At 31.4% G+C, this 72,089-nt stretch overlaps 4 protein-coding genes across 4 annotated transcripts in view; 1 reads left to right on the top strand and 3 right to left on the bottom strand.

Moving 5' to 3' along the window:
* Positions 1-10,298: 10,298 nt before the first annotated feature.
* On the bottom strand, positions 10,299-14,212 carry LOC125831844 (uncharacterized). The gene is made up of 7 exons (XM_049510982.1): positions 14,189-14,212; positions 13,087-13,619; positions 12,654-12,994; positions 11,907-12,103; positions 11,311-11,360; positions 11,013-11,175; positions 10,299-10,319 (listed from the first exon to the last, which is right to left on the bottom strand). Exons 1-7 carry the CDS (start codon positions 14,210-14,212, stop codon positions 10,299-10,301), a joined length of 1,329 nt encoding a protein of 442 aa, XP_049366939.1.
* Positions 14,213-20,656: 6,444 nt separating this feature from the next.
* Positions 20,657-22,269, top strand: LOC125828663 (CBL-interacting serine/threonine-protein kinase 25-like). Its single transcript, XM_049507995.1, has one exon. It carries the CDS (start codon positions 20,797-20,799, stop codon positions 22,147-22,149), a length of 1,353 nt encoding a protein of 450 aa, XP_049363952.1. The 5' UTR covers positions 20,657-20,796; the 3' UTR covers positions 22,150-22,269.
* Positions 22,270-49,358: 27,089 nt separating this feature from the next.
* LOC125828733 (cinnamoyl-CoA reductase 1) lies at positions 49,359-51,880 on the bottom strand. The gene is made up of 5 exons (XM_049508071.1): positions 51,669-51,880; positions 51,339-51,493; positions 50,644-50,829; positions 50,217-50,569; positions 49,359-49,751 (listed from the first exon to the last, which is right to left on the bottom strand). The coding sequence occupies exons 1-5, from the start codon at positions 51,787-51,789 to the stop codon at positions 49,568-49,570; spliced, it is 999 nt and encodes a 332-aa protein (XP_049364028.1). The 5' UTR covers positions 51,790-51,880; the 3' UTR covers positions 49,359-49,567.
* Positions 51,881-58,994: 7,114 nt separating this feature from the next.
* Positions 58,995-72,089, bottom strand: part of LOC125828929 (sister chromatid cohesion protein PDS5 homolog D-like) — a 15,808-nt gene continuing 2,713 nt past the window's right edge. Inside the window, exons 2-18 of the mRNA XM_049508240.1 lie at positions 69,933-70,083; positions 69,550-69,756; positions 69,284-69,465; positions 68,748-68,874; positions 68,499-68,666; positions 67,137-67,727; positions 66,365-66,450; positions 64,137-64,188; positions 63,650-63,733; positions 63,456-63,541; positions 62,725-62,776; positions 62,133-62,216; positions 61,939-62,024; positions 60,604-60,655; positions 60,114-60,197; positions 59,967-60,010; positions 58,995-59,190 (exon numbers count right to left, since the gene is read on the bottom strand). Of these exons, the coding sequence (XP_049364197.1) occupies positions 60,132-60,197; positions 60,604-60,655; positions 61,939-62,024; positions 62,133-62,216; positions 62,725-62,776; positions 63,456-63,541; positions 63,650-63,733; positions 64,137-64,188; positions 66,365-66,450; positions 67,137-67,727; positions 68,499-68,666; positions 68,748-68,874; positions 69,284-69,465; positions 69,550-69,756; positions 69,933-70,052 (2,043 nt within the window). The 5' untranslated portion in view covers positions 70,053-70,083 and the 3' untranslated portion in view covers positions 58,995-59,190; positions 59,967-60,010; positions 60,114-60,131. The remainder of the gene's footprint in view (positions 59,191-59,966; positions 60,011-60,113; positions 60,198-60,603; positions 60,656-61,938; positions 62,025-62,132; positions 62,217-62,724; positions 62,777-63,455; positions 63,542-63,649; positions 63,734-64,136; positions 64,189-66,364; positions 66,451-67,136; positions 67,728-68,498; positions 68,667-68,747; positions 68,875-69,283; positions 69,466-69,549; positions 69,757-69,932; positions 70,084-72,089) is intronic.

The following is a 72,089-nucleotide window of genomic DNA, read 5'->3' as shown; positions in this document are numbered from 1 at the left end:
TATTTTGGGCGGAAACCATGATTCAAATCGTAATATCAAGACTTTAGAATTATTATTGTCATGAAGTATCACATTGCACATTTTCACTAGACGAGTGATAATCAACTAAACACATAATTGGGCTGTGGCCCAAATTAGATATGTCTTATGTAGTTTAGCCCATATAAATGTAACACAATTCAATCTGCACAAATTTAGTTTGTAAATAAAATTTCGCAAATAGCCATTAAAATAAACTTAATTAGGTTCCATAGCTATAATTTGCTAATAACGATTCGTAGCTACATGTTAGAGGGAGAAGAGATATGAGCGATATTGGGAGAGGAAGGAGAGAGGCGAGCAAGATATGTCAGAGAGTGGAGAGAGGCGAATTGTATAAGTATATATGTCATATGATTGTATATATGTAACTTGTATACATTTGTATTTGTATATCTGGCGAGCGAAATTGGGAGAGGGAGGAGAGAGGACATAGAGTGGAGAGAGACGAATTATATTTGTATATCTGTCATATAATTATATATGTATATGCATAATTTATATTTGTATATGTATAAAAGAGAAGTGCGGCGAGAGGGGAGAGAGACACACGTAATTATAGCTAAAATTAAGTTGTGAGTGGTAATTAACGGAAACTATGGCTATAATAGCTAATTAACTAGTATATATTTGCTTATCCGCGTAATTTCCCCTCTCGTAACTAGATTAGTGACAGGTCAATTTGACTCATCTGAGTTTTGGTTGTTTTACTCGAAAATATAAATAAAAGAAAAAATGACTGAGTTTCGAAAAAATCGATTAAACTTATGATTTAAGAGAAATCGAATTTCCAAAAGAACAAAGTCGCCACTTAATTTTTTAGTAAAAATCAACAAGAAATTTAAGGTTTTCAAAAGATTTAAACAGATAAAATCAATTGAAAATAAAAGGGTTCGAAGTTCAATGTACATTCCGAGAAGGTGTTAGGCCCTCAGAATGCCCGCTAACTTGAGGTTGACCGGTGATTTGACTAAAATTGATTTTGACTAATTTTAAAATTTTAGCTAAGTAAAAAAAACTCATAACGATTTTGACTAATTTTGAAATTTTAACTAATTTTTGAAATTTTAAACCAAGTAAAAGAACTCATTTATTTTAACTAAGTAAATGAACTCATTTATTTTAACTTATTTTTAAAAAAAAATTACTATTATTATTTTCATCATTTTATTTTTTATTATTGTCATTTAATTATCTTAAGGGGAAATGAACCAAGGAGGAATTTTTCTAAAGGGAAATAATTTAATGACCAGGCTAATAAAAATAGAGCTAAAAATATAGATATTTTAATTTTGAATATGATAAGGGTTGAAATGGCTATCTATGAGAATTTTAATTAAATTAAACCATAATCAAATAAATTGTTAGCCAACAATAATAAATAATAAGAGTGAAGGGAAGAGTATCAAATTTGGGTCTTTCGCCCAAATTCCTAAATCTTGAACTTATCCTAAGTCTAAAAAATTAGTCCACGTAATGAACTTGGGCCCAACTCTTCCAAGGACCTATATTAACTTCAAATAAGGATTTGGGCCCATTTTCATCAAAGTTTGCTGTTGAGATCCCTTAGATTTTTGGCCCTATATCATACGTATATTGCCATGTATGACTTGTATCCAACCCATTTTGGGCCTTCCGAAATCTGTATTTTCAATTTCCTGAACCTGCTGACTCGAAGGAAGAAGAGCAAATTTGAGCCTTGAAGGCCCAAATCGAAATGCTAGGGGAATAGAGAAGTCCTTGGGGACTCAAGGCAGATTCACATGCATCACAAAAGAAGAAAGGCAAAGGAGTTAATATATGAACTACTCAAGATATAAAAAATGGAAGAGTATGCCAAAATAGTGAAAATATACCCACTGCTTTAAGAAAAGATGATATGGGAATTTGGCAAGAACACTTTGCATCTAATCACACCATTAAAATAGCTTAAATAACCAAAGATGTAGAAAACAATAAATGCATATCACTTATTTTTAAAGACAGTAACCAAGTTGACAATTTTTCTAATGAAAACAATGATATTTTCCACAAAAAAACAAAACAGAAAAAATAAATAAAAATGAATAAATAAACAAAATAAAATAAAATAAGCTACTACATTAGAGAAAAGCCTCAACAGACAATTTGCATGCTATCCATATGCCATGAGATTAACGCATGATATTATTAAAATGAACGAACCAATGTAATTATTTAGGGAAGTCCATTTACTCAAGTTCGAACTATTTAAAACTAACGCATAAACAACTATTAATAAATGTATTCCGGCATACATACTTCAAAGATGAGAACACAAAGGTATACAAGCAGACTTATTGGAATTGATGTTGTTAGGTTTAAAGTACAACATAAACCATAATATGACAATGAGAGGAACTAAGTTCCAGAATCAAAGAATAGGGCAGAAAATTAATTTAAACTAAAGTCGACAACCACCTTCAAAGCAAATTTCTTCCTAGTACATGGTGATCCAAAGACAATGGCAAAAATATAGGATCAATACTTCATACTAAGAAAAGACAGTAATAGACATGCGTGTTAATAAAACAAACTTTGTGCACTTTGAATAGAGGCAAAGTAGTAGACAAAATTAGTAAGACATGCTACTGTTTTTGATGAAATTTTAGGCATGAATAAGAGAGGGAATTTTAGCATTTTTCACAACTTCAAATAAAGAAAGGAGGCAAGCATAGGCAATAGGACGTACCTTAAAGTTTAGCACAATTTTTACAATGAGGCATGCATTTAAGGATAAACTAAAATAAATTAAAATTCTAACTTTAGGACTATAATTTTCTGAAATGAGCATCAAACTACAGTAGCCCTTACAAGAGAAGAGAGGAACATAACTCATGCTTGACAGCACATACAAGAACAAGACACCAATATACCTTGGAAAGATTTTTAACTCGAACCCAAATATGAAACTTGACTAATTTGTCACATACATGCTATATTGCAGACAGACAGAGCAGGGGAGGGAGTTAACATGGTCGCAACTATTAACTACCGATTCAAGATGACGAATATAAAATACTAAGAACTTAAAATATTGATGTCTTGTTTCATTCCTTCAACTTGAGGTGAAAGAATGAAGGGTGCGACATCAAACACTTGCACATTATTGCAGATTTACGACGACAAAAAAAAGACTAAGACGAGAAAAATAGCTACAGCCCACCAACAACTATACACATATTCCAATCGCAATCGAGATCAAGAGATGAAACAGAGACAAAGGAAAACGAAGAACCTCAACTCTTATCAATATTCGGAAGCAAACGAACCAACCACAGACTGATTTATGATAAACAGTGAGTCGCAATAAGCTCAAACATCATCATGTAAACAGCCCACACACCAACAACGTATTAAAAGCAAAGATAGTTGAATAAAAAATGTGTATTACCTTTAACGGTGCATCGAAATTAGGACATAGCGAGCAGAGGAACAGCGGCTTCTTCCACACGAGTCCGAAACACCAACAGTAGCCAAAAAAATTGGGCAAGAATATCAAACCAAAAAACACCCAAAATGAGTCCCTCCTCTGTTTCTCTTTGAAATATATATTGTAGGTATTAACTACTTTTGATGCCTTGGTTAAAATTTCTTTCTCACTAAAATCTCTCCATTTTTCTCAAAAATCCCCTTTTTCTTCCTCCTCTTTTCCACAGTGAATAAAAGTAATTATATAGAAGGAAAAACTAGGTTTTGGAGATCGGGGGAAACGGATGAAAATTCGGGTTCAAGGCCCATTCGAAAAATTTCAAAATCCAAAATCCTTTCACCATTTTAGGGAGACCTCTTTTTCTGAGATTTTCGCCCTATTCCGGAAGAGGAAAGGGGAAATACGCGTGCCTGCTGTGACATTAATGTGGATAGGAACGTTTGAAGAAGAAGCCAAAGGAAAGCAGAGTACCGCCTGGCTGCTGGACGTTGCTGTCGTTTCTGGGTTTCTTTGTATTGTTGGAAGCGTTGAAATTAGAAGGAAAAGGCAGGTGGGTCGCTGGATCGGGTCAGGGAATTATTGGGTTGGGTCGGGTTTAAAGGGTGGTGGGCTGTTGTATTTGGTGTTGTATTATTATTATGAGTAACTTTCGGAAAAATCACACAATATACACATTTAAGGGACAATATTACAAGTTTTAAACACATTCTAAAAAAATTCTTACTTATAACAGTTTATTTACGGGTTATAATATATTACTTAAATTTAACTTTATTTAAAAATTAATTAAAGATTTATTTAAAAATGATTAATCTCTTTATATTTTTATATTATTAATTATTAATAGCTAGCTAATATAATTTCAGTTCCTTTTTTAAAATCGAAATTATCAGTTACACGAATTTAGGGATTTACATTGATTAGACTTCCTTTTTTATCGTTACACTCCAATTACCTCATACACCAATCACAATTCCCGCCCACCCAAGCCTATCAGTTTACACGCCACCACCCCACTACCCCCATATTCACAATTACACGCCACCACCCCACTATCCCCATATTCACAATTTTCACTCCCATCTTCCTCACCACTCCACCATCACATTCACAACCGTCCATCCAATCTTTCTCACAACCACAATCGTCACTCTTGTTACGTTTCTCATCATCAACATGTCTAAGAAACACACTGAAACTCCTCAAAAGAGTGCAAGATCTGTTGAAGGAACTTATATTCATGAAGATCATGTTCCAACTTTCAATATATTATCTCAAACCCCCCCCCCCCCGCCTAAAAGGGCTGAAATTCCGGCGGCGCGTGGTTCATCTCGGTTGAAAGATAAAAAAGAGAAAAAAAATGAAGCAAAGAAAAGGCCGATTTCGACAAATCAAAAGGGGAAGAAGAGGAAGGGGAAAATTGGTGAAATCCCTTCCAAATCTGATTCTGATTTTGTTAGTGAAACAAAAAAGAAAAAAAACAACAAATGTAGAAGTTGCTCAATCTTCAAAACCATCAACAAGAAGTACAACAAAAAAGAAGGAATCAGAAGTACCAACATCCAAAAAACACAAAAAAGTTGTTAGGGTAAGTACTTTATTTAATTTATTTCCACATTAGCCAAAATAGTGATTTTTTATATCACATTATGCTTATTGTTTTTTTTGAAATATTTGTATGTGTGAAAATAGTTCGAAATATGAATAAAATGTGTATGGATATGAGGTTAATGTTGGATTGTTGGATTTTGTATGTACTTTGATACAATATTGGTATGGGAATTGTGTGTTAACATTGGTGGGATGGTCTATTAATTTTGTATACGGTATGAATTATTTAATTACTCTGTTTTGTATAAATTTAAAATAATATTAATATGAAATTGGGATTTTTCCTATTAAGAAGGTTTATTATTCAATTTATCCATTAATGTATTAAAATTGTTAAAATATTGTTAGCGTATTTCGATAAATTTATGAAAATAGATTGATGAATGCAACAGTGCAAATGAAGCTGGTATGATGTTTGAATAAATTTGATGTGAATTTTTTTATAAATATTGCATAAGGCAGTACTAAATTTTATGTATATGCAAGTGTGTGAAACATGAATAATATTTGTATCCACATAATTTTATATTATTTTTTATCAATGTTTATATGATTTTGATTTATATTTGATTTATATGATATAATTTAATTATAAACATTTTAAAACTATAGTTACTGATGGAATGAAACTTGAATAACATTTGTATGAAGTGTGTTTTAATTTAGTATAAACAATTTTATTTTATAGGCAAGGAAGATATACACACACTGGTCTTCATGTATAAACATGAATGTTTTTGCTGATCTATTGGATTTCCTCGGGCAAGAGAGGTTTCAACAATTTCTCGACCAAACACCTTTTGGTGTATTTTATGACATACACCACATAAAGATTCAATGTCAACTATTGCGACATTTGATGATTCTTGAATCTGAAAATGTCAGAGACGACTTGTTTGTTGTGAAAATAAACGGTACAGAATTACGTTTTGGAATCAAGAAATTTGCTGCCATAACTGGTCTTAAATGTGGACTTCTTACTGATTTTTTTTAGATCCGTATATTCCCAATAAAATTATCTTAAAATATTTTGGGGATATGAAAAAAGTTCATAAGTTAGACTTCTTCAATAAGTTTAAACATGCTAACTTTTTTGAGACTGAAGACCGCTTCAAAATTGGCATTCTGTACTTCATCACTTCATTTTTGACTGGTTCGGAGGCCTAAAAAATAAACATTCCTAAATTGTATTTTGATTTGGTTAAGTCCGGTCAATATGTCAACTTCCCATGGGGCAATGAATGTTTTAGATTAACTCTCACAGCTTGCAGCCGTAGGTTGGGAAAGAATCCTACGTCATTCAAATTCAGTCAATTCCATATAGCATTGCAGATTTGATTTTATGAGTGTTGTCATCCTTTTGACAACTCAGTTGCTATCCGTGTTTCAAATGTCACACCGCGTATTCTTAACTGGAAGACATCGAATGAGAGTATTTTCTTCGATGACTTAAAGAATACGATTTTCAGAACACATGGCAACCAGGTTATCGTTTAGTTATTGTCATTTACTAATTATAAGTTATTACATTTTTTTTTTATAAATTTTAGTTCTCACATCTTATTTTGTTATCACAACATAAATTCAGAAACATAGTGCTTACTGACGAAGAGTTAAATGCCATGGATCAGATCAATTTGCATCAATCTTCTAGTCAACATGAAACAGAAGATCAAGAAACATCAGAAAGGCACGATGTTGACTTTGACGAAAAGTATGTAGAGTTGAAAAAGGAAATTGCGGAGGTATACAATTAAAAATTATGATTTAATATTTTTTTTACCATATTACAAAGATTTTATCCACATTTTCAATGTTTAATGACAGGTTCGGATGGAGTTGAAAGAACTGAAAGATAATGTTATTTTTCAATCCCTTTTCAATTAATTGGTATTAATTATGTTTCTGTAATATTTTCATGTTTAACATATATGTCTACATCTATTGATAAGGTTGACAAGCACATGACCGACATGAAAGCATATGTCGACAATTCGACAAAGTTGATAATTGAGGAGATTAGGTCTTCAAGAGGTCAACCATCACAAGCAACACATCAACAGGTATTAAATGGTTTTACAAGTTAAAAAACTGAAACAGTTGGTGTATCATAATACGAAGTGTGTATGTGTAAGTAAATATGAGATGTACGAATTTAGACTTAAGTTAGTATTATTTTGGTATGACCAAATTTATGCATTATTTTCCAATTTCTGTCTGTTTAATATTGGTATTAAATTGGTATGACCAAAATGTTTATACAGTTTCTGCATGTTTAATATTTTTCATTTTTTGTCTGTTTAATATTTGAATTAAATTGGTATGATTTTCCAATTTTGTCAGTGGTGTTATAAATTTTTTATTAACTTTCTGTAATAATAATGTTTTAACTGTTATTGTTCAATTTTTTATCTTGGTTCAATTTTGGTATTAATACAGTATTAAATATGTGAAGGCAACATTAGTGAAATGTTATTGTTTTGAATTAATCTTGTATAAATTTTATATGCGACAGTTTTTCGCATTATTTCATGATTGAATTTTATATTACGTCATGCATTAGGATGATGCCCGTCAACATGTTGAAGAATCTGAAAAAGCTCCAATGGATCAGCCTTCAGTTTCAATGAGGGAATACGTTCATACTTCAAACACAGATGGTACGCATTTCAATTTTATCATGATATGTATATTCACTTTCAAAGTTTGTTTAACATTTTTTTTTAATATATAGATGAAGCTCAGAAGTCAAATGACCAAACAACTGGTGTTGTTTTTAATGCTGACATACCTGGATCATCAAATTCAAAACCACCAACATTGGATGATTATCCGGATTTTACTATGACACAGATTGTTGCACTCGATCCAATTCTCAACGCTAATACAACCCCAAATGTGCAACCAAGAAATAGGAATTCCAGCAAGTATGACACATCTCCGTATATTTGGTTGTCAGAAGGCGAAAGCAGTTCAAGAAGAGTTCCTATTTTATTTCGTATTAAACATCCGTTTGAAAGTCACAATGGGTTTGAGGTTGCAACTGAGTTGATCGATGAGTTTAACAAATGGGTTTTCAAAGATGTCTCATCTAGGCGTGGCAAGTATATGTGTAAATAAAAAATAAAGCAATTTTTTTTCTTTCAATATTATCCAATCAATTTGTATACATTGTTTTTAATATATTCTTACTGTTTACAGGAAATCTGCTTATTCAAAGCTCAAAGATAGTTTTGAACCTCAAATGGACTTTGGTGTTGTCAAAGTTGCAGAAAAGGATTTTTTCAACATAATGATTAAACTTGGCAGGCCTTGAAAAGACGGGGTAAGTCTTATATATCAACCTTTTAAATAGTCAATTGAAAACTTGTATTCCAGATTTTTGTACTTATATTTGTAGTTTCTGTTTAAAATATATATATTCATGTTGTATGCATATTGAATGATTTCTGAATAAACTTGGTATATACTGTTCATGTATGCATTTTATATGATTTTTGATTTAATTTGGAATAAAAACAAACTTTCATGAACAATGCACTAAACATGATGGTAGAATGAAATTTATATGCATTCTGCATATATTTGAAACAATTTTTAATGGATTTTTAAATGTTAACAGCATGTTAATACCATTATGTATTATTTGCGAAAGAAGGCAAAGTACTTTCCCATACCACTATCATACAGTACGGTTGACTGTTGGTTTATGACGTGGGTTGATAACATTGAGAAACAATGGAGAGAGTCAAATTGCGACATGAGATCCATTTCTCCCAACCATGATGTTGGACAGTGCATTAGAGGCTTCAAACTGCTTGCCAACATTCCTTGGGACAATGTTGACAATGTCATTATTCCTGTCAATATTAGTGAGAAATTTCATTGGTTTTTGGTTGTATTCAGAATCAAGCTTAGATGTCTACATGTATACGACTCGATGAAGGGAGGATCTGTTCACACCAAGAAAGTAAATGAAACAGTTGGTAAACTTGCAACAATGATACCACTATTTTTGACGAGCACTGATTTTATGGTAAAAGGCTTGATTTGTATGCAAATAAACTCTCTAAATATGTACACAAGTCTCAATCCGACCCACTTGATATCAAGCATATGATGCATGCCCCTCAACAAGAAGATATTTCAAAGTACGTATTTCTATACTTTACTGATTTCATTAGAAAAAAGTTAAATTAATTTATTTCTTAATTTTTTTTTCTTTCTTATTTTTTTCATTTTTTCAGTGACTGTGGTTTGTACACATGTCTATTTGCTGAATACATCAGTAATGATGTTTTTGATATGCATTCTATTGATATCGATGCAAAGTACCATCGTCAAATGTATGCCACAATCCTTTGGCATTATGGAAAAACAAAGAATGAGGATGGTGCGATCAGTGAGAGTGAAGTTATTGGTATGGTTGCTAGCAAATTTGGTGGACCACACATAGCAAAAGAACATGTTTCGGATACCACCAACTATCCTACACCAAGACAACGGACAAGAAATTAGATATAGTCTATTGCACTTTCAACTTTTTTAGAACAACATTTTTTTTTTTTTACTTTTGGACAATTTTTTGTGTTAAAGTATTTGATGATATATAATACCATATGTTTAATTCCAGTCAGATATCATCTATGAAAGAATTACCATTTATCGGGATGCCAGTTATATACAGACTTCATACCAGTTGGATTCACTATTTGGGCTATATATTTCACATTGAATATACCATTTTTCGGGATGCCAGTTTTATATTCTAAACATATTTTTGGATGGAATGTTATGAAATCTGATTAATACATGTATGCATCTGACTTTAATGTTTTGATTGTTGGAATATTGTATGTATGAATTCATACAAAGATTTGATATAAACTGAAGTTAGTATTTGAATGACACCTGAATAAGATAGGTATAAAAATTGTTTTAATTTCATTTATCGTAGGACACAAGTTGGAAACCAAATTAATATTCATGATAAACTACATTAATTACTCAGGATACCAAATGCATTCCATAATTACCTTGTATAATTATCACTAATATTAACACTATCTTATATATTAAATTGAAATAAATTTTATTTTCAACAGTATGCAATTTGTATGATTAAAGAATGCATCGCGTATAAAAAATGAACAGTATATTAAACACTTAGTTATAATGCATTTCAAACAAATTATGTTTAATTCCAGTCAGATATCATCTACAAAAGAATTACCATTTATCGGGATGCCAGTTATATACAGACTTCATACCAGTTGGATTCACTATTTGGGCTATATATTTCACATTGAATATACCATTTTTCGGGATGCCAGTTTTATATTCTAAACATATTTTTGGATGGAATGTTATGAAATCTGATTAATACATGTATGCATCTGACTTTAATGTTTTGATTGTTGGAATATTGTATGTATGAATTCATACAAAGATTTGATATAAACTGAAGTTAGTATTTGAATGACACCTGAATAAGATTGGTATAAAAATTGTTTTAATTTCATTTATAGTAGGACACAAGTTGGAAACCAAATTAATATTCATGATAAACTACATTAATTACTCAGGATACCAAATGCATTCCATAATTACCTTGTATAATTATCACTAATATTAACACTATCTTATATATTAAATTGAAATAAATTTTATTTTCAACAGTATGCAATTTGTATGATTAAAGAATGCATCGCGTATAAAAAATGAACAGTATATTAAACACTTAGTTATAAAGCATTTCAAACCAATTATGTTTTATATCAAAACAAAAAATGAGTCTAAAAGACAAAACAAATAATCAATTTTTTTGCACAGGATAATTTGAACATGTCGTCCTGTTGTGGCCAACTTGACGACATCTACTACAAGTAACTTTAGACCTTTTGAACTTTACATCAGCAAACCCTTTCCAGCGTTCTAGTTGTGGTCTTCCTGCTGCTCTATTTGGACCAGGCGGCATCAATTTAGGCTCTAAAACATAACTTAGTATATCCCATGTACTCTCACATGGGATAGGTTCAACAGGGATGGCATATGTATCTTGAAAATTCTTCAGGCTATAAAAAGGAGAGCAATAATTTGTTTCATGCAGTCTTCTGTATCTAAGAACTGCTATTCCATGCCCGCAATGTATCTCATCATTTTGAAATCTTCCGCAACTACACATCTTAGTGTTTAAATTTACTATGTACCGCTTTGGTCCATCAACAACAACATGCATATCAACTGTTGATGGTATTACCTAACACACAAAAAAATTGATCATTAAAATACTATTACAAAAAAACAAGTCACAAAAAAAGGTACTGTTTATTCTAATTGGCAATTTATACAAAATTAATTCAATAATCATACTAATTTAATACATGAATACATTTAAATAATAAAGAATAAATGGAAAATCATACCCTCTTACTGCTAGACAAAGCAATACTTTTCTGGAGCATAAGATCATATTTTTATGTAAGCTCTGATCTAGTTTAAGCAGCCTCCTCATTGTGCTTATGAATCCATCTTTGAACTGTTACCCTCATAAATTCAAGAAGTGAAATCACTGGCAACCTCATTTCTATCCTGTTAACATTATTCAAAGCTTCAGCTACGTTTGAAGTCATGGTCCATGTTCGCTTACATTTTGAATACGCCCTTGACCACTTGCTATATCCGATATCATATAAATAATCTCTTATTCTTAGGTCTATCTGGTCTATTCTTTGCATAATCGCCTCAAATTGTTGTATTGTATAAGCCTTTGCCATTGTAAAAAATAGCTTCTTCAAAACATTACAGCATAAGTGTCATATGCAAGCAAAATGTTCCAATCCAGGATATACTCCGGCAGTCCCTTTCCATATGCGCTCGTTTCTGACAGAAAACACATGTTATCCCTTTCTCCATATGCTTCCCTAAACTGTTCAAAGAACCAGGTCCATGATGCATCATTCTCAGAATCCACTATGGCATAAGCAAGTGGAAGTATGTGACCTGATGCATTAATTAAAACAAAATATCATACAAATTTATTGTTGATTATAAATGTAAAAGATTAAAAAAAATACCTCCTAGATCCATAGTGCTTGCAGTCAACATTGTACCACCATATGTGCCTCTCAAAGCTGCCCCCATCAACAACTACAATTGGCCTACAATACTCCCAACCTCTAATACATGCTTCTAATGCAACAAATGCATATAAGAATTTATCACATTCCGTCCTTTCTAATTTTAAAACCGAACCAGGATATGTCTGCTCCAATATGTATAGATAACTTGAATTTTTTTCAATTTTTTCAATTAATTTTATAATTATATAACTGAACACTACAACACAACAAATATACTAGCTGGATAAAACATAGATACCAATTATATTCAAATTATATACAAAATGGATATTAATTGGATACAGAAAGGAAACAAAATGGATATTGGGAATTCAGTATGTAAACAAATTGCATGCCAGATTGTTGCATTTTTAAAATTCACACCAATTCAAACAGTAATATAAAATACAAAATTTAGTTCTAAAAAAAACCTGGAAGTTTGGCATATGATTCGGCTGGATCTCCACGCACCAATTTTATCGCCTTTTCTTTAGCTCTCCAGGCCTGCATGTATGTTAGCGCAACATCATGCACTTTCAAAACGTCTTCAGATATATCTTTTGGAGTGTATACAGTCGATGGATTAATAAATTTATCCATTATTAAAACAGCTACAACGTCAGTTATTCCCTGACGCCTTGCATACACTCTATCTCTAACGGAACATGTGTGTTCCGCACAGTACTTTCTAATTTTAAATAGCTTTGATTGATTCAAACATGATGAGTTCATCATCCAGGAACAATTATCAGCAGGACACTTCAGGTAATAACTGTTTAAAAAACAAAAAAATTCCATCAAAAACTGATATACTAAATACACTACAAAATAAATACACAATCAAACAATAAATAAAATCCTTACCAAGATGAACTAGAACGAGTCACAAGAAATCTAAATTTTTCCACAACTCCATAATGTCGCATAACCTCCATAAGTGTTTCTTTATCATTGTAAATCTGATTTTCAGCTATAAATAAATTAGAAAGGTCACTGATTACTCCATTTCCTTCATCAGTATTCTCATCGACAACTCTATCTAAATTCACTCCTATCAAGCGGATGGAGTTGCTAGAGTATAAATCAAAGTTAGTTAGTGTTCTACTAACATCAGAATGTCTCCTATCCACAACAACTACAGAATCCTGATTATCTATTGCTATATTCTTCAAAGTTATGCACAATGGATATTTCGTAAAGAAATCTACATTAGATTTATTTTGATCTAAAAAAATCCGCACACCTACATCATTGTGGATACTAACAGGAGGACATCTATCACTAACTATATATTTTATCTCTATATTGTGAATATTAGCATCTATCATTAGCTGCGATGTTATTGCACTTACTAGACCACTATAAAGACTAGAATAATCATATATAATCCCCTCCATCTGAAAATCAACATATTTCCCTGTTTCATTAAAAAAACTAAAATTAGTCTTACATAATAAATAAATAAAAAATTATACACATTTGTCATTATTTTTTCATACAATAATCATTCATACATTAAACTACAAACATATTTCATTTAAAAAAATAAAACAGATTTCATACCTACTTAATACAAAATTCATACATCCAATCATCATTTATACCAAAATTTATACATTTCTCATACCAAAATTATTCAAACTTCAAAATAACTTTTTTTACTAACTAGTTAACACACTTTCATATTAACTTGAAACAACTGTCATATAATTCTTCAAAAGTCTAAATAACCTTTTTTTCACATTACTGAATACACTTTCGTACCAAATTAATTATAATTACACTAAACCACTACCAAAAAACAGAAACTTACCAAAAAAAAATACTAATATTACAATTTCACAACAAAACGTATTGTTTATACAAAAAAATATATCACATTCAATATAGTTACGCTTTACAGTTTCATTTTTTTACTATTTCATTGAAATCCAAATAAAAACAGTAAACAATTAAAAATACTAACCTGAAGCAATCCATCTTCCGCCATGTTTAATTAATATTGATACGTAGTTGTCCATCACAAAAAAAACACGTTTTTTCAACAAAAAAAATAAACCAGATTGTCGACAGTCTCAATTTCTGGAAGAAAAACGAAGAGAGAGAAACATAAAAGAAAAATGGATAAAATCTTATTTTTAAATTAATTTTAACAAATTGGAGTGAATTAAGGAAACTGAATATTCTTAATTAGTTTGAAATTCCTTAATTCATACTAATTAATAATTATCTTAATTTAATTCAAATTTAAAAGCCATCCCTATTTCTGTTTTTTTCATTTTTTCATTCTTAAACGTTTTATTTTAATTTCTTTTTATCAGTTTCTTCTTTTCAAATCAAATGTTTTTTTTTTAATAATATGTTACAACCTGAAATTTTTAATGTTATAACTTGAAAGTCTAAATCTACTGCTATAACTCGAAAATATTAGTATAATATATGTCATATTAGAAATTTACACGTAACTTTCACATATAACTATCATAATTAAATTAATTATTCTCCTTAGCTAAAGTTTCCATAATTACTAACCGTAGCAATATTTTTAAGATGCTATAGCGGTGATCGGCATTCGGCTGTATAATTCTCTTTTTTTCAAAGTTTTATACAAAATTGAATTCAATTTTTTTGAAAGCTAATGGCGGCAATCTCGACTAGGAAAAGGTATAAAATCTCTTAATTCTGAGAATATTAGCTCGTTAGACTTTCCTACAAAGCTATATCTTATTCATACAATCCAATTGATTTCATCTTCGTACATCCAATTCAATCTCGGCGACAACTTAGTTTTCTCGGCTAGAAACATATATTTGATTTGCATTGATTCGTGTTTTTTATTTGCATTCATGTAGATGAGGAACTTGAAAAAACAGAACAATAGAACTGATTTGTATATGTAATTGTATAAATTCTCCATTAATAATTGGAGTTTCATTCTAACAGTTGTTTGCAATTGTATTCTAATAGATCGAGAATTAACTATTTTTTATCCCTGATTGTATAATTACTCGATTGATAATTGGAGTTTTGGTTGAAGAAATTATTTTCAGTTGTATTTGAATTGATCGAGAGAGACGACTTGATATATGCAATTTGAGTACGTAAATGTATAAAAGTAGAATTCAATTGTATAATCTACTATAGTTTATGTCAAATAGTATACGTCCGTAAATGTATAAATATATTCATCAATGATTGTTTATAGACTTGTATGTTTTGTATATGTATAATTTTACGTTATTTGTAGAATTGTATGAGTTAGTGTTTGTATGTGTATAATTAGACTTGATGGGGTTAGTGTCTGTATGTGTATAATTAGACTTGATGGGATTAGTGTTTATATGTGTATAATTGATTGTTGGGTGTAAATAATTATGTGGAAAAGTTGTTTGTATAAGTTAACTAATCACTTTTGTAGTTGTATAATTGACATAAATTTGATTTGTGGACTTGTATAATTTGATTGTTGACTTGTATATTTTGTATATGTAGAATTTTACATTATTTATTTTGTGAAAAAGTTGTCTGTTGAATGTGTGTTTGTATATTTTTGAATTCGTGTTTGTATATGTATACATGAGTTAATTCTGTCTATACAGGAATGTCTTCCATCTGTATTTTGGTAATACATTCTAGAATATGGGATGATGCAAACTGTTACATTGACTACGTTATCGAGGGGATAGTTTTTAGAGAAAATGTGTCTACAAATATATGAATTTATACAAATAACAAACCTTAATAGTAGATGTGAAAACAAAAAAATATACAACAGTAAATCCTGGTTTATACAAATAATATTATACAATTTGAATAACAATTATACAATATATTATTATACAACTATGGGTACAGATTTGACCCAAACCAAACTCAAATACAAAGAAATATAGTAAAATGTAATTTATTTGAAAAACTAAAATGAGATTTCCTTTTACCTCATAAATATACAATTGAATTCGTATATACAAAATGGATTTGTATGAAAATATGAAATATAGTGTAGATCCAAACTTCAAAAGTTTATACAAATAATTTTATACAAATTATGTTTCACCATCTTCATCTTTAGATATACAAATCTGAAAATCTGAAAAATAAAAAGAATTCCAATGATATATAAATACAAATCGAAAAATGATGAAATCACAAAAAATAAAATGTAAAGAGAATTTAACTATAAAACAATTACCTATAAATCAGGAATCACGATTGAGAAGGAATGAGAGAAAATTTCAAAATTTGAAATCAATTTGATTGAGAGAATAAAGGAGAAAATAAGGGAAAGTGATTGAAGAGAGAGAATAGAACCATTTATATATAAGGAAAAGAATGCTATACACGGTTATACAAATAAGGAGAATTGAAAAACGTAATTACCGAAATTAAATGGCTGTGAATGGTAATATAAACAAACATTAGCTATGATAGATAATTAAGTAGTATAAGTTTGCTTAGCTACGTAACTTTCCCTATTTTTAGAGTATTGTATTGGGTTTGGGATGAGTTTCTGATTTGGGGCAGTTGTGTTATTGAATGGGTTGGGTTTTGGGAATGGGTTGTTTGGTTGCTGAAAAATTAGGAGTAGAGGGCCCAATATTTTTGTTTATTAAAGATTTGAAAGGATGTGAAAGAATAAAATAGGCTAAAATCATAAATAGATATGGCTAAATTGAATTTAATTTGTGACTTCGGCTATAATCAAAATAGGATGAATTATTAAAAATTAATTGTCGAGCTTCTTAATTTTAACAAAATAGAATAATTAACTCAATTGTAAACTAATGATTCAAAAGTTATAACCATAATTTAAACTAAACTAATTTAATAAAACACTTACTAAAATTAAAATATTTTTGAAATGATTTTCGAAATGTTTATAAAATATACTAATTATATACAAAATTATATAAAAATTATAAAAATTATAAAATTGATTAAAAGTGACTTGAAAATATTTTGAACTTTCTAAAAGCTAATTATTTCAAATCATTTGGAATTTAAGAAGCTCGGAAATTAATTACTATTGAAGAGGTCCAAAATTGGGTGTCAACATTGGTCACTTTGTAAAAAGAAGAAAAAGCATTTTCTTTAAAATTTGTTTTTTATATTTCTCTCTCTGTCGAGAAAAGAATTGTTGTTTTTAGTTTGATTTGATAAGTTTTTCCATAATAATTATTATTATTTTAGGAGGACAAACAAACATAAGAAAAGTAGTTTTAACTAACGAATTAGGTTATGACCTACATTAGTATATTTATACCTCGTACTGATCAATTTATTTTAGGAAAAATTACCTAAACACACATTTACCGTTTAAAAAAATTACAAATTCCCTTTCGGATACATTCTTATCCTTTCTGATACATCTCTATCCCCTCTTGAATACATCCCTCTCCTCTTGGATACATATCTATCCCCTCTCAGTTACATTCCTAATCCCTCTCGGATGTATCTCTCCCTTCTCGGATACATCTTTGAGCTATGTATCCACAGGTTTCCTGCATAGCAATGTATCACGACCTATGTATCCGCATGTCTACTGATGTATCCGAAATCCTTTAGTTTTAAGGATTTTTTTAATTTGAAAAATAATAGAGATAGAATGTAATTAACTCTTAATTAAATAGAATTTATGTAATTTTTCTATTATTATTTTTAACTTATAAAAACTTTATCTGGACGAGTTGGATCATGTCAGTTTCAATCCATCTCGGCCCATTCAAAATTTACCTAAAATTGCAAACTTGGCATCTGGACTGCAAACAGGATATATGGGCCAGATGATGCAGGCAAAAGCCTACAACTCATTGGGGTTATGAAGCCCATTGACAGTCAAAGGAGATGATCTATACAACAGTTTTACTTACACCACCATTTTTCGTTGAATGTAATTGATTTTGAACTTTTGACCTCACTTTTCTCGTGAGCGAAATTTTAATAATGTAGTGTCTCACAAATTCAGTTAATATGAAACAAAAGGAGTATATATGTTTCTTTTTTTTTTTAGTGAAATGTGTATCACAGATGACATGCATTAGTCAACTCTCAAAATATGCTAGAATATCTGTTTTGAGGAAAATAATGTTATAGGATTATTGAATATCTGCGCATAATTGGTAATACATTAATCAACTCTCAATAAATGCTAGCGCCTAGACTAGTATACAAAGTCTTGTACGAAGAAAAATGAATAACAAAACAAGATAGAACAGTGAAGCAAGCGATTTGTCTTCGCCGCAGATCCATGTTAAGTCATGTAAGTCTTATCACTTTTATTATTATTATTGTTCAAGAGCCCACTTAATTGTAAGAAAAACAAAAAGAAAAGTATGCAATCGTCAGAACAAGGAAGAAATACTAAGAATGCTTATAATTAAAATGACAATAATTGAACACTTTAGTATGAATTATTTTTCTTAATTTGTCGGGAGATATGATTGCCAAAATTTTCAAGATAATACTCCTCCATAATGGAGTATGCATGTAATCATAGACATATCTTTCTAATTAATTAGAGTTATCATGAAATAATAAATTCTACTCCATTATTATTATTATTAAAACATTTCAAATTAGAATTTTAAATATGAGATCTCCTATGGTTTAATACTATCTCCATCTACTTTTAATTGGCATAGTTTCTTTTTCGCATAATACATAAATATGACCTTTAACTTAGTCTCACTTCACATTTATGCCCTCAAACTTTGGGTGAGACACTTAAACTTGTATAAAATTGAACAAATAGAAACACACGTCATATTTGGCATCTTACGTGACAATTTGCATCCTACGTGGTGTCCTTCGTGTATTATTTCACATAAGACTCATGTGTCTACTCAGTGGCGAATTTAGGTGCAAAAAATAGGGCACCCGAACCCGTGAGCTCTTCGTAAAATTAGATTTTTATGTATATATTTTCTAACATTTGTATAATATTATATTCTTGCACCCGTACTATAAAAAGTCTAGTTGGTCCACATGGTTAGAGCTTTTGACTTTGAGGATTGAGGATTGAGGATCAATTCCCACTAATACATTTTTCTTGGTGCACCCATGTTCGGATCAATTCCCACTTAATACATTTTTCTTGGTGCACCCATATTCGAAAAATCTCAGATTCGCCTCTGTGTCTACTTATTCAACTTTATACAAGTTTAAGGGCCCGTTTGATCATGCGATATGGTATCATGATATGGAATCATAAGATGAAATTGAAGTTTTGTTTGGATATGCGATATAAAATTTTTGTGCTGTATATTTTTCCATAAACATAAAAATCTCACAAGTTGTAAAATTATTAAAATAGTCTCAATTGTTTATTCAATCTTATCAAATAAACAAAAATTTATAAAATCGCATAATAAATTATTACAAAATTATTTGTTCTCCACTTAAGTAATTGTTTCATCTAACTTTAATTTAATAAAAAAAATTGAACATAAATTGTAGTGTACTAGTCTTTAATATAATCCTCCCACATAGTACGGACAATTTCCTTACGTTGAACTTGCATTTCTCGATCATGTGACCGAGAAGATGAACCAACATTGTTACTTCGAGCCATTTGTTGGTCAATATCATCCGCAACTATATTTTCATACTCATATAGACCATAAATATTTCATCACTTTAACAATCGGTTGGTGTGAGTTAAAGTGACTATATGTTGGTGAGAATAATAAAAGTTATGTCGGTAATGATGTGATTATAAATTTTATTTACATATGAAATAAATTGTTAGTAGATATAAATGTGGGGTTGTTTTAACAAAATATAAACTCGTGGATCAATTTTTATATTAAAATATCTCAAATAATGATATGGAATTACCATATAATTCCTATCATGGTTTTTGGAGAATATGGAATCGCATCTCATGATTTGGAATCATGAGATGGAATCAGCGTAAAATCACATGTCCAAACGCTGATTCCATCTCACGATACCATATCGTGATATGGTGTCGCATGGGCAAACGCCTACTAAGTGTCTATTTGTGCATATCCAAAGTTGGAGAGCATAAATGTGAAATGAAGCTAAGTTAAAGAGGATATTTATGTATTATGTCTTTCTCTTTTAGAGTAAAACTATAAAAACTATGACTAATATTTCATGAAATATTTTTTCATCATATTAATATGCAAAAAATTGTAATTTATAGTACTTTTCGTATAGTTTTTGAATATCTAATTTTTTTTGTTCAAACATCAAATTAATATAATTTAATTAACTTTAAAAATTAATCAAATTAACTTTTGAAAAGCGCAACATAACAAATAAAAATAGACAAAATAATATAAATTTGAATTTAGTCAGATCTCGATGCGAGTATTTCCGAATTCTATGGGCTTTGCCGCTCCTTGTACTTCTGTCCAAACTATGTCCTCCAATAACTATCGGACAGCCCACAGCTTCCTTAATTTCCCCCTCCTTTTATTGAGTCTCTGTTTTTTTCACTTCACATTTTCCCAATCCCAAAAATCATTCTTAAGTATATTCCATTCAAATTAACAAGATTCCATTTTTAAATCTCACTTCTTCCATCTGCTTAAACCAATTTTCTACTTTATGGAAGATCAAATTGATCAATCGAAGCAAGAAATGGATCATTTAATGGATGGTTCGAGAAGTATCATATTCGGGAAATACGAGATGGGGAGGCTATTAGGCCAAGGAACATTTGCCAAGGTTTATTACAGCAGAGATATCAAAAACTCTGAAAGCGTAGCGATTAAAGTAATCAACAAAGATCATGTTAAAAGAGAAGGGATGATGGAGCAAATCATTCGAGAAATTTCTATTATGCGATTAGTTCGACATCCAAACATCGTGGAAATCAAAGAAGTTATGGCTACAAAGCAAAAAATCTTTGTAGTTATGGAATATGTTAAAGGGGGTGAGCTTTTCGCCAAAGTTGCTAATGGGAAACTTAAGGAAGATGTTGCAAGAAAATACTTTCAGCAATTGATTAGTGCTGTTGATTTCTGCCATAGTCGCGGTGTATTTCACCGCGATTTGAAACCTGAGAACTTACTTCTCGATGAAAATGAAAACTTGAAGGTTTCAGATTTTGGGTTATCAGCTTTGTCTGAGCAATTAAGGAGTGATGGTTTGCTTCATACACAGTGTGGAACTCCAGCTTATGTCGCCCCTGAAGTTTTGAGGAAAAAAGGGTATGATGGTGCTAAATCTGATATTTGGTCTTGTGGGGTTATTTTATATGTTCTTTTAGCTGGATTTCTACCATTCAAACACGAGAATTTGATGAAGATGTATCGAAAAGTCTTCAAAGGTGAATATGAATTTCCTCCCTGGTTTTCCCCTGAAGCCAAGAAACTGATTTCAAAGCTTCTTGTAGCTGATCCAGAAAAAAGAATTACAATTTCTGCTGTAACAAAGATCCCTTGGTTTATCAAAGAATTTAGTAGATCGTCTTCTTTTTCTTCAATCGAAGAAAACAACACGGATCAGAAACAGGAAAGCAAAGAACCAAGTTTGGGAAACAGATCAAAATCAGCTCCACCTTTTTACAATGCATTTGAATTCATATCAGCAATGTCTTCGGGGTTCGATTTGTCAAGTCTTTTTGAGGGTAAGAAGAAATCTGGTTCTTTATTCACATCGAAATGCTCTGCCTCAACAATCATGTCAAAACTGGAATCTTTAGCCAAGAAGGTGAATTTTCAGATTGTATGCGCTAAGGAATTCAAGGTGAAGATGCAAGGAACATCGAATGGGCGAAAAGGGAAATTGTCAGTAATGGCTGAAGTTTTCGAAGTTGCACCAGAAGTGACGATTGTTGAGTTCTCCAAATCTGCTGGAGACACCTTAGAGTATAAAAAGTTCTGCGAAGAAGATGTACGGCCTTCACTTAAAGATATTGTTTGGACATGGCAAGGTGAGAATAAGGGCCATGATTAAACTGTAACGATAGCGTTAATTACTCCATGTAAAAGTATACTGTTTTACTTTATCACAGTTCTAGCCAATTTTGTTTAATATTATGGTGAGTAATATATGTAAATACTTTGTAAGTTCCAATGTTCTATGGGTATTTTAATCTCACTGGGGTATGTGTAAACTACTTCAGTCAGCTAGCGTAGAGGCAAATCAAACAATCTTATATTAGTGGTTTAAGTATGATATTTATATGTTCTAATCTAATCTTATACTGTATAAAATTCTAGCCGAAAACAACAAAGATTAGTTGAACCTACTCTGCCTCCGAATTGACTATCCTTATTTTATAATGATCCATTTTGCCTGTCAAGGTAGAGTCATGATTTTAACTTTATGAATTATGAATTTAAGATTGATGACTTCAAGTGTTTAGAATTGATTTCTATACGTACATATTTGATAATTTTTTAAATATAAATATATTATTTGAGTAAAAGCTATTGAATTTGATTAACGTGTATCTTATTTTCGTTCCTAGATATGTTTCTATATGCCAGAGAAGGTCTGCCCATGGTTTAAAAAGTATTTTGATAAAGAAAGTTTGTGGGGTTTTTGTGATCTTGATTCTACGTACATGATTGAAGTGGGAACCATATTTTTGGGTAATGGCTGTTGTTGTACCAGAATGTGGTCCACTGAGGTTGCTAAAACAATCTAATTGGAGTTTATATAATTTGGTACTAATAGTTTAATAGAGTATATATTTTATGTAATTGTTATTTTTTAAATGGAGATAAGATAGTGGCTATACAATTGGAATTGCAACGGATAAATTAGAAGTCAATTCTGTCAAGTAATTGAGTTTAATTTTCAAACCGTGGGAAAAACATAAACTCTAAAATTGGCATTTTATCCAAATTACTTCAAAGTCTCTGCAAGCATGATGTTGATCAACCGATTGCCATATATACAGGGAAACAAGGTAACACGCCACAATTACATCCAAATGAAGGTTGCCTTATGGTAGAGGTTCGGGATTCGAGTTTTGAATATAAAAAAAAATATTTCGAATGAAAGAGGCCCTATGTGGTGCAAATTTAAAATAATCGAACTTTAATACGGATATCAAACCACACTGATATATGGGTCCAAATGGTAAGTTAGTTAACATATGTCAAATTGTCAATGCATAAGTTGAGATGGTCAGTTTTCTGTGACATCAATTTACATGATTGTACCTTTTGCATATTCATTGCTTGGAGTAACATGGCAATTTATTTATTTATTATCATTTTCTTAAAAATATATATGATATGATTCTATTTCATCCCCCTACCTTAATAGTTTGATTTACTTTTTATTGCTATACATGAATCATACATTATAACAATATATTCGGCGTAATTTCAGTAGAGTGTATACTCAAATGATGCATTATGGGTTGAAAGTGTTCCATTCTTAGGGGATGCCACGTTACATATCCTAATTTGATAGGGCAGGAGTTGGTTGGAGAATGGGTCTTCCATACATAAACTGCTTTATTATCATCAAACAGATGTCTCATTGCTACTGTAGTAAGAAAGGAACAATTATTGTATGGAGATAATTAAAAAGGGTCCCCATGGATGACCAAAAAGGTAAGGGAATATAGACTCGTGTCACCCTTTGTTATTGGTCAAGACAAATGCTTTGGTTGATTGCTTATTATTCCCTCTTAAATTAAGTTAAATAAGTATTTTAAAGTTAAGTTGTTACTTAATAAGTTAATATAGATATGTATTATTTTTTTTCAAAATTGACTAAAAAGAAAGTGGAGTACTAGCTATTTCCTACCTAGCAGTTTATATGATCCACTATTCTCTTTAGTTCATTCTTTTAAAAAAAACTTCATTTAAAAAATAATGACTTGGTTTAACTTGACACAAAGTTTAAAAAAATAAAAAAGATTTTTCAATATTGTGGTCCTTATATTAAAGATATGTCAAATGTACCTAAATACACTTTAATTCTGTGAGCTTAAACATGTCATATGAAAGGCTAAAATTAAAGTGTTGCAAAAAAAAAGGAACAATTCTTTCTTTTAAAAAAAAACTAAAAAGAAAAGTAGGTTTGGAACGGATGGACTATAAATTTTATTTTTACGTAATAATTTAATTTTAAAATGTTTATTTTATCTTTAGTGAAATGATTTATATATAGTCATATAATGACTTATTTTAGATCGCAAATTTCAGAAATAATTATTTTCCTTTTAAATTTTATGTCAAAATAAATTACAATCATACAAATTAAAACCGAGAAAATTTTACTTTTAGTTGATTTGGTATCATGGTATCTTGTTATATTTATTATCTATATATAGAGGTTCCCATCATTTTAAAAAACACCATTTTTCCTTGCCCAGGCATTTTATTATGGCACAGCATCAATTTATCGGTTAGTTGTTGCGTGCGGGCAAAGTGCATCGTTTTTTACTTTTCTTTTATTTTACAGATTAAGCATGATTTTTTAAATTTTTTTGAAATGTTAAAAATCTTCATCGTTTGACTCTATAAAAAGATAGTTATGACAACTAAAAGGTGATGTAGAGAGTATATAACTAACTTTTTGTAGTATCTAGGGTGGAGCTAGCTAAAGCCTAGAAGTTCGAAAATGAGTTCAATCGAACTCAATATTTTTTGTTCAAATAATGTATTATAATGTAATTGTATTAAAAAATTTATTAAATATATACAAATATTATATTTAGTTCGGATATTAACCTATTTGAAATCGTTTTAAATTTCAAAACTCATAAAATTAAAAAAAAAAAAAAAAGATTTTGTCCATGCATGTGTTGATTAATAACCAATACAAAAACATGAGACTGAAGAGGACACTTATAATAGTTAAATGAATTAATTACTAATATCTTTGTTCTAATTTATATGACTCACATTATCTTTTAATTTGTTTACAAAAAGAGTAACACATTTATATATTTAGTAACAATTTAATTCTAAAAGACTCATTTTACTCTTAATGAATAACAAGTCAAATATCTATTACTTATTTTAGACTACACATTTCAAAAATCATTCTTTCGTTTTTAACTTTATATCTAGTCAAACTACATCATATAAAATGAGCCAAGACCGTCTGATTCTTCAAGAATTTATTTATTTATTATTTTATTTTTTTTTGGCTCGTGGAATCCTAAAACATGATGTTGTAGCTAAAGACATTTTGGTGTGAAGCGACGACTCGCACAAATCACAATCTGCTACCTAATTAAATAGAGTTCATTGGAATTAGATGGTCCCAAATAAGCGAGAAATTAAGATCTCTTTGTTATTTTTATATTACTAGTTTTTTGACACGTGATTTCCAATTCAGAAAATATACAAAAAAAAATAAAAATGTAAAAAGAAGAAGAGTAGAAGATTAAAAAAGATTGTGATTGAAAAATGAGAGGAAGTCCCTCCTTTATGACTATGTCCTTAAAAAAAAAAAAAAAGTCCCTCTATTTAAAATCAACAAAGGGTAGTATGAACAAGTGTTTTTTGTGTCTTATTTAAAAAGTTATGACCTTTTCGAGAAGTCACAACCCTTTGAAAAAGTCACAACTTATTGAAAAAGTCACAACTCTTTGGAAAAGTCACAACTCATCGAATAATCACAACCTTTGAAAAAAGTCACAACTTATTAGAAAAGTCACAACTCATAAGTCACAACCTAAGTTAGGGATATTATAGTAATTGAACTTTCAAGTTAGGAGTTTATGCTTTTTAAAGTAAAAATATAGATATAGAAGATAGATATCGATATACATAGATAAAAGAAAAAGAAAATAACTTTTTAAGATATATATTACTATATATTAGAAGAGTCTAGGATTTACTACCATTGTACCAATAAAATCATTACAAATGTCCAATACTTACTATATAAAATATATAAGTGGGCCCCACCTCCTTCCACTTAAATAATATTTTTCAACCTTATCATGGTAAAAGTTGAATTTATTATCCTTTTCATTTAATTTTATATGATATTATTTTTTCTATAAAATCATTATATATGTTTTCATAATTTAAATTTCAAAAACATTATAATTTAACTTTAAAGATTTTATTTTATCAAAATCTTGTACATTGAAATATATAGTTATGAATTTAAAATATTTTTAAAATCATATAAAAATTTCAATAACTTCTCAAATTCCATAATATAACACTTAAATACTACATAATATATATTAATTACTATACTATAAATGACTTAAATACTCCATATTATCTATTACAATAATTAACAATTATTTGACACTTTAAATTCTATCAATGCCATATAAATTAGGATAAAAAACCTAACATATAATATTTAAATATATTTAAAAATAATATAAGTAATACTATACATTACAATAATTAACAGCTTAATTATTTAAAACTTATATAAAAAATTTAATTGACTCTCTAAATTCTATTGGTACCACATAAAATAGATTATATAATAAACATATATTGTTTGAAATTGACGAAAAAGAAACAATAAATTACAATAATTAATAAAAAAATAGTCCACTCCAAAAAATCTATCAATTAACAACATATATTGTTTGAAATTGACGAAAAAGAAACTATAAATTACAATAATTAACAAAATAAATCTCTCGACTCCAACAAATCTATCAATTAATGCCACATAAATTGGGACATGGAAAATAACATATAGTATTAAAAAATTAGGTTCAAAATGTACTAAAAAATACAATAATTAACAACTTAATATATTAAAGAGACATAAAAAAGGGTTAATATTTGAAATTCTGCATCTGCCACATAAATTAGAACAAATAGAGTACTAAATATTACTTTCAAAATTATGTTAAAAAAAAGTACTACAAATCACAATAGCTAACAATTTAAAATATTTTTAAAATCATATAAAAATTTCAATAACTTCTCAAATTTCATAATATGACATAAATTTAAAAAAAAAAAAGTGTTATAAATCATAATAAATAGTACAATATTTAAACTACTTTAAAAGCATTATAAATTGTAATAAATAATACAACAATTTAAATTACTTAAAATTTAACGACTTAAAAATATTTTTTTAAATGTATTGAAATTTTGGTTAATTGTCAAAACTTTACATGTGCCACATAAATTGGGACATGGACAGTCACACATATTTTTTTAAAAAAATTACATTAAAAGTATTCTATCAATTAACAACATATATTGTTTGAAATTGACGAAAAAGAAACTATAAATTACAATAATTAACAAAATAAATCTCTCGACTCCAACAAATCTATCAATTAATGCCACATAAATTGGGACATGGCAAATAACAGATATTATAAAAAAATTAGGTTCAAAATGTACTATAAAATACAATAATTAACAACTTAATATATTACAGAGACATATAAAAAAGGGAAAAAGGACAAATATACCCCTGAACTATCGTAAATGGTATGCAGATACCCTTCGTCATACTTTTGGGACATTGGTGCCCCTACCGTCCAAAAATTAGAGCATATATACCCTTTATACTAACGGACATACACGTGTCATAATCTTATCCGTCGATTAAATATCGAATCGACGGATAAGATTGCGCCACGTGTCCCTATTTAGTCTTCCGTTAGAGTGAAGGGCAAATATGCTCTAGTTTTTAGACGGCAGGGGCATCAATGTCCCAATGGTATGACGGAGGGTATCTGCATACCATTTACGATAGTTCGGGGGTATATTTGTCCTTTTTCCCTAATGGTTAATATTTGAAATTCTGCATGTGCCACATAAATTAGAACAAATAGAGTAATAAATATTATTTTCAAAATTATGTAAAAAAAAGTACTACAAATCACAATAGCTAACAATTTAAAATATTTTTAAAATCATATAAAAATTTTAATAACTTCTCAAATTCCATAATATAACACTTAAATACTACATAATATATATTAATTATACTATACTATAAATGACTTAAATACTCCATATTATCTATTACAATAATTAACAATTATTTGACACTTTAAATTCTATCAATGCCATATAAATTAGGATAAAAAACCTAACATATAATATTTAAATATATTTAAAAATACTAAAAGTAATACTATACATTACAATAATTAACAGCTTAATTATTTAAAACTTATATACAAAATTTAATTGACTCTCTAAATTCTATTGGTACCACATAAAATGGATTATATGATAAACATATATTGTTTGAAATTGACGAAAAAGAAACAATAAATTACAATAATTAATAAAAAAAATAGTCGACGAAATTGACGAAAAACAAATTATAAATTACAATAATTAACAAAATAAATCTCTCAACTCCAACAAATCTATCAATTAATGCCACATAAATTGGGACATGGCAAATAACATATATTATTAAAAAATTAGGTTCAAACTGTACTATAAAATACAATAATTAACAACTTAATATATTAAAGAGACATATAAAAAGGGGTTAATATTTGAAATTCTGTATCTGCCACATAAATTAGAACAAATAGATTAATAAATATTATTTTCAAAATTATGTTAAAAAAAGTACTACAAATCACAATAGCTAACAATTTAAAATATTTTTAAAATCATATAAAAAATTCAATAACTTCTCAAATTCCATAATATGACATAAATTTTAAAAAAAAGTGTTATAAATCATAATAAATAGTACAATATTTTAACTACTTTAAAAGTATTATAAATTGTAATAAATAATACAACAATTTAATTACTTATTACTTAAAATTTAACGACTTAAAAATATTTTTTTAAATGTATTAAAATTTTGGTTAATTATCAAAACTTTACATGTGCCACATAAATTGGGACATGGATAGTCACACATATTTTTTTAAAAAAATTACATTAAAAGTATTCTATCAATTAACAACATATATTGTTTGAAATTGACAGAAAAAAAAGTATAAATTACAATAATTAACAAAATAAATCTCTCGACTCCAACAAATCTATCAATTAATGCCACATAAATTGGGACATGGCAAATAACATATATTATTAAAAAATTAGGTTCAAAATGTACAATAAAATACTATAATTAAAAACTTAATATATTAAAGAGACATATAAAAATGGTTAATATTTGAAATTCTGCGTGTGCCACATAAATTAGAACAAACAGAGTAATAAATATTTTTTTCAAAATTATGTTAAAAAAAAGTACTACAAATCACAATAGCTAAAAATTTAAAATATTTTTAAAATCATATAAAAATTTCAATAACTTCTCAAATTCCATAATATGACATAAATTAAAATAATAAAAAATATATATATTGGGCCCCGTGCTGGCACGGGTCCTATATCTAGTTTTATATATAAAATTGAATACTCTTGTAAAATAACCTACACAATCCATTCTCTCAGAGTTGGTGTTCACCCCCCCCCCCCCCCCCCCCCCCCCCCCCCCACAAACTGTCAAGGCAAATAACATTATATTTTCATAGGGTATAAATTTATATTTTACATTAAGCTTTAAGGATTTTTCTGCTAGAGTCTATACATACATTTGATTGTTATTAAGGATAGAGACAAAGATCAATCTATTTAAAAGATATATTATTGATGTGGTAACATTTTCTATTAATATTAAAATGCTACACCAATATAAATATTAAATTAGATTAATCCATTTGAAAAGTAAGTCCCTTTTTGTCTGTTTATTTTGCGGACTAATGAGATATTTTACGATGATTGTTCACTGTACCAGTGAAGGCTAGAGATTTCGATAGAGAAAAAGAATATTCTGTTTTTCTTTTTTTAGATTCAATGAATGAATATTATCTCTCGATGACGACGTTGAATCAGATCAATATATCATATTTTTTTATTTTTTTTGGATGTATGTCGATTCTACACAAAGGAACTATGGGGCCAGAGTTGATAATGATTGTACGCGCTTGGTGTTGGAGTAGTTTGATATTACAAGTACTATTATATGTGGTGATGAACTATTGGTTGTTGAGTTGAGCAAACGTTTAGTGCATTGTGGTCCTGATGATCTACTATTTTTATTTTTTTGTTGATGATCAACAGTGTCACACACTTGTCTTACTTCTAGTGGTATCGTAATATAATGAACGTTAATTATACGAAAATATTTAACTAATCAAGAGTTGACAACCTATATGGCAATTCATGTTCAATATGTATTCCGTGAAAGTAAGATGAGATAAATGTCAGCGGAGACAAAGTTGAAAGGCATGTTTATGCATCATGTCAAAATGAAAAGTAGGTCAAATAAATTGTAACGAGAGAATATTATATTTTTAAATGGCTATATAAATCTCTAGGAAAACAAAATTATCAATAGAACATTGCTCGAACAGTAAACATCGTCACCTCCTATCTTAAAATTATGACTTCGAGTTACTAGAGAGTAAAAAAAAACAAACATATTTATCACATGTAGACAATTATTCTTACCTATAACTTAAACAATAAAAATATTTTGACCCAAAGAAATGTGATTGGTCTTCCTTCCTATCAATTTTTTTTTAATTCTTTTACCTGATGGAGGAATGTTCTGGTGGTGCAAAAGAGATTGTCTTAGTAATAAACTAATAGTGAGTTTGCTACAAAAAAGAAGTTACACTTACACGCAAACGAAATCACATCCAAATACCAAACAAAATAATAGTTGTGACTTGTGATAAAGTGATGAGTATTCTTTTATTTTTAATAATCAGAGGTTTCAGATTCAAGTCAGTTTGAGTATGATAGAAAATAATTTACCCTCTAATATGAGACTTTCTGGTTTGAATCTAAACTTAGTTAGACCCCCAATACATTATGAGGAACACCAGTTTGAAAATAAAAAATCACATCCAAATAAAGTGTGGGTCCAAAGAATTAACATATGGCAATATCTCTTTGTATGATTGGGGCCTTTAGTTAGCTAGCACATTCCATTGTTATATTTTGTTTCTTCTAAACTTTGGCAACGGTTGGTTGGACAATGGCTCTTCACTAAAAATTGTGACTATATTTGGTGGAGATAAGGAGATTCGAAGATAAAAGGGTCCCAATGCAAGGAAAGATAGGTATGTCCACTTGTCTTCATGGATCAAATGAAAATGCTCCTAATTGATTGCTTATAGTGACATCTTCAATAACTAAATATTCTACATTTTCTCCGTCTCAATTTATATGATGATGTTTGTGGTGAGCAATCTGTGGTGAGCACTGTATAAATTCTTCATTGTGTAATAGCTTGCAAACCATACATGGGATGTAAACCGCACTAGACAAGCTCTATGCGACATACTCAACTCAAAAGGCATTGAGGGGGGTCAATCTCGGATGATTCACTCCAAACCAACTGAGTCATCCCGAAGGACATGATGATGTTTGTTTATAAGATATGAAATTTAACAAAAAATGAAAATAATCAAAATTTATAGTCTAAAATAAGTCGTAAGTATTTGTATGATTATAAATTATTTTATTAATAATAAAATAGATATTTAGAAATTAATACTAAATATGAGAATATTTTTGTTATCATGATATCTTTGCTATATTCCATATCTGGAACATTCTTTTCTTTTCCAAAAAAAGTTAATTTCAATGGTGTTTCCTCAAATATTATACATGCATAGACTACAGAATTTTGGAAGCTATGTCTAAATGTTGGCCTTTAATGGATGTACCGATCCATATATGTGAGAATAGTGGAGTAGTAATTAAAGATGTTAAAAGAGACACCAAAAATCTGAATTATTATTTTGACACTTGCAAGACCTCTTAATTTTTGAAACTTATGTAGACTTGATTAAAAAAAGAAGATATAATCATTTATATATATATATATATATATATATATATATATATATATATATATATTATATAAAAGAGAACCTTAGCCCGCCTACGTGGCGCCACCACAAACCATAATTCCCTTTTAATTTATTTATTTTCAAAACTAGCCTTTCCCTTTCATGAAAAATCGTGACATTTATGAAAGTTGTGACTTTTCTAAAAAGTTGCGACTTTAATGAAGAGTTGCGACTTTTATGAAAAATTGTGACTTTAATGAAGAGTTGTGACTTTTATGAAAAGTTGTGGCTTTTATGAAAGGTTGTGACCTTTCCGAAGGGTTGCAACTTTTCCAAATAATTGTAACATTTCCAATAAGGAACAATAAATATTTGTTCACACTACCCTTTGTTGTCTATAAATAGAGGGATTTCCTCTCATTTTAAAACAATGAAAATTATGAACCTCTTCTTCTTCTTCACAATTAAATATTTGCGTACTTTGATCCTATTGAGTGGCTAACTGACACCATTGCTTACGTTACAGAACCTGATATGTATTTTTACAGTCATTAATTTATGCTTAAGTTATTAAGAATAAATAATAAGATGTAATAATTTTCATTTTCTTTTACATAATTAATGTTTGTTACTACGTAATCTTGTATGTAAGATAATATATTGTTTTAGTTTTAATAACTAATAGGTTTTAAGTATTATTTTATAAATTCTGTGATATTAATTTCTCGCGCGAAGCGCGAATAATTTTACTAGTGAAAATAAATTAAAATAGGCTATATCAATTAATTGAGATTTAATATAAGTCATCCTAATATATTTACTTTAAATTTAATGTTTAATATAAGTTTTTTTTCCTTTTTGTTAAAGATTTATGCGTGAGTAGCAAGTGGCGAAAACTTGTAATATAAAAATAGTGTTTCATTTACATTGAATTCATATTCTTACTCCGGACCTTAACAAAATAATTGATCCCAAAAACTTATAGTTGATTTTAAGAAAAAAGAAAGTATTATCTATTTTTTCCCACAGCGAGCACAAGAATAGTAATAAATTGAAATTAATAAATAAATAAAGATAATTTAGTTAAATTGTTTCTTTAATTAATATTTTCTTAAATGACGTGCAAAACACGAATATAACAAGTACAATAAAAAGGACAAGAAGGAACAATTAATTCCAACTTACTTGATATTGATACACAGTTATACATAAATTCTCCGTCTCATATTAATTTATCATTATACTATAAATAGTTGTCTCATATTAGTTGTCCACCTTACTAAATCAAGAAAGCATTAAATAATTTTTTCCTACATCACCCTTTCAATTAATTCTTTTTGAAAGTGTTCATATCTGTTTGTAAAATTCTTAAGAAGTTTTTTAAGGTGTGCATTAAGGCTGGCAATTGGACATGACCAGATCAACAGGATCGATTTTATCGGAATCGGTCCTCGTTATCGGATTTATTTACCGAAATCGAGTCTTATCGGAACTGGTTTTACCGGAAATTCCCAAAGGTTCCGGCCGGTCCCTTAGTTACCGGATAGGAACCGGTTTGGATCGGACCAGAACCGATTCTTACCAGATCATTGTGTACCGGTAATTTTTTTATTTTTTTATTAACTTTAATTATTATATAATATTATAGTATTAATTAATAATATTATTTTATTAAAAAACTTCAATTTAAAACTTTAAAGTTTCAATTGAATTTAAGTTTAAACTTTAAACTTTAAAGTTTAAAATTGGCTTTAAAGTTTAAAGTTCATATTGAATTTAAAGTTTAAAATTGACTTTAAAGTTTATATTGAATTTAAAGTTTAAACCTTAAAATTCAATTTTATATTAAAGTTTAAACTAATATTAAAATAGTTGGAAATTAAATTTGTAAAATGACTTGGATTAAATATAAGAGACTATTTTAAAAGAAAATCAAGGCGAATAGCCGTATATTTATTCAAATAAATAAATTGTAAAATACTAATATTAGAAAGAGACAAAGAGTACATAATCTAGGTATTGAATATTAATTATTGTACTAACAATTGAAATTTTTTTTAAAATCTTTTCGTAACTTTTGTATCATTTCAAAAGAAACATTTTTTGGAACTTGTATTTGTCGTTCTTCTTCCATTGCTTCCATGCCATCATCACTATTATCACCAAATATTTCATCTATTTCGTCTTCTATTTGATTACTTAATTGTGGTGGTCCGGTATTTCTTCTTTCGGCATTGACCCAATCTCGAAACAACACCAATATTTTCAAACTATACTTTGCTAATGAATATCGATGATCTCCAATCATAAATCTCGCCGTTCTAAAGGCTTGCTCCGAAGCGACCGATGATGCTTGAATCGCTAGCACATCTCGAACAACCCTAGCAAGGGTCAGAAATTGATTTTCACGATTCTTCCACCATACTAATACTTGAGCTTGAAGTTGTCCTCCTTCATGCCTAATCTTTTCCCGTGTCTGATTGAAATATAAATCAAAATCATTATTAGTAAATGATTCAAGCTCAAGATAATTGTACTTCTTGGACTACCTTCATAATCTGGGTTATATAATTTTCGAATATAATGACCAAAATCAGGATGTGAAGGAAATGAAAAAGGCAAACCACAAACAACAATCATTTTAGCTAATTCTCTACGATCTTTTTCTTTACTATATGTGTGGTGTGTGCTTTGGCTAGCCGAGTTAGTTATATTTAATACATTTTGAATCATATTAGAACCTCCAACTCCCATAAAATTTTCAGGTATGGGTATTCCATTTCTATCAGCCCTTTCTATATCATCTAGGCGAGCATATTCTTTATTACACTTTCTCAAATGTGTTGTTAGTCGTCCCGTTCCTCCTTGTGTACCTGTAGTTACATGTTTCATGGTCAATTTACATTTCATGCAAGTAATAGTAGTTTTTTCCTCATTTTGTACCAAAAATTTTCATACTAAAGATCCTTTAACACGTACAATGGTCTTTGAAAAAGTAGGTAAAGGGGGGACTTCATCTTGTTCCGGTAATTCGGTAGCCGGACTAGTAGGGGTAGAGGTCTCATCATCTTCCTCATTTATTTCTACTTCCTCATCTAATTCTTCCTCAAAATTAGTAAAACATCTATTTAAAGTCTCATGATCTACTTCATTTTCAGAATTAAATTCAATAGGTCCTCGTGACATAAAAGAAGTTTCATCAACATGAGTATAATCATTAGTATTAACTCTAAATCTAGGTGGCAAATGTTTAGAATTAGAACAACTTCCTCCTCCCCTATTATTTTTTCCTTCCGACATTGGTCTTTTACCACTATTTCTTTCCGAATTCATGTTCAAGTTTAAAATAATTAAATATTATGAAAAACAAGCAAGATAATATAACAAAAAAATAAAATAACTTAATTAATAAACAAATAAAAAATTAAAATTGGAATGAATGTACCGAACGTCTACGTAAAAGTAGATGTATAACCAAAGTCGAAATTGAGAGATGCCAATTGAAGCTTCCGATTTACTTCAAATAAATCTCTGAAACCCGAACTCCAAGTCAATGTCACAAAATAATAATTATGAATTTATGAGAGATTGAAAATTGAGAGATTTTATAAGATGTTAATGAAATAGTTTGTGAGTTTGTGAATTTGTGATTTAAATGAAAGAATATGGGTATATTTATAGTGTTAAGGCCTAAGGGGTTAGAGAGGGGTGGGGGGGGGGGGGGGGAGTTTTGGGCCGTTTTGGGCCCCAGCCCAATGGCTATAAATTAACGTTCACCTTTTTAAAAAAAATAAATTAAAATGGGAAGTGACTGTTGAACCGGACAACCGGATCGGAACTGGACCGAAACCGATTCTTACCGAACCGGATTAATCGGATAAAAAATCGGGTTCCGTTTCGGTAACTGTTTCGGTACCCTATAAGACCGGTTCAACCCGGACTTACCGGTACGGGAACCGGACCGAAACCGGACCGGACCGACCAAAACCCTGTCCAATTGCCAGCCTTAGTGTGCATTAGTAAAAAATCATCTTTTTATTTATGATTTCTTAAACACTGTACAAAATAAAAAATGGTCAACTAATATGAGAGGAAGAGAGTATAACTTAAAGAATCCATTAGGCTATAGTTTAAAGATCTCTTATGAACAAATAGAAAATCTTATGAGGAATGATTTGTCACAGTCTAATTTTATAAATATTAGACGAGAATTTAATATTTTACCAGTCCCAAAAATTATACTACATAACTTTTAAAAATAGGTAGTATTCTCAAAGGGGACGATTATATAAATCAATCTTATTATTGTCGTCTAGGAGATTTTTTTTTTTTGTTTTTTTGTTTTCCACCTTGTGTTTGGTATCCGCATTAGAGTCAGACTATTCAGATTTGCGTAAGGTAGGGCTCTACTCAAGGATTTTTTTCATACCCATGGATCAAAGTCGAGACCTCTAGTTAAGGGAATAACAACCTCATCCATTGCACATCCGTCGATGGTTGCGCAGGAGACTGAAGAAACACAGAAGTCAGTAGAGGCGAATTTTGCAAGTTCACACACTGATCTCAAGGGTGCGAGTCAACCTAACATATTATTGGGCTTCAGCCCATTTTTATAGTCTCATCAAGACTTGGATTTGACACTATGCAAAGTGGGCCTGTCTGTGAACTTTTAAGGCTTATCCAAGAGGTGAGCAAATGTTTTAGGGATTCAATATAGTCTTAAATTTATTTTTACAATAAGTAATCCTAAAATTTGTAACATGTTTCCATAAATTACTCAAATTTTAATATTTAACTTTGTTTGAAACTACCATTGTATATTTCTTATAAATATAATACATAAATATGTACAGTGGTGTAGCCAGGAATTTTATGAAGGGAGTCCAAACTTTGAATAGTAATTTTTTTAATAAAAAAAATGATGATTTATAGAGATTCTATTTTTAATAATATTGTGATATAATTTGGGTAAATGGTCTCCTATTTATAGAGAAAGAAAACCTTATTTTAAGGAAATAAATTCAATTTTAATTGAAAAAAAATCCTTGTTGGAGGTGAGATTCGAACTTGGGTCACTCAAGACAAGCATGACACTATTTTCCACACGCTACTGGACATTTATATTAAACTTACGCATGTTTATTTACTTACAAACTTCAAGAAGGCAAAATAATTACAGAAAAATGAAAACGCTCATGCGTGGAATCAACTAAGGCAACAAGTGGGCTTGCGACAGCTCAAACCATCTCCACTATGGGTTACTTTGTTATTTCAGGGTGTCCAAAATACCATATATACCAATATAAGTCAAAACTTTACGTGTATATATCGTATAATTTTTCGACGAGGGTGTCCAATTGTGGACAAGGTGGCTCCCCCCTGAATATGTAATGTATAATTAATAAATAGTCACTACATAATTATGTATAATTAATAACTATATCTTATATATCAGTTATACACTAAATATAGGCATGTTTATCACTAATTTCACCTGACTGTACTTTTAAAAATAATAATAATAATAATAATCAATATGGTAAAAGATTCTCTAGCTTCAATATATACCTTTGTTTGAAAGAATTGCATATTACTTGTAAACATTATAGATTATTATACATAGATATATAGTGTAAATAATGAGTAGCATAATCATCCACATTATTTATACACTATATATGGAGACAAAGAAAATGGTACTCCGAGGTTGCTATTTTTTATTGTGTGTGAGAGAGAAAATAGAAAAAAGGGACTATATGAAATATAGAGTTGGATTAGTTTGAATAACAAAAGAAGAAGAGAGTTATTTCTGATGTATAACATTGTATTCTAGACAATTGTCTTATGCCGGTAGGCTCCAGGTGGTAAATGCAGTTTTTTTCTCGATATACAATTTTTGGGGGTCTGTTTTTATTTATATATATTGCCTTAAAAGAGGTGGATAGGAAGTGCAAAGAGTATTTGTGGAGGAAGGTTTCACTGGTAGCATGGGACACAATCTGTCATCTAAAAAAATTAAAGTAGGGGGCTTGAATGTTAAGAAGTGCAGAATCTGGAACATAAATAGCTTCAGTTGGGAAACTTTTGTGGCAATTGATTATGAGAAAGGAGTCTTTATGGAGTGTATATGAAGGCACACAAAGCCCCTGAGGATAGTAGCTGGTACATTCCCTGAAAGATAGAATGAAGGAATGTCCAAAATAAATATAAACTCATGACTCCCAGTGGAGACTATTCCATCACACATAGAATTAATAGGAGAGCAGAACAGGTTGGGAATTGCTGAATTAGTTTAGCTTAACCAAAACATAGGTTTATTGTTTGCTTACAAAGACTGAATATATCTATACAGAATACGTATTGTATACCATTTTTGTCACACCTCAAAACCGGATGTGATGGCACGTGCCCAAACCCCACCGGACACGGAAGCCTAACACCCAAAAACCCGACGATACAGAATTTATAAAACAAGAATAAGAAAGAAAGATAAGCGGAAGTCTTTAAATGAACTCAACATAACCCCAGAATTTGGTTGTCACATGTACAAACCTCTAATACAGAATCTGAATAAAATATACAAGTCTCATAGTAAAGTTCTAGAATAGAACAGAACAATAAATATAGATAACTTGAGGGCACGTCTGGAATGAACCGCTACCTCTCAAGTAAGTCTGGAAGCTCTAATCTGAAGATGAGTAATAAGTCGGATCTGATAGAGCTGTCAACCTACACAATTGTGTAGAGGCAAGGGTGAGTACCAAAAGCAACAGGTACTCGCAAGTAACACTAAACTAAGCTAAACTAGCAGCTACAAACAACTCCTTTCAATCCCAACCGAACCACCGAAACTTCATTCTAACAGCGAACCAACAACTTATACTACACAATTTATAATCAACAGATATATCCAACAGTGTCTCAACATCAATCTCATATCCTCATGTAAGAGCAAATAGATCATATATCACATGAAGAGGGGGAAATAGGAAAAATCCACATACCACAGACAAAGATGAAGTCAAATGCGATCCAATCTCTTTCTCTTAGGCATAGCATCCATGGATGGTGTTTAACCATGGCTGTGCAGTATTATTGACATGGTATCAAAGCACGAGGTATTTCAATTCAGCAATTACTTCTGTGCATCGTCTTAGATCCTCACGTTTATCATTTCACGTTCCAGATCTGATCCCCAAATCGATTGAATTTTGGATCAATTTTTTTTTACTTCTTCCTTTACTGATTTGTTGTTGCGTCTTAGATCGAGTTCAAATTTTATTGTGTGTTTTCATCTCTGTTGAATTGTGTTGTAATGGCGATTGAAAGTGGATCTCAACCAACTGAGAATTCTGTAACCAACAACAGTGTTGGTAGTATCGACATTAGCTCTCCTCTGTACATGCATCCTTCAGATAATCCAGGTGCTTCTCTGGTATAAGTTCCCTTTGATGGAGTCGGTTATAGGTCCTGGAAACGAGGTGTTCTTCGAGTTTTGTCAGTGAAAAATAAGCTGGGCTTTATTAATGGAGATTGCAAACAGCCCAATCCAGGGACATCACTCTTTCGTCAATGGGTGCGATGTGATGATATGGTTACTTCCTGGATTCTCAACTCTCTAGCTAGAGAAATCGCAGACAGTGTAGAGTATGTCTCTAACTCATTCGAGTTATGGAAGGAATTGGACGATCGATATGATCAAACGAATGGTGCTAAGTTGTATCAAGTTCAACGAGAAATCAATGAGTTATCACAAGGTACATTAGATATCACCGCTTACTATACTAGAATGAAGAGGCTATGGGAGGAATTGAGTACATTGCATGTTAAGACTCAATGTAGTTGTAATTGCATCTGTGGAGCGAAAGAAAGTATGTTCAAAGTCGAATAGGATAGGAGACTGATACAGTTCCTTATGGGTTTAAATGAAGTCTACACTGTGGTTCGAGGTAATATTCTCATGATGAATCCGTTGCCTTCCCTAGCACAAACTTTCTCTTTGCTAGTACAGGATGAGAAACAGAGAGAAATTAAGCCAAGCAGCCAGTCGTTTATGGAATCTGCATCTCTCAATGCACGCAGTTCAGGGAAGAAAGTCATGGAGTCTGTTGCCTTTAATAGTTCAGCTGGTGCAAGCACTTCTAGATCCTCGAGGCCAAATTCCTCTTCAGCAGAAAATAACAACTTCAGGACCAACTATTCCCAAACCAGTTCCTACATTGGGAATAGGCCTCGTCTGATTTGTGATTACTGCAAAAGACCAGGACACACCAAAGAAAAATGCTACAAATTGCATGGGTACCCACAATCTTATAATTCCAACAACACTAATCAAAATGGATACAGAAATGGCAATCAGAATCCCAGGTTTAATAAAGGTAAAGGCCTTGTTGCTGACGTCCATGGCAATGCAATGTCACCAGGAGATGATGAACATAGGGGAACTCACAATGACACAGGCCCTCAGCTAACAAGGGAGCAATATGCCCAATTTCTGGAGTTATTACAGCAACTTCAAGTTCAGAAACATGGAGATACTAACAGTCCCATGGACTTTCCTAATGGCAGTGTGAACTTTGCAGGTACGATAGCTTGTTCTTCCTCAGTTGATTTTGGCAAATTGTCTTGCAGGTGTCCTCACAAAAAGTCAGACTCTTGGATCCTAGACTCAGGAGCCTCTAACCATATGACCTCTGATAAAACACTGCTAACAAACATTACCTACCTTCCTTGCCCCTTATTGATTACCTTACCAAATGGTTATAGAGTGAAAGTTGTGCAAACTGGTAGTGTATTACTTGCATCACATATTATTCTACATGAAGTATTGTATGTGCCCTCTTTTAAGTATAATCTTGTTTCCATTCATTGCCTTTCAAAGTCTATACCTGAGAGCATTTTTTACTTCACTAAATCCTCATGCATTTTACAGGCCCCTTCACTGAAGAGGCCTCTGGTGATTGGTGAAGCCAAAGCTGGACTCTATTTTCTCTGCACTAAGTGTTTGATGACGCCTAATCATCCTGATGCTAAATGTGCTGCATCAACTACTTCTGAGTCTGTTAAGTCTGTTTCATTTCCTATTTTCTCATGTAAGAACAGTACACCATCTGTTAAAGTTGTTCCTTTTCCTGCATCTTTTGTACAATATTGTACTTCATTCAATAAAAATACTCAGAATTCTGCTTCTTTTATGACTCATTCTTGCAATGATGTAAATGTAAGATGAGGGAAATCAAATCCATACCTGAGAATTTTTCCACTAAGCAACCTTTTCTTTGTACCATTTGTCCAATGGCAAGACAAGAAAGACTACCCTTTCCACACAGAACCAGCACATCTACCAGACCATTTCAATTGTTGCATATAGATCTTTGGGGTCCCTACCACATGATGACACATGACAACTATAGATATTTCATTACCCTTGTTGATGACTATAGTAGGTGTACATGGACTCAATTATTGACATGTAAAAGTAACACCTTGGAAGTCATCAAAAACTTCATGTCCATGATTGAGAACCAATTCAATGTCTCTGTCCAGACTATAAGAACTGATAATGGACTTGAATTTGTAAATTCAGAAACTTCAACTTTCCTTAAGTCTAAAGGAATCATTCATGAAAGAACTTGTCCCTACACACCACAACAAAATGGGGTGGTGGAAAGAAAACACAAATACTTGCTGGAAACTGCCAGGGCTCTTCTTTTCCAATCCAAATTACCACTAAAGTACTGGGGGGAATGCATTTTGTGTGCCACATATATTATTAACAGGCTACCTACTTCACACATGAAGGGGAAATGTCCATATGAATTGTTGTATAAAACTAAACCATCTTACTCTCATATGAGAACTTTTGGTTGTCTTTGTTATCCCACCTTTCCAAAGTCTCACAGGGACAAATTTCAACCTAGAACAACACCTCACATCTTCATAGGTTACCCTTTTGGATCAAAAGGATACAAAGTTCTAAGCCTGGCTACAAGAAAAATACATATATCCAGGGATGTAGTTTTTAAAGAATCCATTTTTCCTTTTGCTACACTTTCTGATGTCTCTTCTTTTCCTTCTGTTTTACATACTATGCCTTTCATGGACACTGCACATACTGATATTGGAACACAAACTATGCAACATGTTGAAAATAATATAGCTGATGCAGGTAATACTCTACTCCATACTTCACCTAACCATTCAACCAATTTACCTACCACCATCATTCAACCTCTTAATTCTATCCACAGACCTGAACCTACAGCTCCAACTAGACCATCCAGATCACATAAACTGCCTACATACTTACAAGATTATGTTTTATCTAAGAATATGATAGCTGCACCTAGTGTTAATACACCTACCCCACTGAAAAATTCAAACATCTCCCTCAATGCTGCATTTTCCAAACATCAACATATACCACCTGAGGTCTTGGCAGATGAGAGTCAGGCTCTTGTGAGAAACATCAGCAATGATGATGAACCTTCCTCATATGGGGAGGCAGCTATGAATCCTTCCTGGCAACAAGCCATGACACAGGAATTTGAGGCATTGCATGCAAATCATACTTGGGATCTAGTTGATTTACCTAGTGGCAAGAAGGCCATAGGATGCAGGTGGGTTTATAAAGTGAAACATAAGGCAGATGGGACTGTTGAAAGATTCAAAGCTAGACTTGTAGTGAAAGGCTATACTCAAGAAGCTGGGATTGATTATACAGAAACTTTCTCACCAGTAATAAAGATGACAACTGTGAGGGATCTATTAGCCATAGCTATTAAAAAGGGCTGGAATATTTTTCAACTTGATGTAAACAATGCATTCCTTCATGGGGATCTACATGAGGAGGTCTATATGGAAGTTCCACCCGGCTTGGTAGTGCATAAGCCAGGGATGGTATGCAAGCTAAATAAGTCTCTATACGGCCTGAAACAAGCCAGCAGGCAGTGGTATGCCAAACTGGCTGAGGCTCTGTATTCAAAAGGTTACACTCACTCATTGAATGATTATTCATTGTTTCACAAAAAGTCTACAACCTCTACCATTTTTGTTGTTGTATATGTAGATGATGTGATTTTGACAGGCACATGTGTTTCTGAGATTGAAGAACTCAAGACCTTTCTCCATGATACATTTAGGATTAAGGATTTGGGAAAGTTACACTATTTTCTTGGGATGGAAGTGCTTTATAAAGATGATGGACTTATCATCTCACAAAGGAAATTTGTCCTAGACATGCTGAAGAATTACAAGGTTGCAGGGATGAGAAGCTGCACATCTCCACTGGACCCTGCAGTAAAGCTCCATGCCAAGGAAGGAACACCTTTGTCAGAACCTTTGTTTTATAGGAAGCTTATTGGAAAGTTGAACTTCTTAACCAACACTAGAATGGACATATCATACAGTGTACAACACCTTAGTCAATTTATGCAGGATCCTAGAGAGCCACACTTACAGGCAGCATTCCATTTATTGAGGTATCTCAAGGCTGATCCCACTCTAGGAATTTTTATGTCCAAAGATCAGTCATACAATGTCAAGGCCTATTGTGACTCTGACTGGGCTGCATGCCCTGACTCTAGGAAGTCAGTAAGTGGCTATATTGTACTGTTAGGCAATAGTCCACTGAGCTGGAAATCCAAGAAACAAAGACTGTATCTTTGTCTTCAGCAGAGGCAGAGTATAGGGCTCTAAGAAAAGTTGCAGGTGAGTTGGTTTGGCTTAGCAGATTATTGATAGAACTTACAGTGCCACTGCCAACACCCATTGAGGTATTTTGTGACAGTCAATCTGCTCTTCATATCGCTCGAAATCCGGTGTTTCATGAAAGAACCAAACATATTGAACTTGATTGCCACTTTGTACGGAGTTTGCTTCAAACTGGACTTATCTCCCTACATCACATAAGCTCTGATAATCAACTTGCAGATATACTGACCAAGACTTTGACTGGGATCAAACATTCTACAGCATTGAGCAAGTTATCAGTGTTCTCCACACCTCCAACTTGAGGGGGGTATTGTGATTCAGTAATTATGTACTATTCTAATTAGTTAGTTAGTTAGTCTTGTCCGATTAATTAGTCAAGGTAGTTAGTATACTGTTAGTGTTCTGTTAAAATGTCAGTTCAATTGTTAGTTAGATTTACTGTTCCTTCTTTGTATAAATATACACTCTTCTCATAATGAAAATCAGTTAAGAGATTTTCCCCAAATTGCTCTCTTCTTCTCCAATCTCTTTCTCTTACGCATAGCATCCATGGATGGTGTTTAACCATGGCTGTGCAGTATTATTGACAGTTGTTTATGTGATAATTAATTAGCAGGCTCAGGAAACAAACAAACACTTGTTCTGGCAGTGTGAAACATGGACTGGGATCACGTTGATTGCAGGGGAGATGAGACGAGTCTTACTAACTATTAAAAGAAAGAGGTGCAATGGTTTCAAGAAGCAGATATTGGGGGCCATGTAATACTTGGAGGGCTAGAGATTGGAAACAATTTAGAGGAAGCTATAAGCCGGCTGAAGTGATAAAACAGATTAAGAGAGATATGAAAATTAGATTAGAGTTGTTCAGTGCATCACAGAGAGCACGTAGTTGTAGAGATTTCATCTATAGGCTGAATTGTTAGCTACTTTTTTTTTTTGTTGTTTTCTTGCTGTAGTTTGAGGCTTAATCTCCTGACACCAGAAGATGGTCCAAGAGTTGGGTGCTCTTTATTTTGTAGTTTTGTTGATGAGTGCTGGTAATAATATTTCACAGTTGTTACAAAAAAAAAAAAAAACATTGACTATTACACATTACAAATGCATTGTATCAATTATGTATCTGATCTGTATAACTATGTATAAATAATGTATTTTCTTATAATAACCATATATAAGCAGGCTGTTATACACTATTTATACATGAGCATCATCATTTTAATAAAATAAGGATAAACTACCTTATTAGACATACATCACTACTATATATACTAATATTATCTTTACTTTCAAACAATTACATATATTACCACTTTTAATATTTTATACCATATATTAATATATTATTTGAAGATACAATTAGATTATTAGATACCCACATACCTTAAAACTAGGATTGATTAATTATCTGCTTAATTAACTCTTTCACTCCAAATCAACCATTATCTCTTAATTCTCCCCTCCCATATTTATCACTCAATTATGTCTCCTCCTTTATGATTCAGGAATTTCATCGTACAATTTCATTCCAACAATAGCTAATCTACTATCTTCTTCTCAAGATATCATCACCATGGCCGACAAATTCTCCTGAACCTAAATATTATTCTGTATTGTTCATTTATAACTAGATCAAATCAAAGTAACTTCTACAGAGAAAACATTAATTCAGAGTGGGTCTTGATTGTTTGTCTTCGGAAGAAATGGATCTTAGTTTTGATTATGTTATGCCACAACGCAAAAGGATCAAAGGGAGTATTGTAGAGAGTTTTTGTTTGCTGGTGTTCTTCTAAGGCTTTCTTTGGTTACCGTGACATGGATTTGGTAGTACCAATATTACTTTGATATAGCCCTTGAAACATGTGTATCCAATAAGTAGTAATCTTAATTAAGATCTGAGATGTATTTTTAGTAATGGGGTGTCTGACCATGTATATGTATCCACCATTAAATTTTGGATACATGATTTTAAACAACACGATGATATTAATGATACGACAGATACTCTACAGTCGTGATTTGTTCCTAAATTCATGTGATTCAACTACAATTTATATTTAGATACACATAATTAAATGTATATGCTTATTATGTATTCGAGATACATGTTTTTGGATATAATGTATGAAATTTAAATACACATAATTAGATGTATATGCTTCTTCTTTTTGTATATTCCATATTTAGATACACATAATTAGATGTATATGCTTACTATGTATTCGAGATACATGTTTTTGGATATAACATATGCAATTGATACTTGATACATCAAATTAGTACTAGATACATATAAAAGATACATGAAATTAATATTATATATTATATATAAATAGATACATAAAATTAATACTAGAGACCTTTAACAAATACATGAAATTAATGCTAGATACTTCTATGATACATATGAATGTACTTGCAGGACACTCATGTATCTAAGTGTTTAGTTTGTTGGATACATCATATATTGATATAGATGCATCAAATTAATGAATTTATTATTTTAAGAGTAATAATTTGAAATTAATCAAATTGCATTACCAAGATATACATGTTTTTATCTTATATTAATAATATTAATGAATTTACTATTTCAAAGAATAATAAAATGAAATTAATTATCTATGTATTTTGAAAATCATCAATTACTCCTCTAATTAAGGAAATCAGTTCCAACCAATTAATTTAAATAAATAAATTTTGTATCTCAATTTTAAAATTCGACAGATACTGCATGTATCTCATGGATTCAGACTCATGTATCCTAAGCATAAAATATGGTACAGAAAGTAATATTTGAAACTATTGAGAATCTTAATAATTAAGACCTAAACTAGTGGGATTTATGTGGTTTGCCCATAAAATAACTAACAGTTTTCATAAGCTCGGAGACGAGAAAAAACTCAATTAAAAATTTCATCAAATATATGTAACAAAGTTGAGAAAAAGGAAAAAATGACGACTAATTCTAACGCAAACTTAATGGTACAACAAATTTACAGTCCATCGATTTTAACTTTATTTTTAGTACTGACATGAGCCAAATAAAATAAAACGAAAGAAATATCAAATTCGAATATATATATATGTGTGTTGTTTCCTAGTCTAAACTTTTTTTTTCCAGGCCTAGTCTAAACATTTAACTTTCATCTTTAGTGATAAATTTGTGCATCAACCATTACATTAAGGTTAAATCCATTGGCAGCCCCTTAAAGTTGACACAAATTTTCACTTAGACACCTCAAGTAGACTTTGTTCATTTTAAACACCCCAAGTAGGGGTCCGTTGTTTCATTTGGTCACTTTTTTGACAATCAACTAAAATTACAAAGTGTATGTAATACACTTGCGGATGACATGACATGATGACTAATTAAAAGTTGACATGTGGCATTTGAGTGTAAAAAAAGTAATTTTAAAATAAATTATTAAAAAGCAACTAATTTTTCAGCAAAAATAAATAAATAAAATTACCTACTTTCTACCATCCCATCCCACCCCACCTTACATCACCCCAACCCTACCCCATCTGTCTTACGTCCCTTTTGCCTCCCCAGCCCTACAGCCCTTTTTTGGTTCTTCTTCCATATTTTTTTTTAAAAAAATCATTAGACTTTAGGTTTTTTTTCTTTTTTTTGTTGTTGTGAATTTGATTTTGAAAATCATATATGACATTCTTCTTCTACTTTTTTGAAAGAAAAAAAGTTGTCTTGTTCTAAAAAATCTTTTTAAAATTAGTGTGATAATTTTTAAAAATTTTGCTCTTATAAACGTTTTTAAAATTAGTGTGATAGTTTTTTTTATTTTATTTTTTCATATTTTCTAAGGTTTTTTATCATTGATTTTTCATGGTGGGAGGTGGAATAAGTGGTAGGGCTAAAAAGTAAGGAAGAAGACGGATTTTTAAAAAAAAAAAACCTCACGCGCTCAAAATGGGTGCAGCACACACAATATGTCAAGTCAGCAAAAAGTGTCAAAATGACACAACGAGACTCAACATGAGGTGTCTAAAATGAATAAAGCCTAGTTGAGGTGTCTAAGTGAAAATTAATGCGAACTTTAGGGGGCTATCGATGGGTTCAGCCTTACATTAATGTTTCATCATTTCCTCCATTTTTTTTCTCACTGTTTGTTTGTATGTCTTTGTCCACCTAATTTAAAAGTTGTTGAATTGGTACATTCGTCATCTTCTTAATCATTATTTTGTCCTTCATTTGTTTGTTGAACTAATTAATTGGACCGTACTCTATTTTTAATGTGAAAAAGAATAGAACACCAAATATGTAGCTCAATTTTTTAATCTTAATTTAATATCCCGTTTGTTAAATGAAGTCAAATTAAAGTTCGAATGGTTCTATAAAACTTCCAAAAGATTCCCTAATTAACTCTTATAATTATACAAAGATTCCTTGCGTCTAAATATAAAGTCTATAACCACACAGGGAATCTTAGAAACAATAGAGTTAATGTCGACGTGTTTGTCAGACTTTTGAACTAATCACACTTATATAATTATATTTCAATTACGTATGCAAATTGAGGTTGAAAAAAATTAAGGAAGTTAAGTCCTGGACATCCTAATCAAATTGACTCTTGTGGCTGTAGACTACAAATATGTATAATGTATCAAAATATTTTTTAATTGTAACTGCTAATCGAACGACCAAACACCGTCCACGCAATCATCCTCCATTTCTATCATCTTTTGTTATGTAACTCGAACAATATCGAAATCTATGATATTTGTGTGGACTAATTTCTCATGAAAATTCGTGTGTAAAAATCTTGTCTCCTTAACAGGATAAGACCCTTTGTATAGCTATAAGTTTTAGGGGTCGTTTGGTAGGGACTAGGGAGTATTAGGAGAAATAGTTCATGCATTATGTACGATATTATTTAATATTATGTTTGGTAGGAATTTTGGGCGTATGTATAACTAATCCTCACCCTACATTGTATTATAGGATCATGTATGTAGTATTAATACCTTCCATTTGCTGGTATTACTAATACCTTTCGCTTAACTTATTTCATGTACCGGATATAAATCCACCTACAGGATTTACACATGAATAAGCTCTCACAGGTGCATCATAATCTTTGGATTGAATCCCAATTAAGAATTATCCAGCCTGTTTTAGTGGAGGGGTCCTAAATAAAGCCGAAAGCAATATCATACTTTATTGGATTATTAAGAAAAGTCCACTTTTTATATGGGGATTTTGATTAGTGACTGTGACTGTGACTGTGACTGGTGGGGCATTCAATGATCCAATGCAACATTTACAGTAAGGTTACGTTTTTTAAAGACAACGCCAGAAGTTTACCGCAATTATATGCTTGACTTAATGAATTGTCGATACCAATGCTTATGAAGATTCAAACCATTTTCAAGATATACAACAACAGAAAAAATTGAATAGAAAAACTCTCGAGCATTTTCAATACATACGTTATTGACTATTGCCTATGCCAATATTGAAAATGTGACATTTGTTGGACTCTTTAAAAGGTTAAGTTAACAGTACTATTTCATATTTGAGGATAATATCATATACAAATAGTTTAATATCACATATTTTCAATATATAAAGGAATATAAATTACAAATAATATTACAAGGATCAAACTCATAATTTACCAATAAACCGAAATGCTAAAAGTTCAACTATATATCATATTATAGAATGATATGATCATTAAGTTGAACGTACATTCCAAAGATTGATATACATAAATTATTACATAAAAATGTTATCTTAAGGATAAAAAGCAATATCCATGATAACATTATTCATGTTTTATGCTAATATATACTGATAACAACAATGGAACCAGTAAAAAAAACATTTCCTTGAACATAGTCAAACAGATTACACATTATTATTACAAAATAATAAAGCTAAGTCTGAATTCGAATAATTTCGTCTTTTTGAGTAGGAATAGGAAGGTGACCTTTCTCCTGTAGACTCTTCACTGTCTCATATAAGCATTGTTTCACTGGTGTAAATTCCAGCCCCAAATCCTTCAATTTTTGGTTTGAGAATTTGTACGGTTTTACCCTTGGCTTCGTCACATCCGAACACCTAATATTTTTACAAGTATAGCCAAGATTAGAATATATAGACAACTCATCGTAACGAAGACATCAAAAATACATTCGAGTTGATAAAAAGTTGGTTTGGTCCCAATATGTTTTGTTGGTAAAGCAGAAGGAGAAGTTGGGACCAGCTGAGCCAGACAAGATAGTGATGGTGTGTTAGGTAAGAGCATTTCAGGTTTAAAGAATTATTGTTGATACTCAAGTGTTTGTTAGTGGGTCACTTGTATTTATGGTAGCAATGCTTATGTCATAAGTCTTATTCTTACCAATAAAAATTTGGTAAAATTCCCTTCATTTGTGCATTAAAAGATACTAGGAAGCAAAAACATCCAACAACTAGCAACTAATGATGCATAACTAGGTCTTAAAACAACTTCACGATTTTAATTTGAAATAAAAATTCATGTAGTAGCGCGATTATATTGATAGATTTGGGAATTGAACTTACTTTGTGGGTATGGGATATTCAGGGAAGAATTTGGCTAGAATTTCAACGATGTCACCACGATGAAGCACACTCTCAGCACAGAGGTAACGGCCTGATGCTGAAGGAGTTTCGTAGAGAAGTATGTGAGCTAGAGCCACATCCTTAACATGCACATATGCTTGAACTGAATTAGCATAAGTTTTAGCTGATCCAGTAAGGTACTTAAGGATATGAAGAACACTAGCATTCACAGTTTTTTGTAGCAATGGTCCAAGAACCAACACTGGATTTATCGCGACTAAATCAACTCCTTTCTCCCTTGCCTCGTCCCACGCTGCTTGTTCTGCCACCATCTTGCCATAACAATACCAATTCTGTAGCAAATTTAAATCAGTAACCTAAGATAACACGTTAAATTTATTACGTGCAAAACTTTAGTATTATTGACCTTAGTGTTCTTGCAGAATTCAGGATCACTCCAGCAAGTCTCGTCAACAACTTTTTCAGGGTCTCTGCTTGGGTCCATGTACACAGCTCCAATTGAGGAAGTAAACACGACGCGTCTTACATTGGCCTCTGCTGCTGCTGTTATCACATTCTTAGTACCAATTACTGCTGGCTCCACCATTTGTTCCTTCAACATTTAATCCCACAAGAAAATAAATTACTAAACAAAGAGAAATTAGAAGCAAAACGACATTAAAAAGACTCTTTTTTTCCCATCATGGACCTCTTGGTGGAACTTTAAACATAAACAAATTAAAGTTTGTCTAGCTTGAAATGACAATCCAACTAATGGTTCAATTGGACCCAGTCCACCAACTACTAACTAAATTATTATGTTTATGTTTCCTCATTTTTCTCATGAAATATACTACTCAAATCAATCACCAACAAAATGAAAAACGATTTTTTAAACCAAAACTAGTATGATAATTTATAATCCAACTAACCAACATAAGATAAGATTTTTTTTTTTAGTTGTGTGCACGCTTATACAAAAAAATTGATTCTTTTCACATCCCAAATTTGGTTTTACTTTTGTCCCTTTGTCTAATTAAAGAAAAAAAAAATTCGCTATATTCAGGTCGGACCACAAAGGTTTATTGTATATTGTGTCGTACATAAGTTAAGAAGACTTACTGGATCATCAGTAACTGGTGAAGCTGTGTGGAAAACTCCGTCACAGCCATTGATTGCTTCACGCAAACTCTGATAATCAAGAAGATCACCTCTGCATAGAGTTAGCCTCTCTTTTGCTCCTTCAAGCTCCCTCAAATGACAATTCTTTGGATCATCTATATACCAAAAAAAAAAGACATTAAATTCTATAAGTACTCAAAAACAGAGTATATTCAAGGATTTAGAGTCACTGAGTTCAAAATGAACGAACTCGATATAAATTTTAATTTCTTTCAACATACGAGGAGGTTGAATTGAAAATATGATGAAGATGGAGTATTGTGTGCATACCAGGATTCCTTACAGTTCCCCTAACAGTGTAGCCTTTTTCCAGAAGAAGTTTAACGAGCCAAGAGGCGATGAAACCTCCGGCACCGGTAACACAGACGACTCGACCGGAGACTGACGGCATGTTACTAAATATTAATTTTCCGATGAGCTCAGTGATGAAGATGATATAGGCAAGTTGAATTAGCTAAGGCTCTTTTCTTGGAAAGTAATATGTAAAACAGAGTGAATGGAGTGTCTTTATATAGGGGTGGGAAGTACATGACACAAAAATAATAATTCTTTCAATTTATTTTATTTTATATTATTTTTTCGGCTCAAATACATCTCAAGCCAAATTCAAATGAAGACCTTAAATTATGATATATATTTTTTATGAAGTTTATTATAGCATATTATTTAATCTTTCTTGAGCTATAGTATTCAAGATTTATTAAATTTCTATTACTTATTTCCTCATACATGAAAAGTTTATAAATTCTACAAATAATAATATATAGTATTTGTTTCTTTTAAAAAATATACTTATGTTTTATTATTATTTTTAAAATGAGGCCCCTCAAATTTGAAGACCTAAAGCAATTGCCTTTTTAAAAAAGTTGTAAAGCCACTCATGTATAAAAAATGAGATAAAATAATCTTATGAAACATCTTTGCTTATTCCATCTCGTTAACCAAACGATCCAATGTAATATTATTTATTATGTAATATGTATACCAACTTTTTGGCTCAAACTTGTTGGTATAACTTACTCTGATGTAAACGGACTACTTGCTCCTCAACCATGAGATCCTAATTATATTGAATTAAGTTAATTAAATCGACTAAAATAACTATAAACAATATTTGATCAACAAGATTGTTAATGAACTAAAGGAGATTAGGAATAATTGCACGTTTGGTCCCTCAATTATTAATGAATTCTAATTTTGATCCTAATAATATTTTGCTAAGCATATTTAACCTTCCATAACTAAAATATTTCTTTTTTATCCTTTATATAAGAAATATAATTGATGTTTAGCGTATTTTTAGTACTATATCACCATTAACTATGAAGTAACAATACATATTGTATATAATGCATCAATAATTGAATGGCTTTAACACTTAATAGCGAGACATCAAAATTGTACTTATCAATTATCTGAAAGTCAAATATGCTTAACTAAGAATTACAAAGATCAAAATTAAAATTTATGGATATTTGAGGGGCTAAAAGTGCTAATACCCCAAAGGACTATGTGAGTGTAGTTTACCTTTTTGGGTTATATTTTGAAGTTATCTTTACATATTTTAGACTAAATATTTTTAAACCCACTATTGTTAATTAGATTAATCAAATTAAAGTGATTAGCAGTCAAGAACAAATACCTTTAAGAAATTCCAGTGATGTTGTTTTCTTTCTCCGGTCAAGATATTGTAGTTGACGGAATGAGGTCACCGGCATTATTTACCGATTAAATTAGTAAAAGTATGCTATTATTGACTAATCCATATGGTAATTTGATTATTAATTAATGTAATGTGAGTAATTAAGCACTGAAGGTTCTATCAACAAAAGTGTCTATTGACTTTGAAAGAGCAAATTAAAGTTCCATATGTTTTGATAAAGCACAATATTTATTCAGGAAGACAATATTATTTGAGTGATTAAGACAATATTTAGATTATTCCTAACAAGAGGCTCAATATTTAATCCAAACAATATAATTTTTTCAATCTAGCCAAATAATCTAGTGCTAAACTTCTGATTCACATATTAACGAAATTAATATAGTATTTGGATTTAGTCTTTATTCGTTGGTCCTTTTTTTTCGTTTACTTCTTAAAATTCGTGATTTTTATTTTCATTCTCTGTTCATATTAATTTCATTATTGAAAATTATCTCAAAAAATTAAATCCTAAATGGTGTTTTGTACAATTTACTTTCTCCGGACCTTATTAAGGTAAATATAAGGTCTGCATACAACTTACTCTCCTCAGATATTTTTTGTGAAATTACGTAGTTATGTTATTGTGAATTACATTCTTGAAATTACATACCAACAAAGTTCAATCCTATATTTAATTTAAAAAGACAATTAGTTAACTATGATTAACTAATAATAATATATTTAAAGATATATACAATGTATTCATCGAGTTAATGAGAACATCATAAGTTATATGTAGAGGTAGAACACTAATTTGAACTTTATGAATTCTAAATTTAAAACTAAGTATTAGTAATTAAATTTTTAGTATATTTTTGTACATTTTATCAGTTTTTTAATTATAAAATAAAATTTAAATTTAAATCACTATATTTGACCAAACTATTATAGAACCCTTCCAACTTCATTGATCCATTGCTAGTTGCGACCCTGAACCATGTGATCCTAATATTGTATTAAGTTGATAAAATTGACTGGAAGAACTATAAACATTATAATCAACAAATTTTTAATAATTTGAAGGTGATTAGGAATATTGCATTTTCGATCCTTCAATTATTGATGAATTCTTATTTGATCCTTACAATATTTTGTTAAGCATATTTAACATTTAATCAACTATAATATTTATTTATTTTATATGTGATTTTTTTTTGGAGTTATATGCCTTCAAATAAGTTTAAGTAATAGTACAAATTTAATATAATACATCGATACTTGAATGATTTAGCACTTAATACATAATTCATTAAATTTGTAAAGATTCAAAGTCTGAGAGATAAAAAATGCACATATCAATGAATTGAAGGTTAAATGTATCTAACTAAAATTTATAAGGATCAAAAATTGAAATGATCAATATTTGAAGGGCTAAAAAGCTAATATCTCAAAGGATTATGTGAGTATAAGTTACATTTTCTTGGTTACATTTAGAATTTACTCTAACTTACATACTATAGACTATTCTTAATTAATATTAATAATCAGATTTAAGTATTAACAGTCAAGAATAAACACTCTTAAGGAATGCTAAGAAATTCCAGCGTTCTTGTTTTCTTATTTTAGTTGCCCGGAATAAGGTCACCGGCATATTTTATCAATAAAATATTACAAGTATAATTTTTGTTGACTTGTATGATGATTAACAAACGTAATATACGTGTAAATTAATTGAGTAATTTATCAAGAATATATTACAAGTAGATTTTTTATTGACTGATATGATATTTTGATGATTAACAAACGTAATATACTTGTTAAATTAATTGAGTAATTTAACCCGTGAAGGTTCTATCAACAAAAGTGTCTATTCACTAGACTTTGAAAGAGCAAAGTACTAAAAAATTCAACATTTTTGGATAAAGAACAATATTTATTGAGGAAGAATATCTAATAATGACTAATTTCTCCAAACACGTTTTTTTAAAAATAACAATATATTTACTTTCACTAAATTGATAATTTTACGTTATTGGATTATTGATGTTCTTGTTAGGAATAATTATCTACTGCTAATTCACATATTAACGTTCTTAATATTTGAATTTAGTCTTTATTCGTGCTTTTTTCTTTAAATTTCATCAATTACAATTCGGTTTGTATTTTCATTTTTTGTTTACATTAATTTCATTCATGAATATTACCTCAAAAAATTCAATCCTAAATAGTTCTGTTTTACTTTATGGAAATAATTTGACTAAAACAATTTAGGAAAATTAATTTTGTGTCTTCTGAGTTACCTAAAGATACTTTTTTTTGTTGCTGTATAGGAATAGAAAAATGGAAGTTGTAATCCTAAATAGTTTTATTTACTTTATGAAAATAATTTGAACAAAGAAATTTTGGAAAATTACTTCTATGGCTTAAATTTACCTTTTGATACTTTCTTTTGAGTTCTTGTTTCATGTATTAGGCTTTTGAGTTGTAAGTTTATCAGTTTTTTTTTTGTAGAAGTAATATTTCTAAGGTCATAATCTGTTGGAGTAAATATTGATTCAAGCTAGAGTTAGCCTGAAGATTAATACATAGTATAATCCTTTTAACTTGCTTCAAGCTAGAGTTAACATGAAGGGGATTTGTTTATTATCGTTGTACAATTAGGTTTAAAGTCAATTTTTTAAGAGATTTTTTTGTAATCGAGTTAGACTCAGTGTTTTAATAGAGGAGTTGAGTTTTAATTCCATAGAAATCTAAGTGAATTGCGATTTGTATACTTTGAGCCAATGTAGTTTTTGAGGTTAAGAAAAACATACTAATAAGAAAATAGAAGAAATAAAGCTCAATTGCTTTATTGGTTATTTATTATTAATAATTGTGAGATGGTAGGAAGTCAGCCAATTATTACTAAAAAAATTATGGAAAAACTACAGAATATGACAAACATCAATATACATTAAAGATAAATAGCTATAAATTTTTTTTGTTTTATGTTATATGGATATAATTACACAATAAATTGCAAAGTTAATTATATATAAATATATAGGAAATTATTAAATATTAAATAAGAAAGTTATTATTACACACATAATTAATTATGCTAGGCATGTTTTATGTGATTGGTCACCATATTTACCCTCATTAATACTTTCTCTTTCATCAATATCTCCTTATCACAAATTTTCTATATTCCCCCCAAATTCCTTCCAATTTAAGATTCTTTTACATAACTCTAGGATCATTTTTTGTAATTTGAATTCATCATCTTCTCTGGTGACCTCTCATTTCTCCGATGGTTGTTTAGAGCTTTTGTCTTTTTTATTTTATTTTGTCTTTGCTATCTTGTTACGTTTGGTTCTTCTTTTTTTTTTTCTTTTTTTTTTTTGACTTGAGCTGAAACCAAGTCTGTATCATTTCTTTGTATATAATTCACTTTGCTATTTATAGTCTAATTATATCCATATAACATGAAAAAAATAAAACATAGCTATTTTTCTTGAATATATATGGATGTTTGCCATATGCTAAATTGTTATACTTCATCTTGTTTAATATATTAATACATTAAGTTTTTACAAATACTTGTATCCTTGATATACTAATACTTTAAATTTTATAAATAAGATACTAATTTGAATTTGTACAATTAATACAGTTTCCTTATTTAGTTCATTGTAATTAAAATTGTATTAGTGTATAAATAGAAAAATAAAAAACAAATACAATAATATAGCTAGAAAAAAGTTAAATTGTAGTCATTTTTTATAAATACCATACTTATAGCTATTGAACTTTAATAATCCTATAACTATAGTTATTTTGTAAGTTGGCTAAAATTGGTAATTGTCGTTAGTGATCGACGACGGGTCATGAACCATGGAGGCCTACACTCAAACTTTATTAAGAAAGCTTTAAACTTAAAATATCATATTTACTAACGAGTTCCATTCTTCATAATTGAATTCTGAGAAATAATAAAAGAACAATATGCTACTATGATGTAAGAATATAAAAAGAACAATTTCAAATTTATAAAAAAAGATAGTAATAAATTACAATGCGTGTCCAATATATTATATGGTAACCCTAGCGCAAAAAAAAAAAAAAAAAAACTAACTCGTGTTCAAATTTCAATATATTATAATACTAGAAAAGGAAATTAAGTGATGCACTATGAAATCAAAACAAGATTGATTTTGCATTTGGAAGAATAATTCAAATTTATATAGAATTTGGAATTTACTTTAACTCGTGTCTAATATAGGAATATAATTTCTAATCCTAATTAAATTAGGCTTTACACTTTTATAAATAGGAATGTGCTAGCTAAGCGGAGTAGAGAGCATTCAAATCATCGGAATCCATAAAACTTTTCTGAATCAAACAAAAATGGAAACAGAGTATTCTCAGTTTCATCTTTAGTTGCAAAAACAGCCTCGATAAATTTATCATCAGGAGGTCCGTTTAGTTTTGATTGGAATTCGAAGAAGAAGAAAGAACCTTTTCCTGAGAAAAAAATCATCGAATAAGAACGAGGCAATGGGGAATGAGTGGTTAGAAACAGGAAATTGTCCCATATAGAGCTGTTAGCGGAGTTCTCCCAATTGTGGCATCAACTTTTCAGTTACCTCCTGGAATGAAACTCAAATGCCCACCTGCAGTTGTTGCAGTCAGGGCTGCCCTGGCTAAGACTGTTTTTGTGAAGACTATGCGGCCCGCAACCATTATTTTTTTAATTATAAATATAAATTTTGGACGTTGGACCGTTGACCTTCTAGTTCAACCAATGCCGTGTTTCAGTGTATCGCAGTACAAAAAGAAATAACATGTGCAGTGCTTGTTCATTATTTTATACTTCTATATGTATCTATGGAAGCACAAAAAAAATCTAAGCAAGAAATAGTCTAATTATATTCCATAGAAAATTAGGAATAACATGGCATGTGGTGAAGATATGAAAGCACGCAACTGACATCAAGTATCAATAATTAAGTTCTAATCTAACTTTTGTACGTATGTAATAAATTTTTTTAATTATAAATATAAATTTTGGACGTTGGACCGTTGACCTTCTAGTTCAACCAATGCCGTGTTTCAGTGTATCGCAGTACAAAAAGAAATAACAGTGCTTGCTCAATATTTTATACTTCTTATATGGAAGCACAAAGAAACCTAAACAAGAAATAGTCTAGTTATATTCCATAGAAAATTAGGAATAACATGTCATATGGTGAAGATATGAAAGCACGCAACTGACATCAAGTATCAATAATTGAGTTCTAATCTAACTTTTGTACGTATGTAATAAATTTTTTTAATTATAAATATAAATTTTGGACGTTGGACCGTTGACCTTCTAGTTCAACCAATGCTGTGTTTCAGTGTATCGCAGTACAAAAAGAAATAACATGTGCAGTGCTTGCTCAATATTTTATACTTCTTATATGGAAGCACAAAGAAACCTAAACAAGAAATAGTCTAGTTATATTCCATAGAAAATTAGGAATAACATGTCATATGGTGAAGATATGAAAGCACGCAACTGCACAATCTAAGTTGCTCACATCACCTGTTTACTCTTATTCCGTAAGCATGCATGAATTAGGCCACAAATAATCTTTAACCTTATCCACCAAAAACAAACGACTTCAATGTTTTGGAAATCTAAATCATCCTTAGTATAGTGTTCTTTGATCTCTACACATTTATTTAACTAAAAATCAGATAGTATATGGATTTCAGATAAGTTACACTTAGACATACAATGAAACCACAACCAATTTGAAAATCGCAGATTCATAATTTGAATTTTATTGGTTCTGAATTCTCCAACATCAGTAATTTAATCATATACATATAAGCTGCCGAGTATTAGTAAACACCAGAGCAGCCTGTAGCTACATACAATAAATCTACAAGCATGACAAGCTCAGTTTTTGTTGCTGCTCATATATTCTAAGACTAGCATCTCATTTCTCCAATCAATTGGATCACATCCCTTAATGGTAAACCTAATTTAGTAGTTACACTTACATCACACTGCTTTATGAAAATTCTTCAAGACTTCCAGCAGTTGAGTTTTCTTCCCTATCCACAACAGAAATTTCCACTGATTCAGTGCCCTTCTACTCTGCGGTACTTTATGACCTGGAGATAAAAATTACAACTCGTTTAAGAAAAAACGTCGAATATTCAGGTTTGAATGCAGTACTACTGGGTACGAGTGTAACAAACAGAAAGACCTTTTGGATGAAGAGATGTTTGGCCCTGTCGAGGAGTTTCTTTTTACTTTCTTCATTTAAGACCTGCTCCAGTTCATCAAACAAAAACATATATAGTGTGCATGAAATACACTTAGTGCCTGCTTAAGAGAGATTTTCCTGATACCATGCTTGAAACTAAGAAATGAGAGTACAACCACGTTATCCCCCTCACACGGGAAAAGAAAAACTTTTGCCAAGAGTGTATGTTCTTAGATACTTCCTCTTGGTATACCAATTCTTTCAGGTGGTGTAACTAGCTTGAAATTTCAAACTTTGACAACATTAAGAATTTGCAAAGTGAATTATCTATTAAGATACCTTCTGGGAATACCAATTTCTTTTTGGTGGGGAGATTTGCTCTGATATGTCACATTTTGACAACATTAAGAGAAGGAAGGCTGGTAATTAGCCTCGACTCTCCAGGTAGAGACATGCATAGATAGTTTGTTTTGGGTTGACTTATATATATATATATCCAAACAAAGATTTACATAAATGGAAATTCTCTCTCTGAGCTACAAGTAGGACCAAATATATTGACATGACTAAGGTGATGTGCTGGACAAATCCTAAAAAAAATAATTTGGTATGCACAAGTGAAGCACAACAATTGAAGCTGGATATCCCAAATGTTATAACAAAATTAGAATCAAAACTTACGTAGCAGATGAAACAGCATGGCCTTGAAAGTCTAATCCATGGTCCTGTACAGATTGCACCAAAAAGAATAACATCAAAACAAATATAAATGCAACAAGAATATGAAATCTGTATGAGACAACAGTATATATCAGACGGGTAAAGAACCTTTTGAGTTGAATTATCCTAAAGCATCTCCCATCGTTCTTTATGTAGTCTCAATTTCTCTGCTTCACCATCATCATATACGACCTAAGAAGAGAAACACCAGAAGTCCAGAACAACTTTGGTCATTTAGAATTTTCAGGAGGAACTTTGGCAAAACATTAAAGCCAGTAAAACATGTGCAAGTTAGGTAAGATTTCTACTTCACGATCAATTTATATTTCCCTTCCTTGGTGGCAGATCATGAATTTGAATAGTTAAATAGACTCGGCTATTCCCTAGTTTAAGTGACCCCATTTGACACAACATGGAGATATAATTAATATTAATTAACATATAAGTCACCTGAAATTATTTAGATAAGGAAACATATGATACTAGGGTTCAAACAGATCTATAAATATGAATGAGAAGTGTTTAAACATAAACAGTAACTCAAAGAAAATTATGAATTTAGCGAGGCAATGACAAGGCTTCATAATAATCTCATCACCTTGTGTTTCCTCTCCACGGGATCAAAAGAAGAAACTACTCCCCCGTAAAACCTACAAAGAGAAACATTAAGATGAGAAAATGTAGCAGATTCTTCCTTCTGACACACCACGAGTCACTATATAGGGTTTCTGAACTACAGTCCAAACTGAGTATATCCACAGTAACTCATCAATTTTTACATTGTTATCTATTTCACTGTGTTATGTTTGCAGAGGAATTGTGAGCCAACAAGTACTTGCAAAAAGAATAACTCAAAATGAATCAAATATATATAATAGTAATATCGCCAGCAACATTAGCCTGTTTCGAACTTTCATACAAGAAGCAACCAACAGGAGAAATCTACCAAAGGTAAATACTATGATCGGTCAAATTGTAGTGGATGTTGGTTGTTTGATACGTGGCTGATCCTTTTGGATGGAGAATGAGGCAGAGAGGAGAAAAAGGAAAAGAGAAAAGGACCAAGTTATTGATACATTAGTATGAATGGTTTAGAGTAAATTGAAAAATGACAGATATTTTTTCACATACTTGTGATCTGAACAGAAAGGATACTTTAACTATCCTGTAAGCTACATGCAGAACCCATTGTAATCCATAATGCTTTTGTTAGCCTAGCCAAAAAGATGTAGCACAAGAAAATATCAGCTTTTTAGACAAACAAACTGCATTGGAAACTCAGGAACCCATTAACAACAAAAGGTTACAGTCTGACTCTGCCTATGACCGCCATAATATGCAGGGAACTCTGCTTAAAGCATCAAGGATCATGAACTAACATATACTTCATTTATCCTATTTAATGTGACACACTTCCCTTTTTAGCCTGTCCAAAATGAAATGACACCTTTTATAATTAGAATTTAGAAATAATTTAAATTTGAACTTCCCATTTTACCCTCTATGACATGATTTTATAGCCACAGAAAAATCTATGGCATGTTTTAGACGACAAGTATCAAAAACGTTCTTTCTTTCTTTCTTAAACTTCGAGCCCAATAGAAAATTGAGACATATACTGGGATAGAGGGAGTAACTCAAGAAATATTGAATGAACCAAGGAACAATGCAAGCTACAAATAAACACATGCTAGAATTCTTGCAATACCATTAAATCCAAAGACATAGGAGTATAAGTAACTGGAGGAACGAGGTTCTTGCACATATCCTAGCAGGCAAGCCCAATATTTTAGAGCATAAACTCGAAAACTGAAGGCTACATCAAGTGCTGAAAAGTGTGTGTGTGTGCAGGATGGTTGGGTGGGTGAGTGTGATTAGTACAACAAATTTACAATGATTTGCAGTGCTCACATCAATAATCCAAAGTACTTACTTTTCATCCAATGGCCACCAAACTTTTATTCTAGCGCCAACCAGTTCCTTACCATAATCTTTGATGGTACAAGTCCTTTTAGAATCCTAAAACAAAAAATAAGAACGACGAGTGCATCAGACATGAAAACACTTAGAACCACTTTCTAATACTAAATCTTTCAGAAACAATAGTATATCAGATGGGTAGAGAACCTTTCGAGATGAATTGTCTTCAAGCATCTTCCATCGTTCTTTATGTAGTCTCAAAATCTCTACTTCACCATCATCATATACGACCTAAAAATGGAAAAACCAAACAACACCGGTCATTTGAACTTTCAGGAGGATATTTTGCGAAATGTTAAAGCCAATAAAATATGGTTCAAGTTAGACAATGCTACTTCACGATCAGCATATTTAAGAACAGGGTCTACAACAAAGAGGTCCCCAAACAGTAAGGTTGTACCTGTATGTAAAAAGGGATTTACATGGCAGATCTTGATTTTGAAGAGTTAAATAGATTCGGCTATTCCGACCCCATTTGACTTAACATGGAGTTAGTTTTACTTGCAGGTATACTAACAGTGGTAGGAGAACTTTTTTGGAAACATATGTTACATGGGTTTAAACTGATCAAGGATGTTGAATTCTTGTTGTTGTGGGTTTAATGTACATGCATTAAACATTAAAATATATCCCGAAATGAGAAGTGTATAAAATAAAATGGAACATATAAGTAACTTAAAAAACATTCTAAATTATAGAAACAATGACAAGAATTTATAAAAATAAATAATATTGTCACCTCGTACTTGTTTGTCTCAGAATCAAAAGAAGAAATGACTCCCTCGTAAAACCTATAAAGAGAAACATTAAGATGAGAAATTGTAGCTAGATTCTTCCTTCTTATTCAAGAAAAAGTAAAATAAATATTGGTAGATACAATGATATGAAGAACAAAGAGATATTCAAAGTTGTGCGAACAATAATGGCATGAAACTCGGGGAAAGAGTGACACACTTCCCTTTTCAGACTGTCCAAAAAGAAATTACACCTTTTATAATTAGAACCTAGATATAATTTAAATTTGAACTTCCCATTTTACCCTCTATGACATGATTTTATAGCCACAGAATATCCATGGCATGTTTTAGACGACTAGTATCAAAAGTCATTCTTTCTTTCTTAAACTTCGTGCCCAATAGAAAACTGAGGCGTATATTTGGACAGAGGGTACTACTTAAGAAATATTGAATGAACCAAGGAATAATGCAAGTTACAAATAAACACATGCTAGTATTCTTGCAATACAATCAAATCCAAAGACATAGGAGTATAAGTAACTGGGAGGAACAAGGTTCTTGCACATAGAGCCTAGCAGCAAAGCCAATATTTTAGAGCATAAACTCGATAACTGAAGGCTACATCAAGTTGCTGAAAAGTGTGTGCGCACAGGATGGTTAGTTGGACGAGTGTGATTAATACAACAAATTACAATGATTCGCAGTGCTCACATCAATATTCCAAAGTACTTACTTTTCATCCAATGGCCACCAAACTTTTATTCTACCGCCAACCAGTTCCTTACCATAATCTTTGATGGAACAAGGCCTTTTGGAATCCTGAAACAAAAAATTAGAACGACGAGGGCTTCAGACATGAAAACACTTAGAACCACTTTCTAATATGAAATCTGTCAGAAACAACAGTATATCAGATGGGTAGAGAACCTTTTGAGATGAATTGTCTTCAAGCATTTCCCATCGTTCTTTATGTAGTCTCAATTTCTCTACTTCACCATCATCATATACGACCTAAAAACGGAAACACCAAACAACACCGGTCATTTGAACTTTCAGGAGGATTTTTTGCGAAATGTTAAAGCCAATAAAATATGGTTCAAGTTAGACAATGCTACTTCACGATCAGCATATTTAAGAACAGGGTCTACAACAAAGAGGTCCCCAAACAGTAAGGTTGTACCTGTATGTAAAAAGGGATTTACATGGCAGATCTTGATTTTGAAGAGTTAAATAGATTCGGCTATTCCGACCCCATTTAACTTAACATGGAGTTAGTTTTACTTGCAGGTATATTAGCAGTGGTAGGAGATTTTTTTTGAAAACAAATGATACAAGGGTTTACATGGTCAAGGATGTTGAATTGTTTTATAAAATAAGAATGACAAGAGTTCATAAAAATAAATATTCTCGTCACCTTGTGTTTGTTTGCCTCAGAATCAAAAGAAGAAATGACTCCCTCGTAAAACCTGTAAAGAGAAAATTTAAGATGAGATATTAGTAGGTAGATTCTTCCTTCTTATTCAAGATAAAGTAAAATTAGAATTGGTAGATACAATGACATGAAGTACAAAGAGATATTCAAAGTTGTGGAACAATAATGGTATTAAACTAATGAGTATACAATGAAACTCGGGGAAAGAGTGATAGAACATCGAGTAACAGAAACCAGTTCGAATTTATGCCTGACAGATCTACAACAGAGGCTACATTCCTGCCAACTCATAATGGGTCTGTCAGCCACAAAAAGAGACAGAATATAAAGGACTTTGAAGACCAAAATGCGATGATCTTTTGTGGTCCCATTGCTGTTCTGCGGACCACATTCCTGTCTGCAATCAAGAATAACATGTCATGAAGCCCATTTGCAAACCACATTTCTAGTTCTGCGGAGCAACATCAAGACCACACTTTAGGAAGAACTTAAGTGTAGCCCAATATTGAAATATAATTAGTATCTCCTAGTTGGTTTTCAAGAACTAGCTAAGATAAACCCGCTAAATAGTCAAGAGACATTAGTGGGCAATTGAGATTCCAAGGCTAACTACGTGTTCCATGTTTATTATTAGTTAATTATTTGTAATGTATCGTTCTTGATGATAATCAATTCCTTATTTTCCATATCTCTTGTTTTCCTTTCTTGCAAGTTCATTGATCATTTTACCTGCTTTCTGGATAGATTTTATCTTTATTATTTTTAAACAAAATCAATTGGTTAGCTTAATTGGTGACAATTCCATAACTAACTTGGTTACCCTAGTATATTGTTCCATGTGGGATTCGACCCCGACTCTTAGTTGGGTAAATTTTATTGCAACGACCATGTACACTTCTGTTTGAGAAGTGGATTATCATCACTCTTCTAACAAGATTGATGGAAGTTTATTATGAGAAGAGACATACCTACCGGCTATCGTGTTCAACGACCCAAATAAAGCATAAGAAGTACCATGGAAGGTCCTTTGGTGGGTGATGGAGGAGAAAGAAATTCATAATAAATATGTAAAATTCATAAAGGACATGTATGAAGGAGTTGTCACTGGCTTGAGAACTAGTAAGAGATACAAAGGAGCTGATTTTCCTATAACCGCGGGTTTACACTGAGGATCATCATTGAGGTACTACTTGTTTACTCTAGTTATTAATGAACTAACCAACATAATACTATGTGAGGTCCTACACCATTTGCTGATGAAATTGTGTTAATCGACGAAACCAGTAAGGGTGTCAACCGAAAACTTGAACTGTTTAGAAGCACTTTAGAGAGCAAGGGTTTTCGGATACGATGAGTAAAATTAAGACTAAATATATGCTCTTAACTCTAAAGTTTAGTCAACATGAGAAGAACTAAATTGAGGTGAATCTAGACTGGATTGACGTGCCTAAATGCAAACAATTTAGATATCTAGACTCTCGTTGTTCCAGAAGGATGAAGTGATAGATGAAGATGTTACTCAATAGAATTAAAACTGGATGATTTAAATGGAGAAATATTATGTGATAGATTTTAAGCTTTACATAATAATTATAAGACCGACAATGAATGTTGGGCCTCTAAAGTGCAACATATCCACAAGATAAGTGTTGCAGAGATGCGATACTAAGATGGATGTGCGACGATGCATAATTATATAAGACTAAAAATGACCACATTTGCTAGAAGGTGCAAGTAGCATACATTAAGGATTAAATGAGAGAAGGTTGCTTGAGATGGTTTTGTCATGTCCTACATGACTTCCAGATTACATAGGGGTGAAACCATAATGAGAGTAGGTCGCTTGAGATAGTGTGACTCTGCAGACAACTGCCATCACGTGGAGGCATGGTCTCCAAGTTTGAGCTCTGCTTACAGAATCTCAAGAAATACCGAATGAGCCAAGGTAGAAGACGAAGTTAAGGATAAAACCCATGCTAGTACTAGATCTATACCATCAATTCAAAAACTTATAGGAGTATAATGCCATCGAAGGAGATTCTTGCACATAAAGCATAGCTGGCAAGGCAATGTTTTAAAGAACAAACTCAATAACTGAAAGTTACATCAAGTTTCAAAAAGGAGTGTGCGTGCAGGATCGACGGGTGTGACAAGTACAATAAATTTACAATGGTGTTGCAGTCCTCACATCAATATTTTAAAGAACTTACGCTTGCTCCAATGGCCACCAAACTTTTATTTTAGAACCGATCAGTTCTGCACCATAATCTTTGCTCGTACGAGCGCTTTCAGAATCCTGAATGGAAAAATTAGAGCCACGGTGCTTCAGAATTTGAAAGCATTCAAAACCACTTTTTTCTTAAAAATCCTTTTAATCCCCTTCTCGTGACTCAGCCCGCCCCTCAACCTACTGGTTGAAGGTGGAGGAGGCTAATCACTAAGCTATTCTTCTCTAGTCAGGAGAACCACTTTTAAAACAAAGCGGAATTACCGTCATTTCTATGATATGTAATGAATTATGGAAAGATTGGTATCTGCTCAACTTCAAAAGAGGGAAAATATTTTTTTTGCAAAAGTTGTCACATTAAAGAGCCAGAAAATAGTTTCCGGTGAAGGGAAGTTCTTAAAAATCAGTGAAGTTGCAAAATGTAAGATACCAAATCAGTTTATGAAGCATTTCAACAGCTTACATCCATTCATACAAAGCTCTGATAATTGCATATATGGAGGTTACACAGATAGGAGATAAATCTACATATAGTTATAGATCAGTACCTCATGTTTCCTTGTAGCCAACTTCCTCCCGGATTTATAATTAGCACATTTGTTTATGTGATTTTCATCTTTGACTGATAATTTAGTAGCCTGTGCAGCTCACAAGTAAAAAAGAGAATTGCAAAAGGAAAATAATAATTTGGTCATTGCATAAATAAATTAGCAAAGATCTTGAAATAACTATTACTGAGCTGTACGGTTGTCAACCTTATCTCCAGATTCTTCAATATTAGTTGTTTTCTTCTTCTTCTTCCTCAGTTTCATTCCAAAAATTTGTTGCAGTGTTGGCTCCTTGTGTTCTTTGAGGTTTCCTTCTTCATTTTTTATGCTAGATTCAGATGTTCTCTCGGCGTCACAATCTGAAGCAGACTCATTCTTCCTTGAGTCGCTTCCTCGTTTTCTTTTGGCACATAGTGTGCGCTTGGTTCTCTCTCCCCAAGTGAGACCTAAATGAAGAGAATCTTTTTTCTGAACTTGGGATTGCGGCACATCTCCTATTGGAATTAACACAACCAGCTCATCATCATCATTTATCGGGATCTCTTTTCTCTTGGGCTGACACAAATGACCATGACTACCTGTAAGTTCATGACTTCCAGTCCCTTCCTGGTTTTCTTTTGGCACATTTGTTGCTGGTTGCACATCTTCTGGATTGACAGGTTTCATGATGTTTGTTGTACAAGTATCCTTTAGCTTCTCCCTGTGAGTGTCATCCTGCCGCGCTGGCTCACAACATTTAGCCTCAGATGGACCAACTTTTATGCGATGTACAGTATCAGGTGCATTTTCAGTTGCCATCTGATAAAAAAAATAAGAGAAGAGGAAATGAAAAAAATCTGCTAATGCTATTATCTATTCACAACTGAAACTGTTGTAGCATCCTAGTAATAATTAAACACAATAGAAGCACTTAGTCTCCTTGGCATCCCCTGCTCTTTGGGCTGAATATTGCATTAGAGCCAATACCAAAATCTTGTTAACTAAATGCAACACTAGAGTATATTCTAATGTAAACTGAGTGGAGTTATTCTAATGTTGGTTCTAACTCCTTTGAGTGATGTATGTTTACAATAAGGAAAAGTTCTTTAAAAACTGTATGTTTCTGCAAAGGGAAAAAATCTTTAAAAACTGTATGTTTCTGTAAAGGTATGGCATTTGGGTCTAACTAAACCCCAAAAGCTAGCTTATGAAAGGCAGGATAGCCAAGTTCATATAAGCACACCACTCCATTCACGCCCCCAACTGAAGCTTGGACCAGGAGCCCAAAGAGGGATGTGGTTGGCATTTATACAGAGCAAAACTGCGGTAATGAGACAGAGGTGCTAATTTTATCAACAATATGAAGTTACTGAGTATCTAGTCTACCATCGCTCACAAGAAAGAAGGAAAATACGACATTTTTAATCATGATGTTTATGCCCACTTATATGTGTAAATGAATGCTTGGATGTATAGACAATGAAAGTGAAGTATCAACATTAAACAAAGCATCATATCAATAAACATTTCTTTAGAAAAGCAAGCAGCCATTGTTTAGGTGTAGACAAGATAGTTATGAATAAAACATACCATTTCTTTTCCTTTTGGCATTTCATTGCATAATAAGGCAACCGTTTCAGCATAATCACCAGAATTTAAGCCCATTGACTTTAGGGCTTCTGCAAAGTAAGGTTTAACAATGGCAGCACAGTCTTTTAGGACTTCCTCCACCAAGTGTGATGCAACGGGTGAATCCATCTGGATAAAAGAAACTACTGGATTAGAAAAGTGCCAAAGAAATATTCTTAACAAAGAGGTTCATAGGAGATTGATTATTACCTGATTATCAATTTTGAGACTATCAAGAAGAAGCCGTAGAAGCTCTACTGAGATTTCATCACTGCCTTTTATGAGCCGAATCATGATTTCTTTCATCCAAGTGAATATATTATGAGGATGGTAGGGCCTTCATAGAAAATATAAATATTACTATAGCCAGCATCTCAGAGAAATATTATCTCTAGAATAACCTTATGCTCATACACTGGCGCAAAATGGCATGGTTTACAATGTCAACAGTCTCCTACATGCTTAGGTGTGACTCAAATGGAGTATATGCAAGCAACTGAATAGCACGTACGGTTGAGCAGTGTTTCAATGCATAAGCGTATTTCAGATAATATTACTTTTAATGGATAAGCAGTTAAAAATACAAAACACACTGCAACATCCTTATGAAATTTACATTTCACCCAAATTTAATCCGAAGGTAATTGACTTTGTTGTTGGAAAGAAACACACCGGAACTCTACATAACATTGAAGAATCAGAGAATAATGATAATATCCATGGAAAAGAGAATTTTGACAGAATACCTGATGACCTCGAGAAAGACTTTGAATATCTCGCTGATTAGCTTTTCATTTTCGAGGTCCAATACCACTGCACTTAACCTTACTTTTGCGAATATTTCCAGAACTCGGACCACCTTCCGGTAGCTGCGGCTAGTAACATCAGCTAACTTTTTTAAAGCCATTACAGTTTGCCGGAGAATTTCCTGACAAAGAAAATGGCCAGGGTGAAAAAAGGAAAAAATATTGATGTAAAAACAGAAAGATAAGTTAGAATGGTGTAGTTCTACCTCCATTTGTCTATGATCATTGTAAGGGTACTTTGGGGCATATATTCGAGAAATTTCAGTGATACAAGAAATCACTGAAACTTTGACATCTTCACTCGTATGCCCCAATAGATCATTCCTAACCAGTGCTTTCATTAAAGGTTGAATTGCACTTGTGGTCGAATCAAATGGGTCCTGACTTACCATTTTCAGTAAAGACTCAACTTTCTGACAAAGAAAAGGGGAAAACAGTAAGCCATAAATTGCATGAATTTAACAAGAAAAAAAAAGATTATCACTTCCATTTTCCAGTCCAAAATCGTTATAGTAGAACAGCAATTCCCACTTCCATCTCATTTTTTGTTGTGATTTCATCTCATTCAAATAAAAAAATTGATTTTTACCTGAAGAAGTTTGAAGAGCTCATCAATGGAAGAGGGAGGATTCATGAGGCTCATCCCATAAGCTGTGAACTCGTCTTCCATCTTTTTCCAGTCAGCACAGGAGGAGCCAGAACTAGCCATTGCCAGAAGAACTCTGTTTCAAAAACAAGAACTGTAGCAAAAATTAACACTTCAACAAAGAAATGCAGAGTAGCAAAATAACACTTCTATCAAGAACTGTAGCAAAAGTAGCATTTAAACAAAAGATTGTTACAAACTCACGTTTTTTCAATTTGCTTACTTGTATGCAATAGGAACGTTAGTACCTATGCAAAAGTGCAAACAGAGCAAATGGCCAAATGGGGAGTTACCACTTTCAACTTTAATGTTGAAGTGATGAGAGGAATTGACAGTTTTATCCTTTAAATGTTATTTGGAATTTGAGTACTTTGGGTAATGTCTGAGGTATAACTTTTTTTAAAATATTAATGTGACTTACACTTGTCCTACATGACATAAAACAATTCATGTGATATACTTTTGTCCTTTATAATAATTTATCTGAGATATTCTTGTCCTAACAAGGCAATTCGTGAGATACTTTTGTTCTAACATGATAATTCACGTGAAATACTCTTGTCTTAACATGATAATTCACGTGAAATATATTCGTCCTATATGACAATTCATGTGAGATACTATTGTCCTAACATGACAATTCACGTGAGATATACTCTTCCTACACAACAATTCATGTGAGGTACTCTTGTCCTGACATGACAATTCATGTGAGATACAGTAATCCTACATGACAATTCACGTGAGATACACTCATCCTACATGACAATTCACATGAGATACATATGTCCTTAATGACAATTCACATGAAATACACTCATCTTAAATGGTAATTCATATTAAATACACTCATCATATATGGCAATTCACGTGAGATACACTCATTTTACAACAATTGATTTATATTATTTTTTTTGAAAATGGTAACGATGTATTATATCACAAGAGTACATGGGTTGTACTCAAACCTTATATACAAATGCACTCTAGACACTCCTACTCTATTACTATAATGAGTCTAAAACATCAACTATAGAGGCAGTGTCATTTGAGTATAATTGATTACACCAAAAACATAACAACAAAATGCAGTTTAGTTTAACATCCTGCACACTATTTTCTATGCCTTCAAAACATCTGGAATTCCTTTCTTTCCAGATTGCCCACCATATTGAAGCAGGGATAATTCTCCATCTAGTTCTGTCTTTTGCAATGGCACCTGCCTCCTCCCAGCTGTACAATGCCTCAGTAACTCTCCTAGGCATAGTCCAGGATATGCCTTCAAGACTCAAGAAAATCCTCCAAAGCTGCCGAGTGTATTTGCAGTGTAGAAATAGATGATTTACAGTTTCTAAGGTTTCCCCACATAGGAAACACCTAGAGCATAAGGTTATCCCCCTTTTCATTACATTATCCTGAGTGAGGGCCGCTTCCTTAGCTAGGAGCCAAATAAAGCAGGAGACTTTGTGTGGGATTCTACACTTCCATATTTGTTTCCAGGGCCAGATGGGACTCTGCTGGCTTGATTGATCCATCAGCCTGTAAGCTGAATGCACTTTGAACTCTCCTTTATTGTTGCCTTTCCACCAAAGCATATCCTTATATGCTTGAAGTCCAGTAAAGTTTCCAACCAAGTTGAGGAATTCTGCCAACCTCATCACTTCCCAGTCATTTGGTTCTCTCCTGAAGATGAAATTCCACCCTTGTGGTGTCCATAGTTCTGCAATAGTTCTTTGTTGGAACATTGCCAGATTGTAAATATCAGGGAAAAGAGTTTCCAGGTTACCTTTCTCATGCCATTCATCCTTCCAGAATTTGATCTTGTTCCCATTCCCCACTTTCATCTTGAATTTGGGTTTAACTTCCTCCCATAATGCTCTTATGGACCTCCATAAACTGATCCCATAAGGTGTGGTCACAATCTTAGTCATCCAACTGTCTTCATTCTCATATTTGGCACCTATCACTCTTCTCCAAAGTGTTCGATTTTCATTTGAGTATTTGCACAGCCACTTCATTAAGAGTGCTTTACCATGTAGCTTCATATTCTTTATTCCCAGACCACCATTCTTCTTTCCAGTTGTCACTGCATTCCATTTA

This window comes from Solanum verrucosum, unplaced genomic scaffold (assembly GCF_900185275.1).
Source record: "Solanum verrucosum unplaced genomic scaffold, falcon-dt-bn FXZP01000102.1, whole genome shotgun sequence".
NCBI classification, from domain to species: Eukaryota; Viridiplantae; Streptophyta; class Magnoliopsida; order Solanales; family Solanaceae; genus Solanum; species Solanum verrucosum.
The sequence above is the reverse complement of the archived record's forward strand: the minus strand, read 5'-3'. Positions and strand labels throughout refer to the sequence as shown.

Coding starts and splice junctions, on each gene's coding strand:
- LOC125831844 (XM_049510982.1), bottom strand. CDS start 14,212: ATGGCGGAAGATGGATTGCTTCAG. Junction 12,104..12,653: donor ATCATATGCCAAACTTCCAG/GTTTTTTTTAGA, acceptor TTAATGCATCAG/GTCACATACTTCCACTTGCT. Junction 11,361..11,906: donor TTGCATATGACACTTATGCT/GTAATGTTTTGA, acceptor TTTGTGTGTTAG/GTAATACCATCAACAGTTGA.
- LOC125828663 (XM_049507995.1), top strand. CDS start 20,797: ATGGAAGATCAAATTGATCAATCGAAGCAAGAAATGGATCATTTAATG.
- LOC125828733 (XM_049508071.1), bottom strand. CDS start 51,789: ATGCCGTCAGTCTCCGGTCGAGTCGTCTGTGTTACCGGTGCCGGAGGT. Junction 50,830..51,338: donor CACCAGTTACTGATGATCCA/GTAAGTCTTCTT, acceptor TAAATGTTGAAG/GAACAAATGGTGGAGCCAGC. Junction 49,752..50,216: donor GAATATCCCATACCCACAAA/GTAAGTTCAATT, acceptor TAAAAATATTAG/GTGTTCGGATGTGACGAAGC.